Genomic DNA, 69469 nt, shown 5'->3' on the forward strand with positions numbered 1-69469 from the left:
TCGGGCTCCACTTTGATTCACCGAGAAATAGCCATTTTTCTCATCTGAGTCAAGTTTTCTAATTCAAAGCAGGACGTTCATGATTATGATGTATATTGGCCAGTGGGAAGCGATAATCAATCAGAATAGAGCTGGAAGGGACCTTGGAGGTCTTCTAGTCCAACCCCCTGCGCAAGCAGGAGACCCTATATAATTTTAGAGAAGTGGCTGTCCATTCTCTTCCTAAAAACCTCCAGTGATGAAGCACCCACAACTGCTGAAGGCAACCTGGTTAATTGTCCCCACGATTAGGAAGTTTCTCCTGAATTCCAGGTTGCTTCCCTCCTGGTTTAGTTTCCATCCATGGTTTCTTGTCTTGCCTTCTAGGGCTTATTACCCACATACATGAGCTTTTCTAATTTAAAAAAGTGGCTTTGCTAAACGTAGTATATTTTTCTATTAATTGACTTAATTTATGATGGGACCTAGTCTGGATTCCCAGGAGGGAGAGACTGCATCCCAGATGGCAAAGGGGTAGCGGAAGTTTGGTGGAGGGTTAAAACGGCTCCTTCCTAGCGATTTCCAGAGTTTATCTGCAGTTATGCAGATAGCTGCTTTAGTTTGGCAAGAGTCTGTCTGTAAGTGAAGAATAATAAAATAAATCACTCTCTAGTAACTCCATGGGTCATTCTTGGTCCCAGTGGTAAAATCTGAGCCAGTTTATTACCGGTTTGCTGGTTGCGCATGCACAGTGCGTACCACACACCAAATGCGAGGTGTGTGCACGCAGTATATGCCAAAAGGAGGCATGTGGTAAGTAGAACAGCGCGCGAGGGGGGTGATCAGCTGTGGCGTGCAATCTTTTTTTTAATTTTAAAAACATTGCTTTTAAAAGTAAAAAAAAAGCCTCTGACGATCGTGCTGCTCAGCTGGGATCATCAGAGGCTTTTTTTTTTTACCGTTTAAAAGCATTTTTTCTACAACCGAAGAGGTTGTAGAAAAAATGCTTTTAAAAGTAAAAAAAAAAGCGTCTGATGATTGCGCGGCTCAGCTGGGCATGGGGGTGGGGCAGGGATTTTTGTTACCAGTTCTCAGAACCGTCCATCGCCATCGCTACCAGATCAGGCAATCCGGTCGGAACTGGGAGCATTTCACCCCTGCTTGGTCCTCGTGGCCTGAGTCTCAGGTTTGAACTTTGTATAAACCTGGCTCAGAGCCTTTCAGATACTATTGAGAAATCTTGGCAATCGTATCAGATAAATATTTTTTTTCTTTGTACCCGGGGCATCTCAGTCCATCAACTATTGACCCAATTCAAGCTGTAGCTGACTCACCCTTGAGGTCCCACCTTCTCAAAGTTCTTTGAACCCATCTCTCTGCAAGAGTGGCCCTTCTTCATTTGGGGAGAATCCACCCTTTTCTCAATCTCCACTCTTGGGCTGGCCATCTAAGGGGCAGAGAGGCCCCAGCAGATGAAAAGAGGGATGGGGTGGTGCCTTCGGGATTCATAAGGCATTTGAAAGGTTTCAGTCTGGAGATTTAAGGGAAGAGACCACAAGACACCAGAATTCCAGACGCCACGAAGGAGGCCAGGAATTGTCTTTCATAACGTAGGAGCAGAACCAACTGGTGTAAATTGCAGATGCCAAGTTTTCATTTGAATATAAGCGAAGATTTCCTGATGGGAAGAGCTGTTGAACTGCCTATGGCAATATTTAATAATAATTTTATTTCTATTTCTCCCTCTTGGCAAGCTGAAGATGTGTTGTCTTCAACTCCTACAATTGAATCCTGGAATTCTGGGTGGCTCCCAATCAAAAGTTAACACAGCACACAAAGCGCTGTTAAAAATGATTAAAAACCCATTAACATTAAAACAAACAAAAAAACAAGAAGTCAAACATGCCAGGACAATCTCATCTTATCCAGTGTTGTGTTTGCATTTACACTAATGATAGAGGAAGGAATTCCCAAGGGAGCAAAGAGGAGTCTGGGGGGAGGCGGGGGAGGAAGATGCCAGGCAGGGTAAGGGAAGGGTCCAAACCCTCAGCCTGTAAACTCATTATGCTCTTGTCAGTTTCAGGCACTGCTTGTTAATTTGGGTGGGGATTTGCAGGGAAGCTCAGCTAGATGCAGTACTCAAAAGCCCGGACAATATTTGACTTTAAGGCCACTTACAAAGAAGGCATGTCCACCTTTGGCCGGATACCTGGTCACTCTAGCCAGCCCAGTCTTGCCCCTTGGGCAACTGGCCTCTGCCCAGGGCTGGAGATGTCCTGGGGGGTGGCATGAAAGCTCGCTGCAACTCCCCAGAGATGGAGTAGCCATGCCAGCTCAGGGCCAACTTTTGCACCGGCTTTTTCCAGGCTCGTGCCAGCGCCCGGGCATCCCCTGCCACATGTTCGGCTCCGCCTCCCACCCTGCCCCCTTTTCCAAGCCCAGCCAGAGGGGTGGGGCCAAAGCTTCCGAGCATCTCTCTCTCTATCCCCCTGCCCTCCCTCCCTCTCCGCACACGTGTGGTGGCACCTGAGAGAGGAGCCATTGCCATGGCGCCACCGCCTGCCCACTGGTCCTGGGTCTTGCACTGCGCGGCTTCAGCACCTCCCACCAGCTGCACATGTGATGGGGCGTTTTGATGGGGGGGGGAAGTGAGAGAGGAGGAAGAAAGGGCTCCTCAGTGTGTGCAGAGTGCCAGGGACCTCTGGTCGGAGGGGAAAAGGCGTCCCAGGGCTGCCGGGGTAGCTGGAAGTGGTTCCTACCTGTTCGTGCGAACCAGTAGTGGTAATTTGGACTGGGTCGCTGAACTGGTAGCGACCGCTGGCTTTCCATGCCCCCGAACCGGTTGCTCGCTTGCCTGCCTAAGCTGCCTTCCTACGTGGTGCCTGCCCTGCACCCCCTGCCTCCTCCTGCCTACAGGTAAGTTGCGCTAGCCCCCCCCCTCCCTGGAGCTTGCTGTGCCCCCCGCCACCGTCCCCACTGAGCTCGCGTGGCTGGCTAAGCCACCACGGCCCAGAACAGCTCCATTCCAGTTCGTGCTGCCTGCAGCCTAGCTTGCCGCAGGCCCCCCACTGTCCCCACCAGGCTGGCGACCTTACCTTCCTCCCACAGCTGGTGGCAGAGGTGAAGGCATGCCAGTGCCTACGAGGAACGCTGTTAAGGAGGACCGGTCCTCGGCCCCAGCCATGCGTTTTCAAGTCTGGGCTACTGCAATAGCTTTTCACTCCAAGCAGCCTGGGCTTGAAAACGCATGGCTGTGGCCGAGGAATGGTCCTCCTTAACAACCTCCAAAACTGCTCCAAGGCTGGGTTCCTTGTGGGTGCTTAAAAGTACCGGCCTTCAACCTGGCTGTTTCTCTGTGCCTGGCTTTCTGGTTGGGTCCCCAAAGCGCTGTGCTGAGAAAGACGCTCCTCCAACATGAGAGCGGTGGAGAGGAGAAGCAGCTGCTGATCACATGGAGCATTGTTCTCCGGCGACCCGTTTTCTCTCCCCCGCTCACTTGCTGGGAGACTGAGAGAGCGCTTTGGGTCCTGTAAATGTAAGTCCCATCCGGAAAGCCAGGCAGAGAGAAATGGGTTGAATCCTGTTTCTCTCTGGCGCTGCGCTTTCCGGACTTACCAGGACCCAAAGCGCAGTGCTGCAAAAAACTTTCCCAGCAAGAGAGCGGGGAAGAGTAAACAGGTCACTGGAGAACACGTGGAGGGCTCCATCATGTACTCTCCAGGTCAGTGCTGCTTTTGCCTGGGAGAGAAAGTCTTTCGGAGCACTGCGCTTTGGGAATCGGACTCCTGCGCTTTCCCAGGGCCCCGAGGGCCGCCCCTGCCACCTCCTGCTGCCGCCTGGAGCCCCCGTTTTGGCTGCCACCACCCCTCACCTGCCACTGCCTGGAGCTTGGCACGGCAGCCCCAGGAGGGCAGGCAGCAGCCTCACCTCCAGTGCGGCGTCTCCCCTGACGGCCGCCCACCACCAGCCTTACCTTCACGGGTAGCCATGCGCTGGCTCCGTTGGGATCTGAAGGGATCCCGTATTCAGGCCGGCGGAAGCACATGGAAGACCTAGAAGGTAAGTCTGATGCTGCCGCCTCAGGTCGAATTTTTCCTTCTCAGGAAGAATTTTTAAAAAGTGAAGAATATGAGCAAGAAGTTACCGTATTTTTCGGAGTATAAGACGCACCTACCTTTTTTGGTTGTTGTTTTTTTAAAGTTTTTTTTATTCTTTAGACAAACACACATACAAACATACAACGTATTTTCTTTGAACAGAGTATTTGGCTGGTTCACAAATTTAAACAGTGTTTAGTCATTTCAATTAAATTTACAATTTCTATATTTCCTTTTTGCCATATTTATTCCTCATCTATTTTTTTAAAAAAAACAATATTACCCTTCATTCTCATCTCTAATCTTAATCAAATTCAATTTTTCCCTTCTATTCTATATTATACCCCTTTCCATTGTCATCTATTTTTATATTCATCTTCACATTGGTTAATTATTTAATATTACAATTGTTTAATACAAATTCAACATTTTTATATAAATCAATTAGTTATAACTATCTTTTTTGTTTATTAATCAATATGAACATGAATATTCCAATTATTTCCATGCAATCCAATTTCTTACAAATCAATTAATTATATTTACCAATAATAATAAACCAAATAATTTTCCCCATATATTCCTCCAAACCACAACTTAACCATTTTTGCTTTCAACACAATATACAATTAATAGTATCTCAATTATTACAATTCCCTAGTTAAATAGAGCTTTTTTTCTTTTGTGTTTTTAAATCTTGAACTCTCCTCTTTTGCCCTAAATTTCCCATTGTTTGCACCTACCTTTTTTGGTGAGGAAAAAGAAAAAGAAATCTCTCTCTGCCTCATTTTGTCACGTTGCAGCAAAGACCCTGCTTTACTTTCAGTTTTGCTTTTTCAGCATAGCTAGGGAAAAAAAAATCTGCTCCAGCACTCTGCAGCAAGCAAGAGAGCCCTGCGCAAAACAGCTGAGAGCAAATCAGCTGAGTGTCGGGAGGCCGATCTAATCAACTTGTGCTAATTAACCTATGCTGAAGCTGAAAGGGGCTGTTTTTTCTTGCTGTTTGCTTGCAAGAAGGTAACTGCTGCGAGGCACAGGCCAAAGGGTGGGGGCCAGTGGGTGGGCAGGGCTACATTCGGTGTATAAGACGCACCTAAATTTTCACCCCCTTTTGGGGGGGTAAAAAGGTGCGTCTTATACTCCGAAAGATATGGTAGTTCCTGTTGGTCTTGGTCTGTTCTAAATTGCCCTGGGCAAAAGGAGAGATGGAGACTGCAACCTTGCAGACCTCAAAGCAACATTTTCCTCCTCCGGGCATTGTTTTTTTTACACGCTCGGCTTGTCTGGAGGAATGTGTTACCCACTTCAGAAGCAAACTACTGTAAGAAGAGCTTTGATTTCCCTGGGAGGGAAGACAGATGTTCCCTGGTTTAGGATAGACAAAAATACACAGCAGGTACCTGTCATTCTTCAGCAACTCTCACCCACCAACTGAACCAGTTTCTTTGTAGTTTTGTTCAAAAGTGACGTCAAAGTGCCAACTAGCCAACTGCACTTTACTCTAGTGCCTGGACACACCCAGCCTGAATGGTTAATAATTGGATGTGATATATTCATTCAATAGATCAATGATGCATTAGAAGCAGACAGAGATGATGTCTTAATCGTATCAGGTCTCGCAATTTAAGTCTGCTATAATTTTGTTTTTCCTCCCCCGAAAAGTGATTTGCCCAAACTTGACACTAGAGGTCTGTGCCCTCCTGTTTCTGCCAACGTAATGCCACCTTGTCTGCTAAACTTGTTCAGTCCTGGAGGCTTTTATTGTGAAATGCTGCGCTAAGCCATCAGATATTCCATCACTGCCCTGCGTCTCCTATCAAAGAGCATTTTGGCTCTCTCTGACTCGCAGTCTCTGGCTATTTGCGGCTTGCTATTTTCTCCCAGCTCAGCATCGTGAAAATGCTTTTCCTCCTCGTTTCTTTCACCAACTTCCTGCTTCAGAAGGCGATTCACTTTCTTGCGTCTTTGCTGCAAAGTATTCCAGGTAAGACCGTTTTTCTTCCCAGCGTATGTACAAATTCAGCCAAGAGTGTCTGTGATGAATTTCCTATTGGAATTGGCCCAAGGTTTGAGAAGGCTCCTAGATGGTCCCAATATCAAACGTCCCCAGTTATGAAAGTCATCCAGGTAGACCTCAGTTAGAATCTACCCAGAAACTCGCTGTGGACAAGATCTTTAGCAGGCACTCCTCGACTTATGACCACAATTGAGCCCAATGTTTCTGTTGTTAAGCGAGACATTTGCTAAGTGAGCTTTGCCCTGTTTTATTACCTTCCTTGCCACAGTTAAGTAAATCATTTAGTTGTTAAGCTATAACGGGGTTATTAAGTGAATCTGGCTTCTCCCTTGACTTGGCTTGTCAAAAGGTCACAAAAGGGGGTTGTGTGACTCTGGGACACTGCAACCGTCATGAGTCAACATCAACCAATATCAACCAAGTACCTTCTTAAGATGTACGATGTTCCAAGTAGCACAGTTTTTTGCAGTTCTGCTGGTGTTATTGCAGGAAGCTGCAATTTGCTGATTTATGTTATAAAGTTCTTGGACATGGTACCAAGTGCCCCAATGACAATGGGTATCACTGTGACATGTTTCATCCATAGCCATGTAGTTTTGATGGCCAGGTCGCGATATTTCATGATTTTTTCCAGTTCTTTTTCTTCGACTCTGGCATCTCCTGGTGCCGCGATGTCAATAAATTATACGTTTCACTTTTCAACAACTGTGATATCTGGCGTGTTGTGTTCCAAGTGACGATCTGTCTGTTTTCGAAAGTACCACAAGATCTTCACCTTCTCATTTTCTATAACTTTTTCCACTTTATGTTCCCATGACTTTTTGGACACAGGTAAGTCGTATTATTTACATAATGACCAGTGGATTAATTTAGCAACTCAGTTGTGTCTAGCTTTGTAATCAGTTTGCGCAATTTTGCTGCACTCATATTAAGTATGAAACAGTTTCAACTTTGTCATTGCAAAGTTGGCAGTTTGGATTGTCAGTGGATTTTTGTATCTTCACTTTCATGGCATTAGTTTGTAGTGCTTGTTGTTGTTGTTATTATTATTATTGGGAGAAGGGATATTTCATCATGGTAATGATCCATAAAGCAGCATTTAACAATGGTGGTTAAATTTTTAATTTGATTGACTGCCTTGGCAGAGATTTACCACTTGAACTTCTTGTGTATTTGGATCTCCAAACCCAAATTCCAAAAATTGTTGCATTTTCTTAATACTGAAAAATTATTCTGTTTTTATGACATTAGCACTTTATGGGGCAATGGGGGCAAAGACAGAATTCCACTCCCAAAAATTTCAGATATTAAAGCAATATCTGGACACATCAATTCAGATCTGCCTGCGTAGGAATGAAGGAAAGAGCTGGGCTACAGGATCAGATCAAATTAACTTTTCAAAAGTCATTGCTAATTTCTTCTCCCCCCCTTTTTTTTTTGCTTTATGCACCTTTCTTTCCTAGTTCTTTAAGCCATCCTTCTTTCCTCTTACTTAGCCAATTCCTAAACTTGTAGTTGGCCTCTGTGCATAATATGAAGTGGTAACTTTAGGATTGCACTCAAGATGGTAACCCCTTCCTCTTTGTTAATTGCTCAGTTTGTCTTTGCAGTGATAAAAAAGCTGCTACCCAAGACGAAAGCACCGATTACTTATAGCCACAAGAAGGGCTTAGAATGCATCTCGCCATTATTCTCCACCGTACAAGAAACACCTCAAGCGATCCCAGTAAAACTCCAAGGGCAGATTCCCAAATGGCTGAAAGGAAAGCTACTAAGGAACGGGCCAGGAAAATTCGAATTCGGACCAGATAAGTACGCCTGTTTCAATTGCTATGGATGCTGCTGTCTGCTCTGCTGAGGATTAAAAAGCCAGTAGATAATTTTATTCTCGTCTGCAGTCTTGATCAATTTTCTCCATTCATGTGCTTCAGTAATTCTACCAATCAGTTGTGTTTTAGGAAGAAAGAATCCTTGAATACATATTTTCTTGATTTAAGGGAGATATAATGACAATGAAGGATGTGGTGAAAGCTGATCTAGTAATAAACTTTTTTGGGGGGGATTGTCTTCTTTAGAAAGACCTTTTTAACAATTCAAAAATCGTATCTTTGCAAAAATTACAGTCTTTACAACTTGATGTGCCCTTTGTGTGCACTTGTATACCGTAAGGGTCATTTTTTGTCATCTAATAAACAGAGTGGATGATTGGAACTGGTAGGGTAAGCTTTGCACATGGCTTTCTCCTTCTCTAATCTGTGTTTGTCTTTTCCAAATGAAGATACAACCACTGGTTTGATGGCATGGCACTCATGCATAAGTTTGAAATAGGAGATGGGGTGGTGAAATACAGCAGCAAATTTCTCCGGAGTGATTCTTACCTGACCAACAGCAAGAACAACCGAATCATGATCTCTGAATTTGGCACCTTGGCCATGCCAGATCCTTGCAAGAACATTTTTGAGCGCTTCATGTCAAAATTTGACTTAAGTAAGTATCATTTTTGGATTTCGCTCATATTCTGCATCTGAAGTTTCCATAAGGGAAATGCTGAAGGACACGCCGTCAAAAAAATTTTTGTAAGAAGTGGGAAGGGAGAGTGGGAAAACTGGACAAAGTTGAGACTCCCATTTGTTTTCCAACTCTGTCCCTGACAATTTCACAATTTTACAGAAATTGGCTTTAAGAGAAGGAGTGGCAGAACAGACTAAGACCATTTGTGACTACCTAAAAGTTCTAGGCTGATTCCTCTTTTGACTCCACCCCAGTTCTGCCACTCCATCTCCTACACTTTCAGTCTTTTGATCCTGGCAAGTTGGTGACAATGGAAATGTTTTCTGTATTGAATTTACGACACTCCAATGAGGTGAATTTTATACTGCAGAAGAGACGGACAACTGTGTTGTGAATTTTGCGGTCATCAAAGGCGACTATTTTGTCAGCACGGAGACCAGTCAAATGCACAAGGTGGATCTGGACACGCTTGAATCAAAGGAGAAGGTAAAGGAACGGAGCAGGTTACCTGGCATTGGGTTAGCCTATTGCACCATCTCATCCACCACTACCCAAATCTGGATTGACAGGCAGTTTTCCAGGAGCTCTGGAGATGCTGAAGACTCAATCTGGATCTTCTACAAATGTTCCAATGTTCCCTCCAGGTTCAGGAGTAGATATGCCCTTGTGGAACAGTTGCTGGGAAACCTAGGTGGGAAAGAATAGTTGCCCTCATCCTACTAGTCATGGCCATCCCACAAAACAGCTTTTAGCCACAGAAAGAGGACGATAATGTTTCACAATGAGTTGTTAAGTTCAGCTTCCCTCAACCTGGTTTGGTCCAGATGTTGGTGATGATCACCTCTCAGCCGGTGTGGGAATTCTGAGAGCTTCAGTTGTATCTGGAAGGTGTCCAATTCAGGTAAGATGACCTGCCATCTTTGTCCTTGCAGGTGAACTGGAAAAAATACGTTGCAGTGAATGGAGCCACAGCCCACCCCCACTATGATCCAGATGGAACAGTCTACAACATGGGCAGCTCTTTCGGGACGCATGGTAAGTCCACATTCTCAGAGATAAACAGAAGTATCTGAGTAGCATTTCAATGTCTGGAATTAGATACTAATCTCAGTGTATGGTTTTGACTTCATTGGGGTGTACTGCCGAACAGGTGGTAGTGATGGTGGCGGAAGGTTCTGCCTACCCGCCCAGTCGTCATTACTTCCTGGTTTTAACCAGGAAGTAACCTGTTTTTTACCCTCTGCAAATAAATAAATAAATCATCTTTGAATTGACTGAGGTTTTTTGATGTGTCTGAAGACTGATATGTAACTGTCAGTTTGGCATGAAAAGCCAAGAAGAGCCTGGGTTCAGGGTTGAAATCTACTTACCTTCCCAACTGGTACAGAAGAGCATGTGGGCATCACTGCACGCTTGGATCCTCTGTGCATGCGCAAACACTTATGCGCATGTGCAGAGGGTAAAAAACAGGATACTTCCTGGTTAAAACTGGTTTTAACCTGGTATGTATAAATAAATAAACAAACAAACAAACAAACAAACAAAGAAATAATAAAGTATTTTTCCAATGAGTAGACGCGTAGGTTTAGAGTCAGATGCTACAGCCCTTTTAACTGGATCAGAGGACCTGGAAAACGTGAAGTAGCATCTGATGGATCACATGTCTGAATTTTACACTGGAGTGAAGATGAAGTGGCTGTGGATTTCTCTTACAGTGCATCATATCGGTGGTCCCCCCTTCCAAACCTTGGATGGGTGCTGCCCATACCTCAATTCCAAATTCATGTATTGTTCATAGGAAGCATTGTTTATAGCACACCAGCCCTGCTGAGCTCAATTCCCCAATCCATCTGCAGCTGATTAGCTGGAATCGCAGTTCCAAAGAGCTGGGCTTTCTCTCTTACAGGCTCCAACTATAACATCGTCCGTGTTCCTCCCCAGAAGTCTCAGCCTAGTGACTCCAGCCTGCAAGGCGCAGAAGTGTTGTGCACCATTCAACCCAGGAACAGAATGAAGCCAGCCTATTATCACAGTTTTGGTGAGAGGACCCTCCTCCTTTTAAGTTTTTCTGGAAATGCCAGAAAGAGGCAGCTAGAGTTGCAAAAGTGAAATGATGAAAAGTGGGCTGAAAATTTGGAATGCCACCTATGTGATCTATCACGCTGCCGGAATCAAAATCAAGTAGAACATGAAACGTAATAGGAAAGATTAAATTAATGAAATTCATTGCTCCAAGCCACGAATGATCCACCAGAGCAGTTCATATAAAACAATGTAACATCTTGTGCTAGCTGGTGGCCATAATAAATTGAAATTGAAATCATGCCCTGAGAGATGCTTTAAAAACAATGTCAGTAAAACTCTGAAGCTGAACAAAAAGTTCAGCTCCTGGCAGTACCCCAATCGCTGGCCTGCCATTGGAAGCTGGAAGGGGGGTTGCGTAAATGAAATCTGGCAATTCCTTTTTTTAAGAATTGTTGATTAAAATTCTTAAGTAGGTGATGTAGTAGCACCCCAAGGCATTAAATTTGATCCACAGAGTGTTAAATTGGATAATTTGAAATTACTGGCTGTTATGGTGAATAATCTGAAATTGTTTTGGCGACAAAGAATGAAGCTGGCAGGTAGAAAGATAAGGCAACCTTGTTCTTGGAAATGTCCACATAATTAGATGGATGAATGGAATCAGCTCTTCATGAAAAGAAGTGGCCCAACTCTTTTCTTCTCCTGTTTCTAGGAATGAGTGAAAACTACGTGATTTTTATTGAACAGCCCATTCAAATAAAGTTGTGGGAGATGATTACAGCCAAACTTTCTGGGAAATCCTTACCGGATGGACTGAGTTGGGAGCCTCAGCTAAACACTCGCTTTTATGTCGTGAACAAGCACACGGGACAGGTAGGTCACCTGTTTGGCTGGCTCTGGTGACTTCCTGATACATCTTCTCTGGCATCTGCAGGGCGAGGCCGACAAGACTGTTGCTCTTCTCATCCTGGGTGGTAGAAGGTATCAATGAACAAACCAAACCAAAGTTTTCCCGAAATTATTTTGGGGTGGCAGCTCCCAGAATGCCTCTATGCTATTGGCCAGAGTGGCTGAGAATGGTGGGAGAGTTGATATCCTGAGATCTTTGGAGAACATAAGATTAGGAACCTCTTTGCTTTGCCCATATGTTAAAATCCTTCCAAGCATCACCCTGATATATAAGTGATTTTTAAGAAGTTGTGCCAGCTTCTGGTTGAACTTCCGGTGCCTTCAGAAGCGAGATCTGTGACCTCCGCAGTTCTGTTCCAAGCTCTCCCTGTCGGGGGCTTCATTTGAAGCCATAGCCAACCTGGAGGGATGGTGAAGCAAAGGAGGACTGCCTTGTAGGTTGAGGGGAGCCGCATCTCCCCCCCCCGACTCAGAAAATCCCCTCATCCAAAGACTAGGAGCAGCGGTAGTTAAAATGGCTGCCATGAAGCTGGGGAACAGCCAGAAACAATAAGTTTGTGCAGGAGGAGGGCAACAGTGAATGGTGTGTTATCTGCATAAGAAAAGATTTACAACTGAAACGAGACCCCGAAAAATTTAAGGGGAATACTTTTTAGAACAATTTGTTACAGTAGCGTGTAGCTATTGTGAAAAAGCATATTGGAAATTTAAAGTAGTAAATATTTGTTTAAAAAGAAAATTAAGTTGGAAATGGAATCCCCAAAACAAAAGGCGCGATATTAAGAAGGCATATTAAGATGCTGGAACTATAAACCTACCTTTTCTTCAAATAATTTGCCATAGGTAATGGAGTTATGAGTTAAACTAAGCAAGAGAAATAAATTGGACTTGTCAAAATAAAAGCAGAGTGGCAGCAGAGTCAAAATTAAAGCAGAGGGGCAGCAGAGTGAAGTAAAGAGCGCCATCTGCTGATGACAGTGAAGGGAAATAACTGTTGAACTATACATATTTACCTTCTAACCATTGGAGACTGGAATATTAATAAAGAATTTGGGTCTGTGGACCCCTAAATACTGTTGGATATACAAAAACGACTTGAAGAGTGGAGGATCCCTGAAGTAACTAACTGATTTGATTGAACATTGATGAGACATTTAAATTTGACTTGGAGGTTTGGTTTCTGAACTGACGATTGTGGAGACTCAAATGAAATGGAGTTAAATGATTCAAAATATTAAGGACATTAAGGACCTTATCCTGGGACTACGCAAGGACATGGTGGAAATATCTGATCTTATAGATAGAAGACAGGAAAATTGTATACAAGAGACAAGGAGCAAAGATCAGAACAAGAAGATCAGCTGGAACAGAAGGGGAATTAGAACTGAGAAACCAGCAAAAAGAAGATAACAAGGAGGAGACACTATTAAAATTAATAAGAATTGAGGAATTAAAATAGGGGGAAAACATTTTAAAAGACTTTAAAAAGAAATGGGAGGAACAGGAAGAGGTTTGGAGGGAAACGATAGGATTTAGAGCAGAAGGCTTTCAAAAGAAACAGTGGGAAAAGACAGGGCAAGGAGAAAAAAATTAAATTATGGATTCAGAATATAAACTTCGAAATAGATGGAATAAAAGACTTAAGAGGAAAACGGGAGACGTCAAAAAAATGGTAGGACTAAAGGAGGGGATAATGGTTAAGGGGAGAAAAAGTTATAGATATATCATGCTTACATGTTAATAACTGTATTAATATTAGAATGATATAGGCTGGACAATTAGTTGGTATTTAATATAAATTAATATTAGGATAAACATTACCACAAATAGATATGAAACTGGAAAATTATGAATGGGAATTCATTGGAATTGGAAATGAGAAATTGAATGATATTATTAAAAGTGTATAAAATATGACTATTGTGTAGATAATGTAATTTATATATATTAACAAACTTTAAAATATACAGAGTTAAATAATGGGAATATGAATAAGAAAACAGAGTATCATGTCCTTGAATATAATAATGTGGAGGGGGGAAAATATTAGTGGATGTTTAGAATGGAAGGGTGTAAAGCAATGTATCATAAAGTCAAATAAGAAAAGAAACATGAAAAGTAGACACAAAGAATGAAAATGGTGGTAAACTTGAAATGTTAGGATGTAAGAAACTGGTTGTGAAGTTTCGGAAACTTCACAGACAGTTAGAACTAATCCCACATAGATTTACGTTTCCCTATGACCCTGTCTCTCCCCTCCTCCCTGGCCATGTAATAAATCACATTCTCCAATTAACCACTTTGGCTGGCTGTGAAACCCAAAACTCTCTTACTGATTGTGGTAAAAAAAAAAACATCTGTGGAATGTAGTTTCAATTAGGGAAATCAATCAGCTCCATCAGTTCTCCCTCCCTCCCGCTCACGGCAACTTGAAAGCTTTGCAAGTTGACACTGGTATTCAGACGATATGCTGTTTGATCAATGAAGTGATGTTAGTATTAAAAGAGTAATATTGTAGTTGCATATATACATATACATATATATACATATATATACATATATATATATATATATATATATATATATATATATATGTATGTATGATTAGAATGATGTGTGTAAAATTACTATGAAGATTAACCAATATCATGATATACTGTATGATTATCCATAACACATGTTTAAGTGATTAAGTCTGTTTCTTTTATTTTTGAATGTAACTTTAAGAACCTGTATATAGTTGAAAGATATTAATTGGAAAATACACCATATCCTGTAGGTATTGGGAATATTATATACAACAACGAAATGGAGTGGAGTAGAGTGGAGTAGGAGAGGAGGGAAGAAAGAGTAAGGGTAGAGAGGGGAAAGGAGAGAGGGAAGTGGAGGGGAGGAGAAGAGTAGAAAGGGAAGGAGAGGGAAGTGGAGAAGAAGAGAGAGGGGAAATAGAGAGGGGAGAGGAAAAGGAGACAAAGAGAGAGGGAAGTAGAGGGAAAAAGAGGAGAAGGAAGGAGGGAAGTAAAGAGAAGGAAGGAGGGAAGAGAGGGAGGAGAAAAAACAGGAAAGGAGATGGATTGTTGTAAAATTGGGAAATATGGTGTACAGAAGAAAAGAAAACAGACAGACAATTTTGTATTTATTCAACTTGAGGGTTATACTTACTGAAATTATAACAAAAGATAATACAGTGGACGTTAAAGCATATCGGTTTAGATGTTATTGCGTACTTGTTAATATTTATATGAAAATAAAAATTTTGTGTAAAAGATAGGGGCAAATAATATGGAATAAGGAAAATGGAATGTAATAATTATGAATATGTTTATCTGTACTGAAATGTATGATACTCAAACACCACACCATCCACATAATAATATGTATAAATTAAAAAAAAAAAAACTTGATGGGGGTGAAAAAAGAAGAAGTTGTACCCAGGACCAATTTTTTGGGTGTCCCCAAAGGGCAGGAATTCACTCTCATGTCTTCGCCTCTTGTTGCAGACCTTACCCTTGCATTATCATAGCAAGGCCTTCTGCTATTTCCATCAAATCAACGCCTTTGAGGACCAGGGGTGCATCGTCCTGGATCTCTGCTGTTTCGATGATGGCATAGTTTTTGATATCTTCCGACTGCAGAACCTCCACAAGGCTGGAGAAGCCCTTGACCAGGTACCGCTGCTCTGCCCTCCACATGGTGGGCACTGAAAGGGAGCTTCATCTTGTAGACCAAGCTTGGTATCTCCCAGGGGTGTTGGACAGTGGTGCTCCAGTCCTCGACAAGGCTGGGATTCCAAGGTGAAGGAAGGTGAAGTTCTCTTCCCTCTTGGCCGTCTGACTCTTCATCACAGTGTGAATCTGTTTCTCTGTGCAATGGCTTTTTTTGTTGTCTTGGCAGACCTACAACATGCTCCCGAAGCCATTTCCACGGCGCTTTGTTCTCCCGATCACGGTGAGCTCCAAGGCATCTGTGGGGCAGAATCTTAACCCTTTGTCCTACACGCTGGCAGAAGCTGTGAAGGAGGCGGATGGGAAGGTAGGTAATTTGTGTCTGTGTGTGTGTGTGTGTAATTTAGAAAGAATGAAAGCATTCCATTAGTTAACAACCACCTTGCTCAGCGATGGAAATTCTGGTTGTAAGTTGAGGACTACCTGTACTCTTCAAGTGGAAGGGCCCAAAAATATAAAGTATTGGGTGCCAGGAAAGAAACTTTGCAAGTTCAAGTAGTAGATGGATAAGGATTCTGTAATGTGATTGATTCTGCGCTGATTCTTCTAGATCTGGTGCACACCTGAAAGTCTACACAAGGAGGACCTCAAAGAAGCCGGAGGAGTGGAATTCCCTCACATCAATTATGCACATTACTCTGGGAAAAAATACCGTTATTTCTATGGCTGCGGCTTTGGTCATGTTGTTGGAGACTCCTTGATCAAGGTTGATACAGAAACCAAGGAGATGAAGGTGAGAAGATCGGGGCCAGCGATGCTCTTCTGTATGGCGGGTGTGGCGGGGACAGAGTTCCACCTCGAAAGCTCCTGAGAAAAATTCTCTTCTGTGCCCTCTTCTTTGCCCAGCAGACTTGGCGCGAGAAAGGGATGTATCCTTCTGAGCCCATATTTGTGCCAGAACCTGATTCTTCGGCAGAAGACAAGGGAGTGATCCTCTCAGTGGTGCTCACCCCCAAGCAGGTAATTTAGTCCTCACGGGAGAGGTCAAGGCCTACTCTTTGAATATTCCTTTTAGATGGCTGAAAATGAATTTCTCTTGCCTCCTGGTGAACGCTGCAGGGCATCCGGGGTTTCCAAATGCTGGGACTTTTTGGAGCTCCTCTGTGCCTTCATGGTTTACTTTTCTTCTTTCTCCAAAACCCCTGGAGGGGCAGAGGAAGCAGATGCTTTGCACGGGGAGGCAGCCCTGAGGAACTGTTATCCCACATCCCTCTTTCTTTCAGAATGAAGGCAGCTTCCTTCTTGTTCTGGATGCGGAGAATTTCATCGAATTGGGCCGCACCGAGATCCCCGTCCAGATCCCCTGTGGCTTCCATGGGGGCTTTGTCCCCAGTTAAATGCCACCTGTTGAGACAGCAGAGATTCTGGGATCTCCTCCGTGGTGTCCAAAATGCTGTGGACCAACTGCTTCCTCTAGATGTGCCTTAATTTCCTAGACTCCCCAATCGGGCTCCACTTTGATTCACCGAGAAATAGCCATTTTTCTCATCTGAGTCAAGTTTTCTAATTCAAAGCAAGACGTTCATGATTATGATGTTATACAGATAGCTGCTTTAGTCTGGCAAGAGTCTGTCTGTTAAGTGAAGAATAATAAAAAAGAAATCACTCTCGAGTAACTCCACGGGTCATGCTTAGTCCTTGTGGCCTGAGTCTCAGGTTTGAACTTTGTATAAACCTGACTCAGAGCCCTTCAGATACTGTTGAGAAATCTTGGCAATCGTACCAGATAAATATTTTTCCTTTGTACCCGGGGCATCTCAGTCCATTAACCCTGCCGTGACCCAATTCAAGCTGTAGCTATCTCACCCTTGAGGTCCCACCTTCTTTGAACCCATCTTTCTGTGAGAGTGGCCCTTCTTTATTCGGGGAGAATCCCCCCTTTTCTCAATCTCCACTCTTGGGCTGGCCATCTAAGGAGCAGAGAGGCCCCATCAGCATGAAGGGGTCCTTCACTTGTCAAGGCTTCCCTGGGTCTGCCCACTACAGATAGGCAGGTCTTCTGATGTAGCCTACAAAGAACTTGAACCTAATTCCAACCAACAATCCCAATTCCTTTTCCCCCTCCCCAGGAGATGTCACAAATTAGCACCTTGAATTCATCTTCTCCCTTACCTGCCCAAGGTTCTGAGATGTACCAAAACAGCTGCTTATTCCCTTAACCAAGACTGGGCTCAGGATGAGCAATAGAGAGTCCCAGCCACTTTCACAACCCATCCAGAACTACTGACGGCAAAGGCAAGAGACCAAGACGAGAAATTGAAGGTTGGGAAGTAGTTGCCAATCAGCACATGGGAAGCCCAAATGAAGATCATTTGAGGCTTTCCAAAAGCATCAAACCCTCTGATCAGAAATGAAGACATCGGGAAGTTCTAAAGATGTTCTGATTGATAATGAAGTTTGATTCCTCAGAACAAGGACCCATTAAATGCAATTCGCCCTACAATTCTGTTCCTCTGCCAGCCACTGCATCCATCCATCATCCAACAAACACCCTTCTGTGCGGAAAATCTCTTCCACTGCCAAGAATGTCCTGGCACAGGCCAAGAATTCAGTCTTAAACTGAGTAGAGCTTCAAAGGTGGAGATACTCTGGGAAGGAGGGCATTTCCTGGGCCAAGATCTTCAGAGGCCGACACTTTCTGACCTTGTGAGAAGCTTGAGGAGGGGGCACTCAAAGGTCTGGATTAAGGAAGGTTGAGGAGCATTTATGGCAGGGGTCTCCCACCTTGGCAGCTTTAGGACTTGCGAACTTCAACCCCCGGGAGGGGGGAGGAAGGTGCCAGGGAGGGTCCAAAGCCCTCGGCCTGTAAACTGATTATGCTCTTGTCAGTTTCAGGCACTGCTTGTTAACTTGGGTGGGGCTTTGCAGGGAAGCTCAGTTAGATGCAGTACTCAAAAGGCCGGACAATATTTGACTTTAAGGCAGTGGTGAAATTCAATTTTTTTTACTACTAGTTCTGTGGGTGTGGCTTGGTAGGCATGGCAGGGGTAGGATACTGCAAAATCCCCATTCCCACCCCACTCCAGGGGAAGGATACTGCAAAATCCCCATTCTCTCCCAACTCCTGGGGGAAGGATATTGCAAAATCTCCATTCCCTCCCCACTCCAGGGGTAGGATAGTGCAAAATCCCCATTCCCACCCTACTCCAGGGGTAGGATACTGCAAAATCCCCATTCCTCCCACCCCACTCCAGGAGAAGGATACCGCAAAATCCCCATTCTCTCCCAACTCCTGGGGGAAGGATATTGCAAAATCTCCATTCCCTCCCCACTCCGGGGGAAGGATACTGCAAAATCCCCATTCCCACCCCACTCCAGGGGTAGGATACTGCAAAATCCCCATTCCTCCCACCCCACTCCAGGAGAAGGATACTGCAAAATCCCCATTCCCACCCCACTCGGGGGCCCAGCCAGAGGTGGTATTTGCCGGTTCTCCAAACTACTCATAGTTTCCGCTACCGGTTCTCCAGAACCTGTTGGATTTCCCCCTTGCTTTAAAGGCCACCTACAAACAAAGAAGGCATGTCCACCTTTGGCCGGGCACCTGGTCACTCTAGCCAGCTCAGTCTTGCCCTTTGGCCAACCGGCCTGTGCCCAGGGCTGGAAAAGTCTTGCGGGTCGCATAAACCTCGCTGCAACTCCCCAGGGGACGTAGCAGCCATGCCAGCTGCAGGGGCAACTTTTTTTGCACCAGCTTCTCCCAGGCTCGTGCCAGCGCCCGGGCATTTCCCCTGCCACGTGCTCGGCCCCGCCTCCTTTCCCAAGCCCGCCCCGAGGGGCGTGGCCAAAGCTTCCATGCATCTCTCTCTCTCCTCTAAGGAACTCCCTCCCCGCGCATGCGCGGTGGCGCCCGAGCGAGGAGCCGTTGCCATGGCGGCGCCGCAGCCCGCCCGCCGGGCCCGGGTCTCGCGCTGCGCGGTTTTCAGCGCCTCCCACCGGCTGCACAGGTGGCGTTTTGGTGGTGGGAGGGGGCGAGGGAGTAGGAAGAAAGGGCTCCTGAGCGCGTGCAGAGCGCCACGGGACCTCTGGGGAGGGGGGAGGGTTTGTGGGTGGGTGGGCGCAGGTGGCAAAGCGGGCATGGTGCGCCCCCCTCCCCCCCCCACTTAAACTTGCAAGGGGGGTGGTGGCTGTTCTTATGCATGTTTTTAAAGAAGTGAGAAGCCCTCCCCCTTCCCCTCCCCTCCCTAGGAGCAGCCCTGCCCACTAGGCGCCCCCACCCCATGCTTGCCCCCAGGCTGTCCCAGCCCCCCATTGCTTGGAGGAGAGCAGGCTGCAAAGGCCCTGGCCTTTCTCTGGGGCTGCCCCTGCCCAGGTTCCTTTCTGCAATCTGGAAGTTGGAAGGGAACTTGGAGGTCATCTAGTCTGTCCTCCCCGCCAGGGCGCAGGATCCCTCTGAGCATTGCAGGTGAATGGCTGGGCCACCTGGGCTCCAACCTTCCCTTCCCCCTCCCCACCAGCAGTCTTTCCCCCCTCCCCCTTGCTCCCCAAAGAGGCAGAGTGACATTCCCCCCACCCCGCTTTGTAGCTGTCCAGGTCAGGAAATCTCTCCTTATCCCACCTTGGAATCTCCCTCATGCAAGGATCTGGTCCTTCCTTGGGACCCTCTGGAAAGCCAGCCATTCATTGCCTGGTTTTATATGGGTTTTTAACTTTTATCTGGTTTAATGAGGTATTTTAACTTTATACTGTGGTTATTGTGGATTTTATTGTTGTGAGCCGCCCTGAGTCCATTGGAGATAGGGTGGAATATAAGTTAAATAAAATAAATAAAATAAGACTGACGGAACTCTTCACCTGTGGAACGGAAGTTGCCTCCAGAAGTTGTTGAATGCTAAGAAGTTTTTAAAGAAGAGATTGGACTGCCACCTGTCTGAAATGGTATAGGATCTCCTGCCCAGAAAGGGGGTTGGACTAGATGACCTACAAGGTCCCTTCCAACTGTGTTAACAATCTGTTAAATCAGTGGGTCTCAACCTTCCTAATGCCACGACCCTTTAATACAGTTCCTCATCTTCTGGTGACCCCCAACCATAAAATTATACCTAAAACCACTGAAAATATGTGTTTTCCTATGGTCTTAGGCGACCCCTGTGAAAGGGTTGTTTGACCCCCAAAAGGGGTCCCGACCCACAGGTTGAGAACCACTGTGTTAAGTACTCTTTGCCCCTCTGGCTTGCTTTGGACCCCTCTGTTGAGCCTCTGGGTTGGGGGTCCTGGCTGATGGAGCCCAGTCCAGTGGCGAAATCCGGCCAGGGACGGTGTGAAGTGTCCACCCTTCCAGATGGGTCTTTCTACAACAATAGATCCTGATAACTTCTGAAATTGTTCAGAAATGTATTTCCCATGTAGCTATTTTTAATTCCAACAGAATTCACAATAAAGCGAGTGTAGGAAATTGAAAGCACATTCCAAAAACTTGATTATTAGAAAACGAAAGTAAACTACTTACATTAGGATTTTTCAGAGCTTGAAATACACCATATATTATTTTAACACAATGTTCACCAGATAAATGAAATAGTAAATGAATTATGTATGTACACATATAGAAAGACAATTGAACCAGATGTGACTACTAGCACTGCTGTTATTGTTAAGCCTACAATTCTTCCGTCTTCTCTGCAGCCCGTTGCTGAGCGATGAAGAAAACCGGAAACTTTTTGGGAAATGTAACAACCCCAATGGCCACGGCCACAACTACAAAGGTGAGAAGGGAGGGCCTCCATCTCTGAAGCCAAGAGAAATGGGGGGGGGGGGAAGGGGCCAATCTGATGCCCATCATCCACAGAGTGATGAGCCATTGGGATGAAAGCTCACCTGTCGTGGGTCCCTCATCCTATGCAAATTGCACTCATGTGTGCATGAGTTGTGTGCAATTATTCATTTTGCACAGCTGCTGAAGCCCAGTAGCTTTTATACATTGTTTTCAAAACACCATCAGTTCAAAACGCCATAAATGACATATGGCAACGTACAACCATTACCAATTAATTGCAAGTAGAAGTGTTACCTGAACAATTTTGTTACGTTGGGTAGCTTAATGTCTATGGAGATTCTCAGCCATCCAGGTCATGGTTGTCTTTTTTCAAAAGGCAACTGGATTTTCTTATTTATTTTCTTTGAAGGCGTTTCGCTTCTCATCCAAGAAGCTTCTTCAGCTCTGACTGGATGGTGGGGAATGGAAAGATTTATACTCCTTGCAGGCAGCTGGTTGTTTGCATCCTTTCAAATCCTTCCCTTCCCCACCATCCCGCCAGAGCTGAAGAAGCTTCTTGGATGAGAAGTGAAACGCCTTCAAAGAAAAACCAGAAGACTAAACCTTGGGTCCCAGTAACCGACTTAGACCGGATTCTGTAAAGAGGAGACTTATGACTAGACATTGTCATTGCAGACATCCCCATGGTCACATGCTCAAAATTTGGACACTTGTCTCATATTTATGACGCTGGCAGTGTCCCAAACTTATGCCATCACCTTTTGCGACCTTCTGACAAAGTCAATCAGGAAGCCAGATTCATTTTATATAACTGTGCCACTAACAACTGTGATGATTCACTTAACAACTCTGGCAAGAAAGGGCGTAAAATGGGACAAAACTCACTTAACAAATGTCTTGCTTAGCAACAGAAATTTTGGGCTCAATTGTGGTTGTAAATCGAGGACTATCTGTAATGGAAAGCAGAAAGCTTTCTTAAATTTCTGACGGAAGTTATTCATGTGGTCTATTGTTAATGTATTTATCTCCTTTGCTGATTATCTTCATGTGGAATCAAAAACCACAACCTGATATTTCCTTCTTGCTCCTTTTCATTTCTTCTAGTGGAAGTGACTGTGCAAGGAGAGGTAAGTGAAATGTTTTCAGATTTTAAACATTTGTGTTTTCTTTCTATTTTCCCCCCCCAATAAGTTTATTAAAGATTGTATTATACAAGTGAAATGTATACTACATTTAAAGAACAAAAAAATACCATTTTATTTGCAGAAAAAGAAACAAATAGAAAAACAAATCTGCCCTTTTACCTCCAGCAAGTATAATTAATATTAACACCTCAACACTAGTTTTTCAAACAAAGCCAAAAATCTCTTTATTCCAGTTATTCTCATTCCAGTTTCTATAAACCCATCTCTGGAACATTACCTTTCTCTGTTAAACAGCAAAAAGGAGGATCAGAAATAACATAAAGATTACAAATTATATTTATTTCGCCCACTCTGAATCTTTCCTCTCGTATTTTCCTTTCTAGATCAATCCTCTTACAGGGATGGTGATCAACCTGACAGATCTCAAAGCCTACATGGAGGTAAGGAAGCTCTTTTCATCCCAGGGGTTGCCAGCAGAGATGAGCCATTGCCCGTGGACTTTATGGGTCTTGGCCAGGCAGTTGGGGATCCACTGTGGGAATCGAGGCACACATCGAGGAAGTGCTGAATGCAGCTTGACAACTTTAGTTTCTTCCTGCGTGTGGGTGGAGGATAAGAAGGGGAAGTCATAACCCTCCAAGTGAAAGCAGAGGATAGACGGACCGTTTCCTTGTCTCCTAAGATCTCCCTGGTGGGTGGAGAGGGGGGAATTTTTACCCAAGTAGAAAACACTCAAGAGAAGGCAACAGGTTGATTTCACTTCTGTGCAAAAATGCCGGAGGAGCTCTTGACTCACGCCATCAAATATTTATCTGCCGCATGAGGTGAGGCAGGTCTCCCAACGAGTCTGATTAACTTTGGAGTGTCTTTCAAGGATCTAAACATCTCACAACATCTCTGTCTTCTAGGAAGCCATAATGGAGCCTCTCGATCACAAGAATCTGGATAAAGACGTCCCCTATTTTGCTGAGCTAGTCAGGTAGGCGACTCTATTCCTGGCCCTGGACAGGCCTGTTTTCTAATCCTGAACTTGGGGTACGAGAGTGCTTTTGAGTTGTTGTTTTTCTCTCTCTAACAGGACTCTGAATTGCCTAAATTATTCAGGGACATTTAATGTAACATCAGGAGGAAGAAAAAAAAAACTTGTAAAGGGTTGCTCTAATTTTTTCCCCCTGGAAAGACTGCCTGCTGGATAAGGGGATTTCTTCTGCCAGTGGCAAGGAGGTCTAGAAACTTGGTTTGCTCAAAATCCATGTTCTGCACTATTGGGGAAATCAAGACGGATTGTGTTTCGTTCCACTGGTCCAGAGAATCCCAACCTGATGGTCTTTTAAAGGTGTTTTGGAGCTGGGATTAGAATTCCAGGCCGACACAAAATCAGCAACTTCAACACACTCACTGTGCAGGAATCTGCAGAAGGAAACACCATAGCTGCAGAAGGAGGTTTTTTGCCCTCTGGTGCAGCCACGGCGCAAATGATAAAAAATATCACTAGCAAGGCAGCGTAACTAATTCTCAAGGGTTTTTCCCCCCTCCAGTACTACTGAAAATGTTGCGGTGTTCATCTGGGATAATCTCCAGAAGTGCCTTCCGACCGGAGCCCTTTATAAAGTCAAAGTATACGAAACCGAGAACAACATTGTGGTTTACAAGGGAGAAGGAGCTCCTTCCGAGAAGTGAGGCGCTCGTGGTTGCCTTTTGTGCCGTTATTGTTGGTGAACAGCTGTAACTCAGCCGGTCTGGCAACTATCCATCCATCCATCCATCCATCCATCCATTGTTGGACTTGTGAGTGTAAATGTTGATCTCTTTGTTAAAGAATCATGTGAGTGAGCTGATGTGAAGCAGGTGTTTTATGCAGCTTGGTGGTCTCAAACCCCTGCTGTGCGAGCATTCAGTTCGATCTGAGTTAAGAAAAATTGCAGTTCTTTTTTTTTTTGTTCCTGTTTTTTCCTGTTTCAACAGGAAGTCCCTGCTTTTTCCATGATGAGTGTAAATCCCAAGATCCAGGGCTTCTTCGAACACAGGAGGGAGTTTTCCTGGTCCCAAGCAGCTTACAGGTAGTCCTTGACCTACAACTACAACGGAGCCCAACATTTCTTTTGTTAAGCGAGACATTGGTTAAGTGAGTTTTGCCCCATTTTACAACCTTACTTGCTGCGGTTGTTAACCGAATCCAGCTCCCCCATGGACTTTTTTTTTTTTTTAATTTGATTTATATGCCGCCCTTCTCCGGAGACTCAGGGCGGCTTACAATGCGCTAAGCAATAGCCTTCATCCTTTTTGTATATTTATACAAAGTCAGCTTATTGCCCCACAAACTGGGTCCTCATTTCACCTACCTTAGAAAGGATGGAAGGCTGAGTCAACCTTGAGCCTTGGCGAGATTCGAACCAGCAGAAATTGCAGGCAGCTGGTCTTAATAACAGGGTGCTTTAGATCACTGTACTACCAAGGCTCCTACTGGACTTTCCTTATCAGGCGGTCATGAGAGGTGATCACGTGATCCCGGGACATTGCAACGGTCATAACTATGGGTCAGATGCCAAGCATCTGAATTTTGATCACGGGACTGCGGAGATTCCACAACGGGTCGTAAGTGTGAAAAGCGGTCATAAGACACATTTTTTTTCAGTGCCAACAGTCACTGAATGAACTGTTGTAAGTCGAGGACTACCTGTATTTCCCTTTCTTGACCACCTGTTTTTTTTTTTAAACTGGAGAGGCCAGAGAATGGATTTGCTGTGTAATTAAGCCAATTATTATAATTATAATTCTAAGAGTCGGGAACGACTAGCACATATGTTCGAGGGGAACCTTTACTCTAATTAAGCTCATTCCCATACTCTTTTTTTTTTTTTGCAAGTTATCATGGTTGTTCAGTTGCTAAGTCGTGCCCCATTCTTTGTGACCCATGGACCACAGCCCACCGACTCCCTGCCCCATTCTCCGCTGTCTCCTGGAATTTGCCCGAATTCATGGTCATCGTGTCGATCATGCTCTGTATTCCCATTCTCCTTGTGACGTCCCCCTTTCCCAACATTGGGGGTTTCTTTTATGCAAGAATGTTTGCTGAAAAGTTCCAGCTCTCGGTTCTCTCCCAACCTAAATAAACATCTCTCAAAGGTTTTTTTTTTTCCCTGTTTCATCTTGGGCTGGGCGGGATGTGCTGGTTTTAACCCATTTTTGAAAAGGACATTCTTGACTGCTTAGATCAGGGGTCAGCAACCTGCAGCTCTGGAGCCTCATGTGGCTCTTTCACCCCTCTGCTGCGGCTCCCTGTCACTCAAAATATGCGTCACAACCGCCAATGTGCGACACCCTCCGGCATGTGATTTATTGAGCTTTTCAACCCCCGGTAGGCCAACCACGGATAAATCCAAGAAAAGAAAAGTTTCAGAAGAAAACAGAATGTTTAATTCAACTACATATGCTAGTTTTGTGGCCGCTCAGGAAATAGTCAGGCACTGGAAGGGTTTTGTGGCTCCCGGTGTTTTCTTTTCTGTGGGAAACGGGTCCAAATGGCTCTTTGAGTGTTTAAGGTTGCAGACCCCTGGCTTAGATAAATCCAGGTGATTTTTGTTTTGGAAGCAGTATGAAGATATCTGCCTTCTGGATTTTTTATTTTATACTTCTACTTCTAATCTAGCCAACCATCCTTGGATTTCCTGGCAGTCTCACATCTATTCTATTCTAATTCTATTCTAATTCTTATTCTTATTCTTATTCTTATTCTTATTCTTATTCCTATTCCTATTCTATTCTATTCTATTCTATTCTATTCTATTCTATTCTATTCTATTCTATTCTAATTCTATTCTAATTCTATTTTCTATTCTAATTCTATTCTATTCTATTCTATTCTATTCTATTCTATTCTATTCTAATTCTAATTTATTCTATTCTTCTTCTTCTTCTTCTTCTTCTTCTTCTTCTTCTTCTTCTTCTTCTTCTTCTTCTTTTCTGTTCTGTTCTGTTCTGTTCTGTTCTGTTCTATTCTATTCTATTCTATTCTATTCTATTCTATTCTATTCTATTCTATTCTATTCTATTCTATTCTATTCTATTCTATTCTATTCTATTCTATTCTATTCTTTCTATGGGGTTTGAGACTTAAGAGGGTCTGAGCTCATATACCGTGCAGGTACCCATGCCCTCACTGCCACCCCTTCTTCAAAAAGCATCACAGATGACCAGCTCTCTCCCATTACACCTGGCAGTTATGGGGGTTTTTTGAGTGGGCAAGGGGGCAGCCTTGCATGCAGAAGCCCAGTCCTGTCCTGTTCGTGGATGGCTTCAGAGGGGTCTTCTTCAATAAAACTCGGCTTGTCCTTCTGCCAAAGCTGCTTTGGTAGAAGCTGCTTTGACGGAGTCATTTCCCCTCACCGAGACGATCTGGCGGGAGAAAACGAGTCGTATTGCAAACTGAGAGACGAGGAGGACGTCGTTTTTATGGGAGGATAAGCAATTGGCGCCAGTTTGCTTTGTAAAATCATTTTATTGTGTATGCTTTACAAGGAGGGGGACAAAAAATTTAGGCTGAGATGGAACAAAACCTCATTCGCATGGTACAAAGAAGGAGCTTTCGGCCCCCTAGCGTTGGACAAGGCTTATCAACATGAAAGGAAGGCAGTGCGTAATAAGGCAGAGCTGTGTGGCTAAACAATGCATTGTGGGAGTGAATGTGCAGAAACGCTGGGAAAGTGGTCTTTTGGCCTTAAGCCCCTTCCCACCCCCCCCACCCCCTTAGTCTAGAGAAAAGTAGGATCAGGGGTGACATGACAGCAGTATCCCAATATTTGAGGGGCTGCCCAAAAAAAGGGAGGAGGTCAACTTATTTTCCAAAGCACCGGAAGGCAAGACAACGAATAACAGATGGAAACTGATCAAGGAGAGATTCAACCTGGAAACAAGGAGGAATTTTCTGACAGGGAGAACAATCCACCCATGGAACAGAAGTTGCCTTCGGAAATTGTGGGAGCTTCATCACTGGAAGCTTTTAAGAAGAGACCGGACTGCCATCTGTCAGAAATGGTTTAGGGTGCTTGGGCAGGGGGTTGGACTAGATGACCTCCAATGTCCCTGCCAGCTCTATTCTGATTGACTGATCGATTGACTGCCCAGCTCCTTTGGAATTCATAAGTTCCATTGCCCTTAACATGGTTAGTGTTCAGGTTTGTTTATCCAATACCCCTCAGCCAAAACTCTCGCCCATCAAGCTATCATGTTAATAATCCTGGCATTATAAGACTGCCCAGTTAAATGTGCAGGAAAAGCGTCTTAAAGAAGACTCGTTACAGAACCTTATAAAGAGGAGGGATATTTCACCTCACCTCGCCCCATGCTTTGTAGCCTACTAGGTCCCAATGCTCTGCACCCAACCATCGAGCATGATACATGGTACATGTAGAGATGCGCCTTAGCAAAAGCGACTATTGTAGTTCCTTGAAGCGGTTAAGTTGAACTTGACGGGGTCTTCTTAGGGTTGCCAGGCTGTCAGACAGAGAAGACTTCATTAGTGATTAATAGACACATAGAGATAAAGCACATTTATGCCCCATTCAAAAGAGAGAATAAAAAAAGCTGAGAAAGAAACAGACATGATCACATCATCTCCAGCAACCAACACCTAGATAAGCGGGGATTAACTCCAGACAAACAGAAGGATGCCGTATGCAAAGAAGTACCGAGGAGAAAATGCAAAACTGGCAAGATAAGTTACTGTATATAAACAGAGCAAACCCCACACCCCCTTGCACTGATGATGCTATCTAGTCAGGTAATGAAACATCTGCAAGAAAACAAACCAGACAGCATCAAGAACGCCAAAGAACGCTTACAAATAAGTCTTGGATTCTCACCTTTGGTCCCCATCTTTCATTCGCAAGGGTGGGGCGGTTTAGTTGCCCTTAAAAACAACAAAGCTTTTGTCCGTTTCATAGATCTTCACTTTGTAGAGGCAACCCGCGGGCAGGATTTTTTCCAAGCTGTTCCAGATGTACATGGCCACATTCTCCGACGTGCTAAAGAAGAGCAGAAGGATGGAGGAGAAAAGGGAGCTTAGAATCTGTTCCAGAGAAGCAATTTTAACTCTCAGTTGCTCTACGTCCCTCCTGTTGCTTTTGGCTACTCTTTGGCTACAGGCATCAAGTCCGTTATTTCCAAAGATGGCACCCCGTGGGTATGAGTGGCTTGCAACTACTTGTTATGGCTTGTCAGCCGCTGGCCCCTCCAGCAGCCGAATCGGAGGAGGAGGTGTGGGAGTCAGAGCCAGTATCAGGGAAACCTGAAAGCTCTGAGAGGGAAGAGGGAATGGAGCTGGCAGAGAGAGAAAGGCAGAGCCTGGCCCATCCGTCAGCCCTCAAATGGAGAGTCAACAGCCCCCAGGTCTGGAAGTAGCTGATGAGGAAGAGGAGGAACAGCTGGGTCCAGTGCCTGACACACAGATGCACAGAAGGCAGAGGAGAGGAGAGCAGTGGAAATCTATGGGCTGGTTCTTGGGACGGAAGAGCCACCGCTGCTAGTGAAGCCCCACTCTAGCTCTGAGGATAAAAGGCAGGGGGCAGAGATGAATAGATGTGGCAGACAACTATTCATCTCCCGGATGGACGGACGGACTTGTTACCCTGCTGTGTGAGAGAAACTTTTTTTGCCGGGGCTGCCGGCGCTCCTAATCAAGGAATCTTTTGAGTTAACTTCAGAGGGTTTGTCGTGTTTGGGGAGCTGGGTCAGAACTCCGCTCCATCTTTCCCCAGCTACTACCTTGTGACGTTGGCAAAATAATCCACATCCTCGTCCAGGTTCTTGTGATCGAGAGGGTTGGTGATGGCCATCTGAGGAGAAAAGCATTAAAAAGTGGCGTTTTGTTTTCCCCAAGGTGGACATTTTCTACGTTCAGAGTGTCCCTGCGTTTTTGTATTTACCAGATGAGCTCTTATTTTTGAACTGTCAGACTTACCGTAGCTTGCCAAGTTTCTTATCTCTAAGCTAACTGCGCATGTCTACATTCTTTCACTTTCTTCTAACTTTTCGACAGAAGCACGCAAACAAGATTTCGTTCCGGCATAGAAACATTTTAGCATCTAGCACCAGGCTAGAAAGCGGGAGGTCCTGAGTTCAAGTCCTGAACCCAGCCATGAAAGCCAGCTGGCTTGACTTCGGGACAGTTTCCTCTCTCTCGGCCCAACCCACCTCACAGGGTTGTTGTGGGAAAAACAGGAGGGGGAAGATGCGTTGGAGATGTTTGCTGAGTTATTTGTGAAAATAATAAATGCGGGACGCAAATAAACAAGGTACCTCCATCAGAGGTGGGTTTCAACAGGTTCTGACCAGTTCTGGACAACCGGTAGTGGGAATTTTGAGTAGTTTGGAGAACCGGTAGTAAAAATTCTGACTGCCCCCCCCATCTATTCTCTGCCTCCCAAGTCCCAGCTGATCGGGAGGAAATGGGAATTTTGCAGTATCCTTCCCCTGGAGTGGAGAGGGAATGGAGATTTTACAGCATCCTTCCCCTGGAGTGGGGTGGGAATGGAGATTTTACAGTATCCTTCTCCTGCCATGCCCACCAAGCCACTCCCACCAAGCCATGCCACGCCCACCAAGCCACACCCACAGAACAGGTATTAAAATTTTTTTGAAACCCATCACTGACCTCCATGTATTCATGTAGCTTGCAAGTGTTCATCAACATTCCACTGATGGGGTCAATCTGCATGGGGAAAACTTTTCTTTTAACAGACGGAAAAAGATTCACGGGGGGAACTGCACAACCCCCCAACCCTAAACTAATTGGAAGAACAGTGTCTCTCGGAGACCGTGGCTGTGTGCTTTCTCCCTTACTTTACTTTACTTTTATTTGATTTACATACCGCCCTACTCCCGAAGGACTCAGGGCGATGAACAGCCAACAATAAAATACATACATACAAAATTTAAAAAGCAGAATAAAATCGAATTAAATAGCTTGGCCCAGACAGATTAAAAAACCCCAATCAATTTAAAATCCCTAAATCTCTTTCGTTTTTTATTCCCATGTTATTCCCACATTTACGGCCCATTCAAAAGAGACAATAAAAAAAGCTGAGAAAGAAACAGACAAGATCACATCATCTCCAGCAACCAACACCTAGATAAGCGGGGATTGAGTCCAGACAAACAGAAGGATACCGTATGCAAAGAACTCCCGAGGAGAAAAAGCAAACACCTACCAAAATTGGCAAGGTAAGACATGGGGCTAGTCTCTCTCTCTCATCCCGGCCCACCTCACAGGGTTGTTGTGGAAAGAACAGGAGGAGGAAGTTGCATTGGATATGTTCGCCAAGTTATTTGTAAAAATAATAAATGCATTGCCCTTGTTTATCTTCCACCGGCCAGCACAGGTGGAGCATTTAAAGTCCTCATTATGTGGGGAAAAAACTTCCTTTCTCCCATTTTGGCTCCCCCCCTCCCAATGGAAAAGGTAGAGAAACCCCTTGGGCCTTCAGACCTCCTTCCTCTGCTGTGATGATGATGATGATGATGATGCCACCCAAGGAGCATCCAGAAGAGCGGGGTTGGCAGAACCGCCATAGCTGCTGCTACCTACCACTGGACGCCAGTTCTTAGGGGGGAAAAATGCAAATTTCCTCGGTGCCCGGCGTAGTTGGGGAACAGGCATCAGATGGCTAAAAGGCTGCGACTGGACAATCGAATTAAGCGGTGGAAGTTCTAATTTGGAGACGGCCAAAGGATGCCCAAAAGGGCTGAGCCAAAAGACGCTGGAGCCGATCCAAGGAGAGATGGAGTCTTGCCCAGCTGCTGCCCGTCCTTAAGCCTGGCGCTCCCGAAGGATGGAGAAAACTAAAACCGCTACTCACCTTTCCACGTATAGTGACCGTCACTGCGTGGCAGAGAAGGAAGAGAAAAAAAAAACACGTTATCAGTCATTAGCTGCAATCCTGCTTCGGCACCTCAAGGTGGAAGCAAAATGTCGAAGAAACAGGCGGTGGCAAGAGATTCACCGAGGAATTGCTGCTTTTCCAAGCCTGATTTGTCTTCCCCCTCTTCCCCCCCCCTCCCCGGGGAAATGGGTTCAGGGATTCATGCCCTCAAACAGCCGAGCTGTCCTCCGTTCCGGTCCTCAACCATGCCCAGTACCTTGATAGTTGTGTCCGTGAATGTGATTGCATTTTCCAAAGGTCGACAGGTTTTCATCTTTGCTCAGATATTTGCTGAAAGACAGTGGAGAGGAGGAGGAGAAAGAAAGAATAAACTTGAGGAAGAGAAAACCCAAATGTGCTTTTTTAAAAATTTCTTCCAAGAGGCAACTGGACTTTCTGGTTTTTCTTTGAAGACGTTTCTCTTCTCATCCAAGAAGCTTCCTCGGCTCTGACTGGATGGAGGGGAAGGGAAGGATTTATACTCCATGCAGACAGTTTGGTCATTTGCATTTTCTAAATCCTTCCCTTTCCCACCATCCAGTCAGAAGTGAAGAAGCTTCTTGGATGAGAAGAGAAACGTCTTCAAAGAAAACCTTGTACCGTTATGATTTATATTGATACTGTTTCCTGATTGCTTATTTGTACCCTATGACTATCATTAAGTGTTGTACCTTCTGATTCTTGAAGAATGTATCTTCTCTTTTTATGTACACTGAGAGCTTATGCACCAAAGACAAATTCCTTGTGTGTCCAATCACACTTAATAAAAAAATTCTATTTTATTCTCTTCTAAAAACCAAAAAGTCCATTTGCTTGCTTGGAAAAAAGCAGCTTTCGGACAACCACGACCTGGAGGACTGAGAATCTCCCTAGACGTTTAGAAAGAGAAGGTATTTTTGCAGTGAGCGATCTAATCCTAGCAACTGACCCCAAAGCCAAACCAGTATACCTTTTAAGTACTGAAGATGATGGTTTTTGGAAATGTCATTGACTGGCAGGGTACACAGAAGAAGGTGGGATTTCAAAAAAAAAAATTTTTTAATTTGATTTATATGCCACCCTTCTCCGGAGACTCAGGGCGGCTTACAATGTGCTCAGCAATAGCCTTCATCCTTTTGTATATTTATACAAAGTCAGCTTATTGCCCCCACAAACTGGGTCCTCATTTCACCTACCTTAGAAAGGATGGAAGGCTGAGTCAACCTTGAGCCTGGTGAGATTTGAACTTACAGTAATTGCAGGCAGCTGATGTTAATCACAATGCTTTTAGTCTGCTGAGCCACCAGGCTCATTTGACCCATTGTTTCTTCAGGAACTTGTTTGGATTTCAACTTCCCAGAATTCCCTGGCCAGTTGAAGCCGACACATCTCAGGTGGAGAAACCCTGACCTAGTGAAATAAATTGCAGGTGCCAGGGGTCTCCGTGGACGTTTGAAATGAAAAAAAAGATTTGGAAGTGAGGCTGGGGATAAGGAGGTCACTCTTTATCTTCTGCAGTCACGACATAAGCCTAAAATTGAAAATCAGGCTTCTCAGATGTTACATCTTTTCTATCCTCTACAGAGTGGAGAGTTGGTCTCTGACAGAAAGCCACTTGAAGAGACTAGAAGTATTGAAATGTGGATTTACAGACAGCTGTTATGTATAAACTGGGTTGACAAATTCAGAAATGAGGTGATATGGTGTAACAAGAAGAAGGAAGTCACCTTAGATACCTTCTCAGAAGTCATGTATTAACTCAAGTTTCCCTTAGCTTGTTTCTTTTCAGGTGTTTGGGATCTCCCCACCTAGTTTTAATTCTTCGCTCAGTCAATCTGAATGATCCTAAAGTAAAGGTTCCCCTTGCACATATGTGCTAGCTGTTCCTGACTCTAGGGGACAGTGCTCATCTCCGTTTCAAAGCCGAAGAGCCAGCGTTTTCCGAAGACGTCTCCATGGTCATGTAGCCAGCATGACTAGATGCCAAAGGCGTACGGAACGCTGTTCCCTTCCCACCAAAAGTGGTCCCTATTTTTCTACTTGCATTTTTTTACATGCTTTCGAACTGCTAGGTTGGCAGAAGCTGGGACAAGTCACAGGAGCTCACCCCGTTACGCGGCACTAGGGATTCGAACCGCTGAACTGCCAACCTTTCGATCGACAAACTCAGCGTCTTAGCTGCTGAGCCACCGCGTCCCATGTCTACTTTGCAAACAATTTATGTTCTTCTCTATCATAGGAGAGGACTGGCTGGATAACCATACTGCAAACTGGATCTCTCATCCTACCTGTGTCCGTATGAGGTATATTTTAAATATCTAGCTGATTCTAATCTAGAAAAGATTCTGGACAAGCCTGTTCATCTGAAGCCCTTTCTGGAAGCCCCTCTTGTGTTCCTTTCAGATCTGCCCTGTTTAGGAGTTGTCTTCTGAATAGCTTGAGTCTCCCTCCATGTTAAACTTTAGTTGTGATTGTCTTGTATTTTCCTTCATTGGACAAATGTTCCTTATTTCTTCCCCCCAAGAGGCTAATATCTTTTTTATTACTGGTCCCAGCTCCTGTGCCCTGAATAGCAAGCACGAATCGATGAACATATATATTTCCTTGCCCTTTAAAGACACTATCATTTGGCAACCGCTCCTCGGTTTCATGCTAACTTAGAGGTAGCTCTTCCTTCCTTTTGCCTTCTTTCTGCTTTTCCTTAAAGCTCTTTCTACACTACCTTGTTCCCTTCAAGGTATTTTATACCCATGACTCTTATCCTCTAGAACAGAGGTGCCCACAATGTCAAGACGTGGACTTCAACTCCCAGAATTCCCCAGGTTTTAAAAGTGGCCAAGGTTGGAGACACCTGCCGTAATACATTCTGGCTGGGGAATTCTGGGAGTTGAGGTCCACAGGCAGGGGTGAAATGCTCTCGGTTCGGACCAGATCAGCCAATCCAGTAGCGATGGCGGTGGGTGGTTTGGAGAACCGGTAGCAAAAATCCCTGTCCCCTCCCCCACCTCCCCGCCCATGCCCACCCAATCGTCTGGTCGCCCGCTTGCCGCTTCTTTTAAAAAATGCTTTTAAAGGTTAAAAAAAAGGCTCTGACGATTATTATTATTTAGTTTGGCAAAGATGGTATTTATGGCTAGAGGGAAGGATAGGGCCAACAACATAGGACACTAGGAGAACTTAAATTAAGAAACATAGAACTAGACACATGAGAAGAGTTGTATGATGGTATAAATAAATGGTTAACATGGCTCAAAATGTATAAATATATCAAAGTGAAAGCAAACTAATCTGAAAACACTAAGATAAGGGAAAAATAAGGGAAATAGAAATTAACCACTGATGCGAGAGTTTCTTAAGAGCTAGTCGATAGACTTCTTGTTTCTTTTTTGTTTTAGTACTGTGTTAATGTATATGTGTTTGTATGTATTTGTGTTTTACGTTTGTTTATGTTAATAAAAAATAAAAAAAAATTAAAAAAAAAGGCTCTGACGATCAGGTAGCTCAGCTCTGATTGTCAGAGTCTTTTTTTTTTTCTTTTAAAAGCATTTTTTTTTCACAACCTATTCGGCCGTAAAAAAAATGCTTTTAAAAGTGAAAAAAAAGAGATTGCGCCCCACAGCTGATCCCCCATCCTTCCCGCACGCTGTTCTACTTACCCCATGCCTCTTTTTGGCATGCACTGCGTGTGCGCACACCTTGCATTTAATGTGGCCAACGCTGGACATCCCTCCTCGAGAGAATTTATCCCTATCATTAACTTTCTTCATCCCTCTTGACTTTACTCATTGACTATATCAGTCAATGCATTCAGTCCTGATTTGAGTGTTTCTAGTTTACTGGCTAAGTCACTATTGGGTGGGTTTGCATATCAATCTAAGTCAGAAGCCATCATTTACCAATCACAACATCTAGGCTTGTACAACCTTGTCAGCCCTAATCCCAATGAGCACACAATAGTTTCATGTTCTGCCCCAGTTGGAAAACCACCAGTTTTGCCCATGGAGCCAAGTGCTGATGATAGAGTCATTACTCTTAAACATCTGCATGAAGTGGGTGGAGGAAAACAAGGATTATGCTGTTGCCCAGGGAAATGAAATGATTTTCTCTAGGCTTCTTTCCAGATGTTGGTCTGATTAGTTATTTTCTTTTCAACTATTGTTATGTCAGGTGTGTTGTGGACCAAGTGCCTGTCAGTCTGAATCCTAAAGTCCCACAAGATCTTGAGTTTCTCATTCTCTAAAACCTATTATTATTATTATTATTATTATTATTATTATTATTATTAGTTAATCTTTAGTGAGATTCACAGCCTTTGAGGCTGGTTAATAGCTCAGCAGCTCGAGTCCTAACCAAGGACCTACTAATATTATTACTATTACTATTATATCAGCCTGTAAGGTAGCAGAAGACTCTTGGTTTCACGTAGATGTGCTGTAGCCTTCACAGGAGTTGGAGGAGAAAGACAAGGGGAAGAATGGGATGTAAAATCTACTAGCTCTTATGGAATGAATGTCACGAGTGGACCTCTTCTCTGAAGAGTGTAAAGGAGATACTTAAATATAAATGGTATAGGATCTCCTAGGAGACCTCCAATGTCCCTTCCACCCCTACTGTTCTATGTTCTAAATAGTTGGACACTCCTACCCTTTGATACAAAGTTGGTTGAGGTTTGCCTTTCATCTCTGCTGTGGCTCTTCACCCAAATCCAGCGTTGGGCAGTTCGGATGGTGGCGGAGAAACCCAAAGACAGAAGTACCCTTTGTTTGTGCTATCTTCTCAAGGTTCAGTGCCCCACCCACTCTTGCCAACCCTTACCTTCTCAGTTGGTGGGCAGCTGCAAAAGTTGTAGTGCGGGATAGGAAAATAATCTTGTCTTCCATGTTCCTTTCAGGAGCCCAGGAGATTCACAGGAGAACCTCTCCCCAAAGGCTGGTTAAATAACCCCACCAGTCCTCATGTGACCAAGATCTGAATGCAAAAAGAGCTGGTTTTTAGGAGCGTGATCCTTGTTTATGCCTTCCCCACATTCAGCCGTTAATTCAGCATGTCTCCTCCTCTCCCAATGCAAGGCGAGATACAACTCTAATCTTAAATTTGGGAATTAGCTAAGGTTCGCCAAAGGCAAGGTGGGTTTGGCTGAATTCCTGCTGCATACCAACCTCTCCTAGGGTCTGTTCAACACGAAGCATTTTAAGAGGGCCCGCTTGGCTCCTCTTTGGGCTGAAAAGTTTGAAAAAGGAGGCCGTGTTTTGGGTTTTCTGGATGAAGTCAAAGGCTTCCTTCTGGGATAGGATCACGCACCTTTGTGCTGTCGGAGTATTCTAGGCCAGCGGTCACCAACTGGTGGTCCGTGAGAAGATTTTGGTGGTCCGCAGAAAAACTATTTGCATTTTTTTATATTGCACTAAATCAGAGGTCCTCAAACTACGGCCTCTGGGACGGATACGTGCAATGAACGTTTGTGTTGCTGCAGAGAGTCTCCCCCTTCGGGGTCTTTTTGTGTGGGTCGGAGGGGGGCAGAAATTTTGACTTGGGGTCTGCTTCGGCCTCCTGCTGTGGGACTTTGGGTGAAGGCTGGAGGGAAGCATCTCTGGTGGCAAAGAGCTGGAGGGCCTCGTTCCAGTGGGACTGCATCATGGCTGACCATCTCAGCCCGCTGAGCCTCCAGGCGCCGGTACCTGGCCTTGCATTCCCGCAGGTCTTCCCTCTGCTTGGAAAACCTATGCTCCTAGTCCTCAGTGAGGTGCTTCTGCTGAGCCTCCTTCTTGGTTAGATCCAATTTGAACTGAGTTGTTTTGCCAACTCTTTCTCTTAGCTCCAACAACTGCTTCCTGTTGGGGCCCTAAGGATCCGGGCGAGCATGAGAGGAGCGGGTGGGAGAGGCGAGTAGAGGCTGGTGAGGCGCCCCTTGACATAAGTGACATTGAGTTGGCCATGCCCACCCAGTCACATGACCAGCTAGCCACGCCCAGCCAGTCATTCGGCAAATCATATTAGTGGTCCGCGGAATTTAAAATTATGAATTTAGTGGTCCCTGAGATCCAAAAGGTTGGGGACCCCTGTTCTAGGGAGTGGTGAAATCCAAATTTTTTTACTACCAGTTTGGTGGGCATGGCTTGGTGGGCGTGTCAGGGGAAGGATGCTGCAAAATCTCCATTCCCACCCCATTCTGGGGGGTGGTATTTGCCGGTTCTCCGAACTGCTCAAAATTTCCGCTACCGGTTCTCCAGAACCTGCTGGATTTCACCCCTGATTCTAGGTGGGTCCTGGTACACAGAAAAGACGTTTATTACGCTAGTAATGCCAACAGATGAATATGAATGTTTAGATGGGACACTAGATGAAGTTTTTCGTTCTTGAGAGGCCTTCATTTCTTTGTATGGAGAGTTTATAAAATCAGCTTTTCATTCAACCGCTGTATCTACATGCATTTTCTGTAGCGAGGAAAGAGTGAGGGCATGCAAAATTCTTAATAGTGTTTTGTAGTTTCCTAGGCAACCAGAACGTAGGAAAACCGAGCCAAGTGTTCCTTTTCAAACTTTGAAGGGAGGAAAAATACTCTTCAATATTTCTCACTCAGATGAATAGTTTCTCCGTATCTCAGGCACCCTTGGTATTGGCCTTGGAAAAAAATCCCGCTCCGTAATCTCTTCCGAGAAAGCTTCATCTCGTGAGGAATGCTAGGCACCAGAAACTGAAGGAGATTCATGGAGGAACTTAGTAAGCTCATTGAGACTAACCAATTAGATCTGAGCTGGTTTTCGGTTGGAAAAAATAATCTCCCTTAGTCTAAGGATCTCTTGTGGCATTGTTAGCAAAATGGTCTACTCTAGAAGAAGTGACAGGGAGGATTCTTTAAATCTAAAAGCAACGAATAGCAGCAACAATAGCACTTAGACTTACATACCGTTCCATAATGCTTTACGGCACTCTCCGAGAGGTTTACAGAGTCAACGTATTGCCCCCCAACAAGTTTACCTAACTCGGAAGGATATAAATTTTGTCAGCTTTGAGCCGGTCAGGATCGAACTCCTGGCAATGGGCAGAATTAACCTGCAATACTGCATTCTAACCACTGCGCCACCACGGCTGGAAGAGAACTGGACAGGTGCTACCATAGTGCAGTTTCCTCATGCCACAGATTGGGGAGACCGAGGTGCTGGAGATGGAAATAAGAAACCTTGGAAGTTTCATTTTTGGCTACGGTGACAGGTTATGGGTCAAGTAATAAACAGAGAGTTCCTTAGGCTGTCTTCTCTGCAGGCCTGGCAAGGTTCATTCTGGCCAGGAACCGGTTGTTGATTCTTCTTGGCCTTTGAAAGTAGACGCTTACAAAATAATCATTTCTCTAGCCAAGAGACTATGCAGAAGAATTTCATGCCGCTTGTTCTTTTTCCTGCCCTTGTTACAGTCTTGGACTTCATTTATTAATCACATTTGTATGACTGCCCATCACGGAAAGTGATTTACAACACAAGCAGTGTCACGAGGGCCCAAGGACAGAGTGGATTGTGGAGTATTGGACCGCAGGATGGATTAAAAAACAAAACAAAACTACCTCTTTAACATCAGCCAGAGGCCCACTTCATGAAGACACATGATTAAAAAAAACAGAAGGATGGATAGGGAGTTTTGTCTGGGTCTAGGACAGTGATGGCTAACCTTTTTGCCGTTGTGTGCCAAACGTGGGAGGAGCACGGGGGGGGTTGTGTGTGTGCATGCCCACACCCATAATTCAATGCCCCCCGCCCCCCCATGCATGTGTGCGCAACCCCCCCGTGCTCCCCCCATTTTTGGCACGCGATGGCACGGTGGTCCCAGTTGGAACCTGAGGAGGGCAAAAACAGCCTTCCCCACCATCCCGAGGCCTTCCCGAGGCCGGAAACGGCCCCTTTCCCGACTTCCGGTGGGCCCAGAAGGCCCAAAAATTAATTGGCTAGCGCGTGCATGCGTGCTGGAGCTGAGCTAGGGCAATGCTCGCGTGCCCACAGATATGGCTCCGTGTGCCACCTGTGGCACATGTGCCATAGGTTCACCATCACGGGTCTAGGACAACTCACCAGGGTGTGTGTGTGGGGACACTCACCGTGGAATGGGAGCTCCGCTAATATCGAAGAAGTGGTGGAATAGAATCATTAAAAGAAAGGATGCCAAAGGAGGGACAAAATGAAACGTGAATGACAAAAATTAAAACAACCTTTCGATTATTTTAAATAATTAAACTGAATTTTGAATTGTCCCACGGTTGAGTTGCCCCATCCCATCCTGCCTTGCCTACCTTGGGAAGTCCCAGGCTTGAAAAAGCAGGAGAACCCGTTGTGCTAATGGGGAAAGAAGGAAATGTTGAGCAAGCAGACAGGTCCTGTTCCAAGTCCTTTGGAGAACCTCCGGGATGAAGGTGTCGAGGAGCCCCGTTTCAACCATTCGAGACAACGGTCCTCCTCAATTCCAAGTTGTAGTTAAAACCAAACGGGGTTTGGTTTCCAATTTTTTTTGCCCAAACATTTGGAAACAGAACCCCAAAACCTCATTGATTAAAGATTACATAGCGCAGTGATGGTGAACCTTTTCGCCACCGAGTGGCCAAACGGGCACGCGTGTGCATGTTATGTGCACCGGAATCCCAAAGACCAGCTGGCTGGCATGCACATGCCTGCTTTGGGGCTGTTTTTTGGGTGGTTTTCAGGCCATTTTTCAGGCCCTTTTTGACCCAAAAACAGCCTGAAAAATGCCCCCCAAAACAGCTCAGAAGTGGACCGAAAAACGGCCTGATTTTTGGCCTTTTTCAGGCTGTTTTCAGGTGCTCCAGTGCCTGTGAAGACTGCTGGAAACCAGAAGGGCAGCTGGTGACGGCATGCATGCCCACAGAGAGGGTTCTGCGGGCCACATCTGGCACGCGTGCCATAGGTTCGCCATCACGGATATAGCATCTACCGTCATGGACACACACCCAGAGTATGAAAACTCGGGGGAAGCCTAGTAGATGTTTGAACTAGGCCCGTGTTGGCGAACCTATGGCACGGGTGCCACAGGTGCCACACAGAGCCATGTTGCCTGGCACGCCAGCTCAGCTCCGGCGCGCATGTGCGCACCAGCCAACTGATTTTCGGGCCTTCTGGGTCCACCAGAAGAAGGGAAACAGGCTGTTTCCTGCCTCCGGAGGGCCTGGGGGAAGGGTGTGGAAGAGCCGTTTTTCTTTCTCACTCCAGATCCTCCAGATCCTCTCCATGCATCTGGGGAGGGCGAAAACAGCCTTCCCCACCTCCTCGGAGGCCCTCCGGAGGCCTGAAACAGCCCGTTTTCCAACTCCCCAGATGCATAGACAGGATCTGGAGCCAGGTGAGAAAGAAACACGGGCCTATTGGGCTATCACATGCCAGGAGGGGGGAGAGGGGGTCGCGTGCACATGGTCGGGGCACATAGAATTATGGGTGTGGGCATGCGCACACACGAACCTTCCCTGCCCCCCCTCCCCTTCCTGGCACACGATAGCAAAAAGGTTAGCCATCACTTCCCAGCTTGGGAGCGCATTGCCACCCAGCTGAATCCCAGTAATGTGTGTTTGTTGGGGTAGGAGTGATTGCTGGTGAAGAGAGAGAGAGAGAGAGAGAGAGAGAGATCTTCATGATGGGAGGATGAGCGCGGAGGGAGGTTGCCTTTGAAGCTGCGTTTGAGCAACATGGGAGGGGGAATTGAGCAAGGAGGAGAAGCAGCAAAGGAGGAGGATTGGCAGCTGGCAATCCCGGGATCCAGCCAATCTAGGGCCTCCGTGTGTGTTGGTGTTGACCTAGATTTTTGCAATACGGCTTCTTCGCTGTTTACCTTTCTGGTCACACTCCCCGTTGTGAGAAAGAGGCCGAACCTCTGGAGGAAAACTCGTTCATTCATTTGCTCCTTTGGCTCGTGGGGGTAGGGGGAATCTCTGCCCACCCACGCCTGAAATCGAGCATCTTCCTGTGGTTTAAAAAGCAAGTCATGAACCCCCTTCTCATTCCCATCTGGCAGCAGTGAATTTTACGCTAGCACAAACTGGCAGCGGTGGGTAGGTGAGGGGATGAGCCTTGCCTGAAGGCACAGCCTGCAGATTGAGGAGCATCGCTGTAACCCCTGCCTGCCAGGAGGTAGCTTTGCAGGAGGCATCTCTGTGAAGGCAGAACTACAAGGATCAGTTGCAAAAAAAGGAAAAGAAGGGGAAAAAAAAAACTGGGAGCAATCCCTGGGTATGTTGAGCTGACTTTGTTGAGGTCCCATGTTGAGCTGACTTTGGAGATAGGAAAGGATGGAGGGAATCAGTAAAGGGAGAAATAGAATAGAGTAGAGTAGAGTAGAGTAGAGTAGAGTAGAGTAGAGTAGGATGGGATGGGATGGGATGGGATGGGATGGGATGGGATGGGATGGGATGGGATGCAGAATAGAATAGAATAGAATAGAATAGAATAGAATAGAATAGAATAGAATAGAATAGAATAGAATAGAATAGAATAGAATAGAATAGAATAGAATAGAATAGAATACAAAACAAAACAAAACAAGAATTAGAATAGAATAAAATAAGGAATAGAATAGAAATAAAATAGAACAGAATAGAATAGTTGGAAGGGACACCTGACTAGATGGCTCAGTGGCCACCTAGAGAGTCTCAACATCTTTATATGGTGGTGACCAAACTTGGACAAGAGTTCATAGACTTGGGATGCAAGAGACAGAAACTCCTCATAACCCCGCCTCGGTTGGCTATAAATAGGGCCAAGAGAAACTTGGCTAGGTGTTCAAAACGCTGTTATCCTTCCTTGTCCCAATGCAGAAGAGATTCCTGCCATCCTTGCTCTGCCAGTTCCTTGGCCTTCCCTGGTTTGAAGGGATGGCACAATCTTGGTAGCCTGTTCAAGTTTCTCTCTGCTTCACCTGCTACTAAACGAAATCAAGGCGGGGTTACTTTGACTTTCTTCCTTTCTCATTCTTAAGACTTATGGCTTACTACTCCTTCCTTGCTTCATCCCTGAAACTCTTCTAGAAATTATTCTTCTGTCTGCTCCAAAGCTGTGATTGCTCACTTCGTTGGAACTCTGAGCTGCAAGCATGCTGTCTCTGATTTTGATCTGCGAGCAGAAAGACAGGCATACACACACAAGAGAACCACAACTAATGTGGGATGTGGCTTAAAGCCAGTGTGTGCTCACAAGCAGCTTCTCTTACTTGGGTAAACAAATCGGAGCTTACTCTCTGTCCATCTCCTCCTTAAAAGGTGAAGGTTCCCCTCACACATATGTGCTAGTCGTTCCCGACTTTTGGGGAGGGTACTCATCTCTGTTTCAAGGCCGAAGAGCCAGCGCTGTCCGAAGACGTCTCCGTGGTCATGTGGCCGGCATGACTCAATGCCAAAGGCGCACGGAACGCTGTTCCCTTCCCACCAAAGGTGGTCCCTATTTTTCTACTTTCATTTTTTTTTACGTGCTTTCAAACTGCTCGGTTGGCAGAAGCTGGGACAAGTCACGGGAGCTCACCCCGTTATGCGGCACTAGGGATTCGAACCGCCGAACTGCCGACCTTTCGATCGACAAGCTCAGCGTTTTAGCCACTGAGCCACTGCACCCTTAAATTCCACTTGGGGCATGTTAAACTCTCTGAGCTGCGGACGGCCTCATCATCCCAAGGGTGAAATTCAAATTTTTGTCATCCAAGATACATAACACCCCTGGCTAACTGGATTCGGTGCCTCCATTCCTGGTCGTGTGCGCCGAGCAGGGAAACCCAGCTCTCTTTCCATAATTCATGCCTGAACGTTGTAAATAGAAAAGGAAGGATTTAAACATTTATGTTCTTGCTTTCTGGGAAAAAGTCCCATTCACGAGCGCTCTCCCGGAGAAATATAAATCAGGGGGGAAAAAAAAGAGAAGAGCAAGGAAAGGAAAGCTAATGCCGGATCCTAAAACGGCATCCTGAGAAGAACGGCAAGCCTTTTGCGAACCCCAATCCTGGTGTCCTTTGCAGAGTTTTGCGACCGTGTATTTCTTCCGTGGTTCAAGTGTCAGTTTCATAGAGTCTTTGAAAAGTGGGCTCTTCAATTCCAGCGCCCGCAGACGTTTTTCTAGCAAAGTGCCAACAAAGAAAATATGGCGAGAGGAACAGGCCTGTTCGTGTTTTGTTATCTTGGCTGCTGCAGATTTTGGGCTCCTAGTGCCAGGGTGCTTGAAAAATGCCACAATTTCTGATCTTCAGTTTACTGGCGAGTGACTAATTGGAGCCAGCTGACTGCGACAGAGGCCTCCCAAATTAAACACGGGCGCTCCAGACAAAATGAGATGGATGGGATGACTCAGCGCGGATTTGATCCCCGGACGAGATGCTTCCGACTTGCATATCACACAGAGACACGCGGTTTAGAACAAAACGTCTTAGCCCAATCGGGAGTCTTTTTGGCATGTTGAAAGGCGTTTCCCAGAATTCCCCAGCCAGCATGGCCATCGGGGGTTGAAGGATGATGGGAAATATGTTCTAGCGCAATGTTTTTCAGACTTGGCCGCTTTAAGACGTGTGGACTTCAACTCCCAGAATTCCACAGCCAGCCCTTTCCCCATGCTGGCTGGGGAATTCTGGGAGTTGAAGCCCACATCAGAGGTGGGTTTCAGCAGGTTCTGACCAGTTCTGGAGAACCGGTAGTAAAAATTCTGATTGGCCTCACCCCCATCTATTCTCTGCCTCCAAAGTCCCAGCTGATCGGGAGGAAATGGGGATTTTGCAGTCACCTTCCCCTGGAGTGGGGATGGAATGGAGATTTTACAGTATCCTTCCCCTGCCACGCCCACCAAGCCATGCCATGCCACGCCCACCAAGCCACACCCCCAGAACTGGTAGTAAAAAAATTTGAAACCATCACTGGTCCACATGTCTTAAAAATAGCCAAGATTGAGAAACTTAGTGGTAACTTCTGGGAGTGAGGCTCTACAGCCTCCTTGGCATCTATTGAAAAATGTTGCATATTTACTTACTTACTTACTTACTTACTTACTTACTTACTTACTTACTTACTTATTTATTTATTTATTTATTTATTTATTTATTTATTTATTATATTTCTATACCGCCTTTCTCCCGTAGGACTCAAGGTGGTGTACAGTCAAGAAAAATATAGATACACAAACATACGAAAATTGGAAGCCAAACCGTCAACCATCTCCTCTAAACTCTACCTCTGCTGTTTCCAAGTGTATTTCTCAAACTATTTACAAACCTTATCAATGTTTTGCAGAGTGGACCTTGGACAACGAACAGAAAAGGACAAAGGCAAATCTAAGCCAGCGAACAATTTCAAAATTAGACTAGGAGCAAACAAAAAAAGGAAAAAAGTTTCTCATTTCATTCAAAGACTTTTGGAGAGATGGCCTCGTTTGCTAAAAGATTTATTAAAAGTTTTAAAAAACTCAGTTGGACAAATTTGTGGGCGAGGTGATTCAGCAGCTTGTCATCTGGGCAGGGATGGTCTGATTGTGGGAGGGGGCTATCGTCATGCTTTGTGGCAGGAGATGGTCAAAAACGGGACATTAGAGCCCCTGAGCCTGGAAAGAGGCCTTGGAACCACTTAAAGACTAACTTCAATGTACAATCGAGGACATCAGGTGTCAGAAAGGAGTGGTTTGTCGTTTGCAAAAACTGGGGAATTCTGGGACTTGAAGTCCACACCTCTAACAGTGGCCAACTTTGAGAAACCCTGATCTCAATCAAGCCTGCTGGTTTGAATGCTAGCGCTGTCCAAATCAAGGCAGTTGCTTCAAAGGAAACGATGCACAGGATGGGAGAATTAGGGGTCCTTGGTGCTCTCTGAGCTTGGTTGTTTTCTTGCTAATGTTTCTAGGACATCATCAGTCCTAGAAGGGAGTGGGGTTTGCTCTGAGTTTATATTCTAGTGGTTTGTCCTGTCTGTGATAATTGGGTGGTCTTAGCGGTTCTTTGGTTGGGCTATTTAATGTTGGCTTGTTTGGCAGTTTCTTGTTTGGGGTACTGGTTACTTGATTGTTGGTCTGATGTTAATCTCGGAGTTCATCTATGTTCATCTGGGCACTGATTGCTGGTGGAGAAGTGCTTTGGTCTCCCCCCCCTCTTTTTGACTTATTGTCTTGTCTTGCATAGTCTTATGTAGATATTGTTAATGTCTAGGAGTCTGTTGAAGGCTAATTGTCCAGAGTTCTTGGCTTCTAGACCAGTGTTTCTCAACCTTGGATTCTGGGAGTTGAAGTCCACCCATCTTCAAGCTTCCAAGGTTGAGAAACACTGCTCTAGACATTCCCCAACGTTTTTGGGCTTGGCTTGGTCTAGGATGGTCCCAGTTTCCCAATTGAAACTATGCTTAAGTTTGTCCATAGGTTGTGAAATTGAAGAGTTTTCATCATGTCTTTTTTTCTTCTTCTTCTATTATTATAATTTTTTATTATAATTTTTTTCTTTAAAAACGAGGACCAAAAAAACTTTCCATTTTACAACAGTTCCATATCGGTGTATATCCACCATTTATATTTCCACACCCCCCCTACATATTTCACATATTTATATTTGTGGTTCCCTTATTCCTTACATATTGTATATACTTTGTTGTTAGTTGCGAAGTCATGTCCGACCCATCGCGACCCCATGGACAACGTTCCTCCAGGCCTTCCTGTCCTCTACCATCCTCTGGAGTCCATTGAAGATCACGGCGACTGCTTCAGTGACTCCATCCAGCCACCTCCTTCTCTGCCGTCCCCTTCTTCTTTTGCCCTCAATCTTTCCCAGCATTAGGCTCTTCTCCAGGGAGTCCTTCCTTGTCATTAGGTGGCCAAAGTATTGTATATCCTACTCCTTACTTATTATACGTACTATTATATCAACATATTACTTTACATACAATCGTCATGTCTCTTGACTGCTAGTTAGTTGTTCATAGCTGCGTCCTGCCAGTTTTCTGCCTGTTTGTTCTACTACATTGTGGCCTTTGCAGTCATTAGCTTGTTGTAAGGATATAGAGTAGGAGAACGGGAGAATTAAAATGAACAATAGCCAGGTTCACTTTCAGAAACAGAAAAGTGTTCTGGAGCAGAACCAGTTCATTGATGAGCCACTGACACGAAAGGAAGGGCCATTGGAGTTAAGGCACATCCTGTCAGCACTTCAAACTACATTTGTTCCAGTGCTGACATAAGGAGGAGAAGAGGGGGCACCTGGCAAGAGGACGCTTGACTTTTCACCTACTTATTTTCCCTGAAGATAATATCCCCTAGGAGATGGGTTGGGAGGGGGGACATTCCTGGGAGCTGAAGTAGTAGATATGGGGAGAGTGCTTTGGAAGATGGCCAATGAGACTCAGAGAATTGGGGAACGGAAAGGGAAGGTTTGGGGTCAGGAAGTCAGTGTTGGCTTCGACATAATCGGGGACAGATTGTCGTGCTTAATAAATGAAAGATTTCGACAAAGACTATCTGTTTGGAAAATGCAATTTATTTGAGACGACATCAAAACCTGACACATCCCACAAGTCGTTGCAGTTATGGAAGCCTTCATTAAAATGGGCCCAGTGTTCAGCTGGGGCAATAAAATGCAGTTGTTATTCGGCAAAGTTTAGATGCATGTCAACATCGAGTGGGTGGGCCGGGGAGGTGGTGGGTATGCGTGTTCTGGCTGAAACTGGTTTGCAGAGTCATTAGCAAAAAAAAGCAGGGAGCAGCCTCGGGGAGAGGAAAGTCATTTCTGTGCATTTGAACGGAGGAATAATTCAAAAGGGGAGAAGGGGTGGGGGGGATTTGTTAGTTCTGATTGTTTTTCTCCGTGACCTTGAGAAATTTACAACGTGGGTGAAACCGGGCTCCGGATATGTCTTCCTTTTTTTCTAACCAACTGGTTTGGTTGGACTTTTGGAACGAGAGTTCTCTAGATGTTTTTGGGTTACGATTTTTCCTAAATTGGAGGATGACTCATGAGAAGTGTAGGCCAACGCAATTGGAACAAGGTCGGAACAAGGCCAGAGTGTCCCAACTTTGGCCACTGTAAACCGTGTGGATTTCAACTCCCAGAATTCCCCAGCTGGAGTTGAAGTCCACACACTTTAAGAGTTGCAAGGTTGAAAAGCACGGCACTGGATTGTAAATAAGATGAGAACTTAAGCTTAGGAGGATCCAATGTTCAGCTAGAGAAGGTCCCAGGTTCTGGCTAACCATCTGTCTCCTTTGCTGGCCTGGGAATTCTCGGAGTTAAAGTCCACACAACTTCAAATCGCCACAGCTGAGAAACACCGCCCTAGAGACTGAAGTTGGTCCTACCATCATTCCCCCTCCCTCTATACCCCCCCCCAAACCGGACACCACAATTGCACCAGATCTTATGAATGTATTTTATTGGCTTTGGAAAGCACAGTGGAGTTTCAAAATACATTTCCCAAAGATACAGTATGTACAAAAAAAAACATCAGTAACACGCACAGAACATTTTGGAAGTCCAACCTTGGGACTCCCGAGCTTCCAAAATCCCTTCTTCTCGTCTGTTTCTTCTGACCTCCTCCAATTTCTTTTCTTTTGTTTAATCTCTCAAGACAAGTTAGTTCTTCAGACACATAGTAGTAATAGTAGCAGCGAGCGGCTCCCAAGTTTTTTTTGGAGAAAAGAAAAAAGACTTTTTTTCTTTTTAACACAGGAGAATGCCTTATCAGCAGGGGATTTAAATAGCAGAAAGTGTTAAAAAAAAAAGGGGGTGGGGGGGGAAAGAATTTTTTCCAGTCTCGCATTTGTGAAGGATCCACAGTCCAGATGATTGGTCACACCAACAGATGAAAAGAAGCTAATTTAGCTTGAGAATTTTTCAAATTTCGATATTTCAGTTGGCAGTCAAGCCCAACCGTCCCAGAGAAGCTTTTGATCAGTTGTGTTGTCCGATTGGGCCTGTGTTATGAAATGCTTCGGTCAGCATCTTTGCAGGATTGGGGATTGGGTGGGTGGGTGAGAGAAGAATGTCAGTTCCAGTTTGTGACACTGATTTCACCCTTTTAGTCTGATTATCCGGGCCTCGAATGCCCTCGTGTCCCCCCTGTTCCCACCCCAAAATCAAACCCTGGAATTCTTCTTGCTATGGAGAATGGAAACACGCTTTGCAAGAGGAAGCTGTGTGTGTGTGTGGGGGGATGTCTTACTTTTTAAGGAACAGTTTTTGCCTAGATTGTAGTCCTATGCATTTAAAATTTAACAGTTGCATCTTCGTACTTTTTGGACCCAGAACAGTCTTACTATTAGGGAAATACACAATCTACCTCAGGCAGCTGAATTGAGGCAGCAATTGGTTGAGTTTATTGCTATGCCTTGAAGTCATAGAGAGAACAAACACAATGGAAGCTGGATTACCCCCCACCCCCAATTACTATACAGTAGGACAGGGGTGTCAAACCGCAGGCTGGATGTGACTCATGGGATGTTTAGAGCTGGCCTGAGGGACCACCCTGGAAACAGCAAAGGACCAGCCTGCGGTGCCTCTTCCAGCGAGTCAGGGGTCATAGGAGGCTGTCACAGCCGAAAACGGAACTCACGAAGGCCACGCGTGGCCCTCCCGAGCTCGGTTTTTGCTGGCAGAGGATTGCAGAAAGCGGTTGCAGCCGGAAACAGAGCTCAGGAGCCCATTTTCACCGGCAGAGTGCTTGGGCCACCACAGGCTCCTCCCCGACACGAGTGACATTGAACTGGCCACGCCCATCCTGGTCTCCCCAAGGTCAAACGCAACCCTGATGCGGCCCTCAATGAAATCGCATTTGACACCTGCAGTAGGACATTTCTCTTCGGATTGAGGCAAGGCAGATGCCGAAACGGGTTCTGGAATCGGCCTCTTGAGTTCAGCAGGAAGGAGAGATTGGGAGGGGGACGGGGAAGGAAGGGGCTTTTGCAGGAGGGATATTGGGTCCCCAAGAAAATCAGTCCGTTAGTTCTCAAATTCTGGTTGTACGCAAACATGGAAGGTGTGCTCCTGATACCTGGGTCAGAGCTTAGGCCAGGAGCTTGTATCCCAGAGAGATGGAAAGAAACTGCAGGATGGCGAGAAGGACCGAGCTAGCTTGGGTCACTGAGACTGAACTGTGTGGTCCTTTGGTGGATTGGTGGGAAGATGCTAAATTATGGTGGAATGAGGTGGAGTTGATGTGGTGGTGACCATCGGTAGGGTTGCTCAGATGAGTCGGCTTGCCGGTTGGCCGGGAGACGGAAGATGATGACATTGAGCTGACCATCTCTGGAAAGAAAAATGGAAGCAAGATTAGCCACATCCTTTTGCTAAATGGAGAAACGGGGAGTCCTATTGTGGTTCTGGTGATGCCAACCCAAACATCTTTAGAAAACCCTCACGAGGGATGTCGAGATGAGGTGAGATGGAAGCTCTGCCTGGTTTTTACATGCTCAATGGAGCTTCAATTGCACCCTTACTCCCGCCATCTTGACTATTCTGATGGCCTCCTAAAAATGCACCTGCCTCCCAAGCTTTCTTGGGGAAGGATAGCAACAAAGCACAAATTTTGCACACTCTCTGAGCATCTCTGGAGTTTGAGGCAGGATGCTAAGAGGATGCAGCTTCCAGCTGGCATCATGGTTAGTCTGCTTCCACTGAATTACGTTCTAGCTTTGCTCAGTGCTTTGAATCACCTCCAGACCAAACCATTGTTGCAAATATCAATTTTTCCCCCAGGAACCTGTGAAAATTACCTTTTGCCAGGGTCCTGGTCTGGAGCAGAGTAGTTCCATTGACAAAGGTGACGAAGGCTCTGGAAACAGACAAGCAGAAGAGGACATGGTTGAGAAAAAAGGAGAGAAGCTGGATCCATAGAAGGTCGATTGTTTTTTTTTTTTGCACAGAATTTAGGAAAGCAAGAACCACTGTTTAATTTCAATTTCCAATGTCCGGCTTCCTGTCATGGTACCAGAATGAAGCAGAACGGTTTAGGAGAGCAAGTTTGATCTTAACCAATATTCAGTTATTTGTAGGATTCTTACAAGTCCTTTCCTTGTGATCAGAGCCAGAGTATTAAAATGCTGATTAATCATAAAAGGAATGAAACAATTCCATAGCTGGCAGGTGGTATTAGCTAGTCTTGGATGGATGGATGGATGGATGGATATAGGAAGGGAAGGCGGAAGAAAGAGCCTTGGTAGTACAGTGGTTTAAAGCACCCTGTTATTAACATTCAGCTGCCTGCAATTACTGCAGGTTCGAATCTTACCAGGCTCAAGGTTGACTCAGCCTTCCATCCTTTCTAAGGTAGGTTAAATGAGGACCCAGATTGTGGGGGCAATAAACTGACTTTGTATTAATATACAAAAGTATGAAGGCTATTGCTTAACGCATTGTAAGCAGCCCTGAGTCTCCGGAGAAGGGCGGCATATAAATCAATTTTTTTTTAAAAAAAATAAAAAATAAAAAAAATAAAAAAAGGAGGGAAGGGATGGAGGGAGGGAGGAAAGGAGGAAAGGAAAGAAGAGAAGGAAGGAAGGAAGGAAGGAAGGAAGGAAGGAAGGAAGGAAGGAAGGAAGGAAGGAAGGAACTGGGTGAAAAACACCAGGTAGATCATCTGCTGAATGGCCAGCCCTGAGAACATGAAAAGAACAGTCCAAAGAGGTTACGTGTCTGTCTTCAGCTTCTGCTCTTGTAAGATATACTTTATTTAGCACTTGGGGCAGAAAAATCAGCCTCCATGTTTTAACGTTGGCCCTCGGGACTTCCATCTTTCAGTCTCACTTTCCACACAGGATTATGGCAAAGATTTAAATAATAATAATAATAATAATAATAATAATAATAATAATAATATGCCCACATATGTATTTATGTGCATCCTGACTCCTTTAAAGACGGAGCACCTGAGCATTCGAAGCCTACGCTGCCAGTTCCTCGGAGGGATTCCTCTCTTCGCCCCACACCCAGGCCCCCTCACCTGATTTCTGCCGATCCAACGTTGAGGCTGCTTGAGGAAATCCAGCGTGTCCGGATGCCGGACCCCGAGATGTTTTTCTGCATGAGGCTCTCAGAAGGGCTGCAGCGGACCAGTCGGTTCCCCTCTTCCCACAGCCCCCCACCGCTGTTCTCCGAAGGCAGAATTTGGAAGATAACGGAAGAGGCGTTCTCTGCACCGGTGATCGATACTGCCAAGACAAGGAGGAAGAAGAAGGATTTTTTTTTTATTCGGAAGGAGAAGCAAGGACGCGCCTCAGGGGGGGCCTGAAATGCCAGAGGAAAATTCCAGGTGGCTTAAAAAAAATCCAACCTTGGTTTTCCAGCATCCCTCATCTGTGGGCTGCCTCTGACTCACAAGGTGGAGCTCAACCCAGGTTGCGTTTCGACCGACAGCGTGGCTGGCATTAGAGAGAGAGCGAGTTGCGAAATGGGGAAAACGCCCATGGGAAGCAAGAGCAGGCCGAATGTTTCGTAGCTGGCCTCGGTGTTCAGTTCTGCAATCGGGGTATATACTCTTAAGCCAGCCAACCTGCCTCAGTGGTGTTTGGAAACCTTCCCCTCCTTATTATATGCCCAATCTTACAGCTCTCTTCTGAAGGAGATGGATGCTTTGGGATAGATCTAAACATACAATTGTTTTTTTTTTTTTTTTTAATTTGATTTATATGCCGCCCTTCTCCGGAGACTCAGGGCGGCTTACAATGTGTTAAGCAATAGCCTTCATCCTTTTGTATATTTATACAAAGTCAGCTTATTGCCCCTACAATCTGGGTCCTCATTTCACCTACCTTAGAAAGGATGGAAGGCTGAGTCAACCTTGAGCCTTGGAGAGATTCGAACCAGCAGAAATTGTAGGCAGCTGTGTTAATAACAGGGTGCACTAAACCCCTGTACTATCAAGGCTCTTGTAGGACAAGGCAATTGTCCTTTCTAATGACTAATTATTATTTTTTTTTGCCAAAGAAAATCCTAAGAAACCTTCCTAGGCCAGCTGCTCTTCTTCTTTACCTCCATGCCGGTCATCAATAATTTCCCCTTTGACAGATTGCACAATGAACCCTGCATTGCTGGAGGGGCCATTGCGAAGAGCGTTCCTCGCCTATTTCCCCACATTTTTTAAAAATTTGATTTATATGCTGCCCTTCTCTGGAGACTCAGAGTGGCTTACAAGGCGTTAAGCAATAGCCTTCATACCTTTGTATATACTGCTTAGTAGGGCTTTCGGCCCCCCCTAAGCGGTGTTCTTTTTTATACAAAGTCAGCTTATTGCTCCCACAATCCGGGTCCTCATTTTACCTACCTCGGAAGGATGGAAGGCTGAGTCAACCTTGAGCCTGGTGAGATTTGAACTTACTAATTGCAGACAGCTGGAGTTAAATTACAATGCATTAGTCTGCTGAGCTATCCAGGCTAATTAATTGTTCTCGCTGTTCCTGACAGCGAGAACAATTAATCAGTGGAACGGCTGGGTGCTCTGGAGGCTTTTAAGGAGAAACCGGACAGCCCTTTGTCCAGAGTGGTATAGGGTCTCCTGCTTAAGCAGGAGGTTGGACTAGAGACCTCCAGGGTAATGGGAATGGCAATGGGAAGAAGCCCTCTGATTTCCTTCCCCTCCTTTCTCGAGTCACTGCATGCCTCAAAGTCCACTTAAGGTAAAGGTTCCCCTGCTAGTTGTTCCCGACTCTAGGGGGCGGTGCTTATCTCCGTTTCAAAGCCGAAGAGCCAGTGCTGTCCAAAGAAGACGTCTCCATTGTCATGTGGCCGGCACGACTCAACGCCAAAGGCGCACGGAACGCTGTTCCCTTCCCAGCAAAGGTGGTCCCTATTTTTTCTACTTGCATTTTTTACCTGCTTTCGAACTGCTAGGTTGGCAGAAGCTGGGACAAGTCACGGGAGCTCACCCCGTTACGCGGCACTTGGGATTCGAACCGCTGAACTGCCGACCTTCTGATCGACAAGCTCAGCGTCTTAGCCATTGAGCCACTGCACCCCTAAACTCCACTTGGGGCATGCTAAATTCTGGAAAGATTCTTTTTTTAAAAAAATAATAAATCGGAATGATTCTACCATTAATTCTCGGAGCAGCTGCTGGAGTCAGAAGGCGGATACTAACAAGGGGGAGCTGAATTAATGGCGAGAGAACTTTACACACCAAAAAAACAAAAGACAAGACAAGGAGAACGGCCTCTAGGCCCAGACGTGAATATGCACCTACCTGTATAGATGTCGTTGGGTGTATAATCGCGAGGCTCCACATCCAGGCGGAAGGAGCCCTGTGGCACTGTCTTCCTGACCACCTCGCAAGGGGCTTGTTGGCAGTAAGCCGGCAAAACCAGCAGGGCCCCAAGGAAGCAAAGCGGCAACGTGAGCTTGAGCCAAGCCATCTCCCAAGTCTTCTCCTTCCTTCCTTTTCTCCTGGCCTCCTCCTCTCTGTAGGCTTCACCTGGTCTGCCCTCGAGATCTTTTGGCAGGCGGGCCACCAGCCAAGGTCTTATATACTCCTCTGGAGGTTGCACATTCCTTCCCTCTCACACCCTCCCTGGTGGGAGGTTTCCGATGGTGACACATTGGGGTGCTCTACCTGCCCGGCTGCTGCTGAACGAAACTCACATGACCTATGAGAGTGCGGGACCCCCCCCAGGGGGGTGGGGAGTGGGGAGAGGTAATGATGACTGAGATTGCCTTCCGGGCGTGGTCTTTGGAGAAGAGAAGAGCAGCTTCCTCGCTTGTCCTTCAAGCAACCCAGCTGGTTTCCTCCAAGAGTTTCTATTTGGGTTTCTGTATCTGGGTCTCCATCTCCAGAGTGGAAAGATCTCTAGATCAGGAGTCTCCAACCTTGGCAACTTTAAGACTTGTGGAATTCCCAGAATTCCTCAGCCAGTTTTACTGGTTCTTTAGATCAGGGGTCTTTGCTGGCTGGGGAATTCTGGGAGTTGAAGTCCGCCAGGCTTAAAGTTGCCAAGGTTGGAGACCCCTGCTCTGGATGGATCAGGCATCCAGCCTTTTCTTGCCTCTCTCCAGGAAAAATGGAAAATATTTACCAAGGAACGTGTCCAAGAGAGTGTTCGAGGAGGAGAGATTGGCAGCCAAGAATCTGGAGGAATTCCATAGAAGCTCCTCTCCCCACCCCCACCTCCAATTTACACATTTTTATGGAAAGGCAACCCTCCCCCTTGGCCAGCTACAGGCAAGGTTTACTGCCTTGGGGGCTTCTAACCTCACCTTTCCCGAAAGCGAAATGCAAGCAGCATTTCTTAAGGTGGAGATTCCATCATTTAAAAAGGGTTACCTTTTGGGCATGCTAAACACACACACAGACACACACACACACATGTCATAAAGGCTCAAATTCCTTGAATCGGGTAATTCTGATAAAACAATCTCCTTCGGGGTTAAAAGCCAACCGGAGAAGACAATGGGCAAGTATGTCACTGCGCAAGAAGTTATTTGCACAGCAAATTCTCTTTGCAGCATTTGGCCTTCGGGAAGGGGACGTACTCGGCCAGCTTCAGGTCTCTTTTCGTGCCCGGGAGACCCGGCTGCCTTTGATTGCTTTTTCAGGCCAGTTGCTCTCCAGCTCCCATCAAGTCCAACATGGGTGTTGTGGTCCCAAAAAAGATCTAGGCACCCAAGGTGCAGGAGATTGGATCGGTCCAGGGTGCTGCAACGAAGTTGGTTGGACCAGGCTGATTTTTAAACGTTGCAGTGCCGTTTGGAAATAATCTTGGCCAGTGAACTGGAAATGCTTTATAGAGCTTTTGTTGAAAAGAGAAATAAATAACTTGGGATTTAGGGGTCAGATGATTAGTATAGTGGAAGAAGGGATGTGTGTGTGTGAGAGAGAGAGAGACAGAGAGAGAGAGAGAAAGAGAGATGCATTTATAACTGCTGTAAAGAAAACAACCTTCCTTCCTTCCTTCCTTCCTTCCTTCCTTCCCATCCCATCCCATCCCATCTTCCTTCCCTTCCTTCCTCCCTCCCTCCCTCCCATCCCATCCCATCCCATCCCATCCCATCCCATCCCATCCCATCCCATCCCATCCCATCCCATCTTCCTTTCCCTTCCTTCCTTCCTTCCTTCCTTCCTTCCTTCCTTCCTTCCTTCCTTCCTTCCTTCCTTCCTTCCTTCCTTCCTCCCTCCCATCCCATCCCATCCCATCCCATCCCATCCCATCTTCCTTTCCCTTCCTTCCTTCCTTCCTTCCTTCCTTCCTTCCTTCCTTCCTTCCTTCCTTCCTTCCTTCCTCCCTCCCTCCCTCCCTCCCTCCTTCCTTCCCTTCCTTCCTGCCTCCCTCTCTCCCTCCCTCCCTCCCTAATTTCATTTCATCTCCATTTCACATCTATAAAAAATGCCTTTTAACAAAAAATTTTTTTAAAGGAAACAACCTTAGTCTATCATCGATACTTTGATCCATTTGGTCTGGGCGTGAATCTACCTGTGGCATTTGCAAGCAGTTGCCTAGGAATGAAGGACCATGATTTTCAAGAAGGAAATCTTAACTTCAGTCCAATCTTAAACCGTAAAGAGATGTTGCCAGAGGCTTTCAGGGGTGTGGGAAGCCTCGGGGCATTTCCCAAAATTAAAACAGCATCTCTGTCTTCATACAAACACTACTCCATTCCTTTCTCCTGTCTCAAGTCTCATAAAATTTGCAAGCCCGAAAGGCTTTCCTTTTAAGACTGCACCAAGAGGGAGGGTCTTTCTTGCACCTGAGAGACAGACCGATCCCTTGTCCTTCCATACAAACTCACCAGAATTCATTTTCCAGATAGAAATCCTTCTGCCTTCGTGCTTACCTTTGTTTATGGACGAGATTTACCTGCTGTCTGACATCTAACAGGGTCTGGGTGGCCTACAGAAATCAATTACACCGTAAAATGCAGGAAAAACAAAAGTCATATCATAATTCATCACGAAAATCGTGAAATCCAAAATCCATTTCCCCAAATGAGGCAGGACCACGAATGAGCTGAAATTTATAACGAATCCCCCCCCCCCCCAAATAATGACAGCAGATATTGGAGTAATCAGAAGTTCTTCTTTTTTTTTAAAGAATGATTAAGTGCGGAATGTTAGGGTTTTTTCTGTGCTTGTTTTAGGATTGCAAGATTCCTTCCACCCACCCTAAGGGATGATAAAATATATTCTCTGCCAAAGAAATGCAAATTCCACACTAGCTCATCTCTCTCTCTCTCTCCCCCCCCCCCTTTTCTTCTCTCCTTTTCTTTTTTTCTCTCCTCACTGCTCTTGTGTAAAAAAAAAAAAAAATATTGCACAGCTTATGCATATTCCATAGTTTCCAGCAGGAAAACTGGAACTGGCTCAAAATTTCCATGACGTCACCGCAGTTCATGTGTGGGCTGGACGAATGCTGGGTGTCAGCCGTGTAACCAATGATCATCTGCGTGTTGGAACCAAACCTCCAGGTTTGGCGTTGAAGTATGCAAAAAGATAAAAAGCCTAAATATTAGGGCAGACTTTTTGTGGGCCGCTGGATTGGCAAGCAGCACCTCCCAGACTCGTAGAGTAGCCATGACTTCCTCCCAGGTGTAAATTGGATCCCCTTCCGGCTGCTCCTTGAGATGGGTCATTAATATTTGCTCTCTCCGGCCCGTTTCTGCAATCTGCCAAGGGCCAGTTCATGACACACCGCTCACTCTCTGCTCTGTGCCATGGCAACCGAGCCCGGAGGTGGATTGCGGCATCTCAGGTGAGGCAAAGGTGGGAGAAGACACCTTGCCTACTCCCAATGGAAACCCTGCTGCTTCAACATTCCTGCTCTTGAGTAGGCAGGGATTTGATTTTCTGGCTTCCTGTGCTTCAGCTCTGAAGGCTTATGTGGGTTTGAGTTTGTTTTGCTCCACTGAAGGGGAGTCACTGCGCGTCGGTGGCGCAGTGGTTAGAGTGCAGTACTGCAGGCTCCTTCTGCTGACTGCCGGCTGCCTGCAATTTGGCAGTTCAAATCCCACCAGGCTCAAAGTTGACTCAGCCTTCCCTCCTTCCAAGGTGGGTAAAATGAGGATCTAGATTATTGGGGGCAAGAGGCTGACTCTGTAAACCACTTAAGAGAGGGCTGTAAAAGCACCATGAAGTGGTATATAAGTCTAGGTGCTATTGCTATTGTCCTTCCTTCCTTCCTTCCTTCCTTCCTTCCTTCCTTCCTTCCTTCCTTCCTTCCTTCCTTCCTTCCTTCCTTCCTTCCTTGAGGTTAGAATGCAGTATTGCAGGCTAACTCTGCCCACTGCCAGGAGTTCGATCCTGACCAACTCAAGGTTGACTCAGCCTTCCATCCTTCCAAGGTGGGTAAAATGAGGATCTAGATTATTGGGGGCAAGAGGCTGACTCCGTAAACTTCTTAGAGAGGGCTGTAAAGTACTGTAAAGCAGTATATAAGTGCTATTGTTATTGCTATTCAGTGGAGGCCCAGACAACAGGTAGCCCTTCATGAAGGGAAGGTCTTGAGGTCCAAGGGGAGGTAAATTAGGGATCCCGCCTGCTCCAGGAAGAACAAAGCATCAACTCCCTTGTTTTCAGCAATCTGCTTGTTCCTCTTTTGGAACAAATGCCCCAGGCTGCTAGATGAAACCTTGGGTAAGCTGTAAGTCGCAGAAGAAGTGGGAGACATGCAAAAGTTTGGTTTCCTTCATTTCTTTGGGACTTCTGTTGGACTGTGTCTTGGCTAGCTAGTCCAGAGAATATCTATCTATCTATCTATCTATCTATCTATCTATCTATCTATCTATCTATCTATCTATCTATCATCTATCACATTTATTGGTTTCCCATCTTACCACAAGATAACTTCCCAGCTATTTGCACATAACATAACAGAATAAGAAAAACCAGAAAGTCTTCAAAGAAAAACCAGAAAGTCCAGTTGCCTCTTAGAAAAAAAAGAAAGAAAAAAGCACATTTGGGACAACAGAATAAGAGAATAACAGAGTTGGAAAGGGATTTTAGAGATCTTCTACTCCAACCCCCTGCTCAAATAGGAGGGAGACCCTCTATCATTTCAGACAAATGGTTGTCCAATTGCTTCTTAAAAACCTCCAGTGTTGGAGCATTCACAACTTCTGGTGGCAAGCTGTTCCACTGATTAATTCTCACTGTTAGGATGTTTCTCCTCAATTCCAGGTTGCTTCTCTCCTTGATTAGATTCCATCCGTTGCTTCTTGGCTTTGCAGAATAGACTGACTTCTTCTTTTTTGTGGCGGCTTCTTACATACATAGGAGTTTCTTCTACACCAGGATGCCAAACTACAATCCGATTATTTTTTTTCCCCAACCTTGTTCTCTTTTTTTAGTATTTGGTTGGGTTTTAAGACAAAATAAGAGCAGCAGAATGGGAGGAAGTGGAAGTAGAAAACTGGATTTACCACCGATTACCCATTTTCACGAGGGTGTACTTGACTAGATGGTAATGGGCCTTTAACTTGGCATTTTCCATATCTATTGTAATTTCATCCTGCATCCAGACCATGCAAAGCTGGATGAATAAGATCAAAGGAAAGTCATGTCTTTGTCGAGTCCAAGTGGCTAATCAATCAGTAACACAATCCGATATAAATTTCTTGGGTTTTAGACAGAATTTGTGTTAAACGCAACTTGTAATTGCATCTGATGTAAGCACGCAATATATTAGGGGTATTTGGATGGGATGAACTTCTGGGAATATCGTATCTCCTATTGCCAATGGAAGGAAGGGAGGCCCATTTTGACAGAGAGAGAAATTGTCCATTCATAATACTTTCTCAGGGACGCAGTGGCTCAGTGGCTAAGACGCTGAGCTTGTCAATTGGAAGGTCATCAGTTCAGCGGTTCGAATCCCGAGTGCCGCATAACGGGGTGAGGTCCCATGACTTGTCCCAGCTTCTGCCAACCTAGCAGTTTGAAAGCATGTAAAAAAAAAAAATGCAAGTAGAAAAATAGGGACCACCTTTGGTGGGAAGGTAACAGCGTTCTGTGCACCTTTGGCGTTGAGTCATGCCGGCCACATGACCACGGAGACGTCTTCGGACAGCTCTGGCTCTTCGGCTTTGAAACGGAGGTGAGCACCACCCCCTAGAGTCAAGAATGACTAGCACATATGTGCGAGGGGAACCTCTACCTTTAATACTTTCTCAATGGACTTGAGAGCCACCTTTCATACCAAGTTCATCTGCTCTTTCTTCTCCTCCTTCATAGTCCCCATTAGCTGATGTACACCCGGGGAATCCTGGGAGTCAAAATCTACACATCTTCAAATGGCCCAGGTTGAGAAACAACGCATTAAACTAATTATTGATTGACTGATTGAGGGCTGGGCGTGATCCTCAAATGATAGGGAAGTAAAAACCTGGTCTGCTGGATGCTCTCGCTTGTCCCTGCCTCCCTTGCCTAATTGCTGGGAGACTCAACGCGGAGGAGGTGGAACAGGTTGGCGAAAGAGGGCAGTCAAGACTTCCTCTAGCACCAGGGGAAGGAGGCAGATGTGATCCAATCCGATCCAATTCTCTGGACGGTTTCGTTGGGTCCTGACGTTGCAGCCTCGCCCCGATGGAATTGGAAAGCGCCTGGAGCAAGAGGGAAGGGTGGGGCAGGCAGGCAGGCAGGCAGGAGGGGAGGGAAATCTTCTGTCCTAGGCTTCCCAAGAGCATGAAGCAGACTCCTCGTCCCGACAAAAACCCCTTTTTATTAAGTTACTATGAATTCCTCTTATTCAATCCAAGAAAGTCTTTCAAGGGAGAATTTACAGTCACAGACCTTCTCTGGCTTGGAGAGCTGCCAGGCCGATATCTTCAAAACTTGGCAAGGAGTCTCGGAGAGTCACGAACCAATTAGGCGTTACTAATTGTCTCCTGCAAACTCCCCTCCCCTTTTGCTCCTCTTTATTCCCTCTGGGAGGGGTCATTCACTGTTCACCTGTGGCTTTACTGCTGAGTCGACCCTTGTTCCTTAGCTGTTTCCTCCTCCTGGCAGCTCTGCGCATGCGCACAGTGGGAACAGGCTCCAGCTGTTCCTCTGCCTCACTTATGTCTCCGAAGGCAGCTAACAACTGTCAGACGGCCCTGGCTCCCTCTCTGCCTCCGACGCAGAGCCCTCATCCGAGCCTTCCCCGGACTCCAGGACTGGCCCATCTTCCTCCCCAACCTCCTCATTGTCTGAGTCTGCCACCAGCTCCGCTGGCGGGCCACAACAGGAAATTGGAAAGGAAGATCTGGTTGAGAGGTGTCCAGACTGGGGCCTTTAGGGAACGGAGCTGGTGGTGGGTTGCCCACGCAAGGGTTTGGACCAAGTATGATGAACTAATGAGAGGAATCCGTAAAGTTCAGGAAAGCAGGGAAATCAAGGTAGAAGCAAGGAAAGCTCAAGATTTATGGCAGGAAGTTTTGTTTTCCCCTGGCATTGTGGATCCTTGGTGTATCCAGGTATCGAAGACGTCCAACTGGTGCCTGCAACATTGCAGTTGTAGCCTTGTCTCTTTATCCATGCTTCACATGTGCATCATGCGTAAAAGAAGACGGTTTTTCATTGGGCAGTCTCAGCTGTGATCTTGAGTTTTTCGAACACTCCCCTCCCCCCCGAACACCCCCCAAACCCTCACTTTCGTTAGGCATCCTTGTGGCCTAACCATTACTGATCCTTCTACCAAACTCCCCTGGCTTTAACCTGCCTCGCTCTGTCTGGATGAAACCGAACAGAATTAGATGTGAGACTGGAAGAAGTGCCTCCGCCCTGTATCAGTGGGGATGGAAAGGTCCCCCTGGTTGCAATTGTGGTGCTGAAATACAAACTATTAAACATCTTCTTCTTGTGCCTTAGCCGTCATCGGACGCTGGCAATCCTTTTTTTTTTTTTATTTGATTTATATGCCGCCCTTCTCCGGAGACTCAGGGCGGCTTACAATGTGCTAAACAATAGCCTTCGTCCTTTTGTATATTTATACAAAGTCAGCTTATTGCCCCCACAAACTGGTTCCTCAATTTACCCACGTTAGAAAGGATGGAAGGCTGAGTCAACCTTGAGCCTGGCGAGATTCGATCTTACTTTAATTGCAGACAGCTGGTGTTAATAACAGGGTGCTTTAGACCACTGTACTACCAAGGCTCTTTTTATCAACAGCTGCACAAAAAAGTGCTGCTGAGCTTTGTTCCTTAGATTTTGAAGCCATGATGTTCTTCTTCTGCCTGGACCTCGTTTCCCTTCAATCTTTCCCCGGAGGGTTAAGTGAAGCATGCCGCATTTTCCCGGGTGTCGCATCCCATATCTGAAATATTCTAACTTTCGCTTTTTAATGGCTTTAATGATTTCCCTTGGCTTTCCCAGACGGCTAATCACCTCCTCGTTTCTGATTTTGTCAACCCAGCTTATACGTAACAGCCGCCTGTAAATCCACTTTCAAACGCTTCTAGTCTCTTCAAGTGACTTTCTGTCAGAGACCAACTCTCCACTCCATGGAGCAGGATAGAAAGGATGTAACATCTGACAAGCCTGATTTTCAATCTTAGGCTTATGTCACGACTGCGGAAGACTGTTAAACATATTGTGCAAAATTGCCCAGACGTGCGTTCTCTGATTCCCTAGGAAATCTGCATGAAGCAATGCCTCAGGCAATCATCTGGGTAGTTGAATTGGGCATCCAGTTATGAGACCACTGCCATATCCCCTTAGAAGTGTCGTATATAATTGTGTGGATTGTGTGCATATGTTTCCTTCTGATGTGTACTTAACACACACTAGAGTAGAATAAAATATAATAGAATTCAGAACAGAACAGAACAGAATTCTTTATTGGCCAAGTGTGATTGGACACACAAGGAATTTGTCCTTGGTGCTTAGGCTCTCAGTGTACATAAAAGAAAAGATATGTTCCTCAAGAATCATAAGGTACAACACTTAATGATAGGCATAGGGTACAAATAAGCAATCAGGAAACAATATCAATATATCGGTAAATCATAATGATACCAACAATAAGGTTACAGTCATACAGTCATAAGTGGGAGGAGATGGGTGGTGGGAACAATGAGAAGATTAATAGTAGTGTAGACTTAGTAAATAGTTTGACATTGTTGAGGGAATTATTTGTTTAGCAGAGTGATGGCGTTCGGGAAAAAACTGTCCTTGTGTCTAGTTGTTCTGATGTGCAGAATTTATAGCATTGTTTTGAGGGTAGGAGTTGAAACAATTTATGTCCAGGATGCGAGGGGTCTGTAAATATTTTCACAGCCCTCTTTTTGACTCGTGCAGTATACAGGTCCTCAATGGAAGGCAGGTTGGTAGCCATTGTTTTTTCTGCAGTTCTAATGATCCTCTGAAGTCTGTGTCCATCTTGTTGGGTTGCAGAACCAAACCAGACAGTTATAGAGGTGCAGATGACAGACTCCATAATTCCTCTGAGGAACTGGATCAGCAGCTCCTTGGGCAGTTTGAGCTTCCTGAGTTGGCACACTAAACAGTAAGTCAAGAAAGGCAATGAAGAATGAAAAAATACATTGGCTCAGGATGCACAGAGAAGGCCCATATCAAGTTCAGATGTTAGTTTCCTCTGAACCTTTACAGGGTCCTTCTTTACTTTCCAAGTCAAGGACTCGATGCCAGCCTTGTGCCAGCTGATGCCATGCTGAAGCTCAGTATAGAGTGGGTGGGGGGAAAGAGGAGGAGGAGGAGGAAGGATCCCATGGGCCAAATGGAGTCTTTAAAGGAGAGATAATGGCAACATTATTCCAAAGGAGAAATAAATTCAGCCATTATCCCTTCGCGATGATGGCTCTGCTTCTAATTGATGAGCATATTTAGAACCTGCTTTGCAGATCCTGTCAGAGAGGTGCCCAACCCACTGACAATAATCGTCTTAATTAACGATTAGAAAAAAGAGCAATGGAAGAATTCCCCCCAGAAGGAGAAGCAATCGTGTTCCCCTCATCAATTCTCTTTTATTTCCAACACTATTTTTGGGGCCGAACAATTCAGGTTAAAAACACTCCCATCTGCATCTGAATTAGAATTCTTTTGTTAAGATTTTTCCTGTTCTACTCCATCCGATCTGGAGGACGTGAATCTGAAGATTCATCTGCTTCATTAAATTAGAACTGGGTAATTTTGAAAGGTGGGGGAAAAAAAGAAAAGATAGATGCAGCAGGAAATCCCAAGGGTGTATGCATTTGTCAAATTCCCTAATGTACGTAATTGTAGGACTTTTATTCCACATCCTAGTCGTATTATTGATTTATTGTTGCTAAGTTTTATCTGTTGTCCTCCCCTAGCAATAGCTCTTCTGTGAGTTATAGCAGTGCTTGCCATTAGCCAAGATGAACCTGAGTGTGGAGTTTTTAAACTTCTTCCAACGACAGAACACACGGGTTTTTTAATGATTTCTTTTTTAAGTTTGAAACTACATGGGCTGTGCCATAAACAAGATGGTTGTACCAACAGAAGAGAGTATTTGTAATTCAAGGGTTGAACCATTGGGTCCTTGGTGCTCTCTGAGCTTGAATGTTTCCTTCCTCACATTTCATTACCAAACTACTAACACCATCAGCATTGATGACATTACCTAGCCGGGTAACGAAATGTCTACAGGAAAACAACCAAGCTCAGAGAGCATCAAAGACCTCACAAGATGGAAATGCTGAGAAGATACTCCCAGTTACCTACAACAGAGCAGTATGACTCATATTCCACACGTGTTTTCTAAAATAGGCCAGGACAAGAAATCACAATGCTTCAACCCAAGAGGTTGTCCTCCATGTAGAGTCTCTGTCTATGGACTAACTTCCATTCCATTGTCAAAGTTCATTCCAGAACTTCAAAGTCAACCAGAGAAGGACAACAGAAGATCAGAAGATCAACTGGTGGATACACAGATTCATGAGCTGGAAGAAGAGGGCATGACGAAGGGGGGAGGGGGGTGGAGGGAATAGATGTTGTGTCAGTGTGTGTCTGTTGGTTTGTGAAGCGATTTGTGAGGGCACCTAATTACCACAGGAAAATCTGCTCGAAATTTTCTGGAGCAGATGGACCAACTTCATTTCCTTCTGCTGTTTTCTTTGCCATCTGCTGGACATTCAGTTGACTGCAATGCGATTTTAATCGTTTAGGGCAGAGTTTTTCCAAACTTGGCAATTTTAAGATGTGTGGCTGTCAATCAACCAGGGGTGAAATCCAGCAGGTTCTGACAGGTTCTGGAGAACCGGTAGCAGAAATTTTGAGTAGTTCAGAGAACCGGCAAATACCACCTTTGGCTGGCCCCAAAGTGGGGTGGAAATGGAGATTTTGCAGTATCCTTCCCCTGGAGTGGGGAGGGAATGGGAATTTTGCAGTATCGTTCCCCTGCCACGCCCACCAAGCCACGCCCACAAAACCGGTAGTAAATTTTTTTGGATTTCACCACTGCAATCAACGTCCAGAATTCTGGGATTTGAAATCTTAAAAGTTGTCAGGTTTGAAAAACGCTGGTTGAAGGGGATAGAGAATGCAGACGTCGGTTTGGGGAAGCACAACGCCAATCACAACACAAATCCCTTGCGTTAAATTTTGCAGCGCGACTCTTTTTCAAATCTGAAATTTTTTACTCCCATCAGTGAAAAAGCAAAAGGTATCCCAGCAGAATGCCGAAAGAGACATTGGTAGAGCACAGTTTCAAAAATGCTGTGCGTTTGAAGGTGTATTTGGGTTCCCTCTGCCTCCCCCCACCCCCAGCTTACTTTATTTCTGGTTGATTCTAGGAACAAAGCTTGAAGACTTTCAACAAGACAATGAACCAATCCCAGAAGGGATCCTTGTTGCTAAAATATGGAGCTTCTTACACGATACTATCAGAAATACTGACGTGAGCTATAATTTGGTTGACAAGTCTGTTGTGTCAACAATGACACTTGATAGTGGAATGTTTACACTCACAATGGCATGGAGTTTGGAAGAGAAATTGTTCAAGAATCTGAAGAAGATACTCCTCCTTCAAGTCAACCTTGACTTCTACTGAGCTGGATGGCCAACCATCTCCTTAACTAAGAAGATGGAAGCTGTTTGTCTTTGTTTTCTTCTGGATGCGATCTTGACTTCCCAGCCTAGTCTCCTTTATTTATTACGGATTTATGTCTTGAATTGATTAAAATTCCAAAACCGCTTGATAGTTGAAGCTGTCTGGGTTGTTCACAATACTAAAAAAGTGCAGGAAATAAAAATCTACCAATAAAATGCAAAATAATAAACCCATACCATACAAACGCTAGACAACTGCAAGGCTTCAAAAAAAGGAAAACAATGTGAGTGAAAACGCCATTGAAATAACTAGAAATCAGTTGAACGGTTACTTCTGAGGGAGTCTCTGTAACAGCTACATTTGTGGAATTTTCTGGTAGTTTCTCACCTAAGTAGAAACCAGGCCCAGCTGTGTTCGGCTTTTGAGGAGACACAAGAGATACCCAGTCCTAAATCCACAGCTTTCAACATAAGGCGGCTATTTAGAATAAAAAGGAACAATATTCCATTGTTTTGGAATAACGATTTGTTTTGTTTTCTTGGAACAATATGGAAGTGTTTCGTCCTTGACTTATTTCTTCTTCTTGTGCCATATCCATCATCGGACGTTGTTGGCGATCCTATTTTTATCAACAGACGCATGAAAAAGTGCTGCTGAGTTTTGTCCAAACCAGTTCCTTAGATTTTGAAGCCATTATCTTCTTCTTCTTCTGCCTGGATCTCATTTGCCTTCCATCTTTCCCTGGAGGATTAAGTGAAGTGTGCCGTATTTTTCCGGGTGTCGCATCACATGTCCAAAATATTCTAACTGTCGCTTTTTTGACCTACAGTATTTAACTTTTTTAAAAAAAACTTCCCAGTCCAACTCATTGCTCTGGGATCCCCTCCTGCTCTAACTCGATCGGCCCCTGCTTAGCTTTCTTGGAAGCAACCAGTTGGCTCCTTGAAAAAGATCAAGGAGGGATGGGCTCAGAAGTGTGCCAAGAAACGGCATGGTGGTACTCAAGTGATCACCAGGAGATCAGTTGCTTTGTTTGAACTCCATGCTTTTTTTTTTTTTTTTTAAAGAGGCCAACTCATGGGGAATCACCTCTAGTGTCAGAGGTCGACATCGAAACCTGACATCTAGAACATTAGTTTTTCCTTTTGACCAGTTCAGCCTTGTTGTCAATTAAGGTTTGCAGCCATGGCAACAGCAGTTCGATGAAGGAAAACCTGAGGATCAAACTGAAGGGTGGGGTAGAAACGGGAGGAAGGATGTATAATTGGAGGGACTGATCCTTGAGATCTTGATTTGAAAACCTGATGATGAATCATCCATAGTTCCCAATTGGAGTAGGTTGAATGACCTGTCTATTGTCACAGCTTGCTTGGTAATGGTCCCTTAGCAAGCACCAACAGAGGCAGGAACCTGCCTGGTTCTCTGATGCGCTAGAATGGGTTGAGGATGCCAAGTAGGCTGGGCTGCAGGGATGCTGGTCCATTGCCATGGCAACCCACTCTTGTGATGCAGCTGTTAAAACATCACTGAGCCTGCCGAGGGAGAGAGAGAGACAGAGAGACAGAGAGACAGAGACAGAGACACACAGAAAGAAACACACAGAGAGAAAGAGAGACAGAGAAACACAGAGAGAAACAGAGAGAGAGAGAAACAGAGACACACAGAGAGACACACAGAGAGAAAGAGAGACAGAGAAACACACAGAGAAACAGAGACACAGAGAGACACACAGAGAGAAAGAGAGAGAGAAAGAAAGAGACAGTGAAACCCAGAGAGAGAGAGAGAGGGAGAGGGAGAGGGAGAGGGAGAGAGAGAGAGACCCACAAAGAAAACCCAGAACAGAAAACCACAGCTCTGGAAATGCTAGTACAACTGACTTCATTCTTTCCACTCAAATCTGTTTATTGCAGGTAGGAGTATCTGTTTCACCAAGGCAAGCCCTAAGAACATTTCTGCCTCGCAGCACAGAAGAAGTTGATAATAAGCGAGAGAATGACGAGTAGCTTTATCACAAGGCCCTGCTTTTCCCCAGGATGGGAGTTATGCAAATAGTTGAACTTCGGGACTGAAATGTATTTTTCCTTGAAGGCATCTCAGGTTTGCATGTCTGCTGAACTGCCACTGGTGGAAATCAAATTGGGAAAAAAAAAAAGAAGAAGAAGAAAAGAAACATTCACAGCTGGGATCAGAGTCAGCGTAGAATTCCCCTCCATGAGTCAAGCAAGCTCTGGAGTCGCTCGGCTGCCAGTCAGCACCCATCTCACGTGGGCCGTCTCAGTTTTTATGGTCCTGTCTTTGGGTGCAGCTAAGTGGTTGGCACAGACCATTCCTAGTCTTGTCTTACTGATCCCTCGTTCTGCCGGAATCAGTAAATCTCTTTTTTTGGTGTGCGGTGGGTGGGTTAAATACTCTTTAATTCTGTAAAAGCAATGGATTGGGTGAAAGATGGGAAGATACAAGGATGCCCACACACCGTTGGTTAACATAGTTCTGAAGAAACTTCTTGGATGAGAAGAGAAACATTTTCAAAGGAAAAAAAAAACCCGCAAGAAAGTCCAGTTGTGGATTTTTTTGGGAAAAGCATGATCTGGATGGTTGAGATTCTGCATAGATATTGGTTAACATGGGAATAAAGGGAAGAGATGGACTTTTTGATGACTGCAAGAATTATTTCTATCCTAAGTCGGCCCTAAATAGTTCCTGGTGGGGAGCTTCTCCAAGACTTTAGAATAGAATAACAGAGTTGGACGGGACCTTGGAGGTCTTCTAGTTCAACCTCCTGCTTAGGCAGGAAACCCTACACCACTTCAGACAAATGGTTATCCAACCTCTTCTTAAAAACTTCCAGTGTTGGAGCATTCACAACTTCTGGAGGCAAGTTGTTCCATTGATTAATTGTCCTAACTGTCAGAAAATTTCTCCTTAGTTCTAGGTTGCTTCTCACCTTGATTAGTTTCCACCCATTGCTTCTTGTCTTGTCTTCTGGTGCTTTGGAAAATAGGTTGACCCTTCTTTGGGGCAGCCCCTGAGATACTGGAAGACTGCTATCATGTCACCTCTAGTCTAGTCCTTCTTTTCAACAAACATACCCAGTTCCTGCAACCGTTCTTCATATGTTTTAGCCTCCAGTCCCCTAATCATCTTTGTTGCTTTTCTTTGCACTCTTTCTAGAGTCTCCACGTCTTTTTTATATTGTGGTGACCAAAACTGAATGCAAGATTCCAAGTGTGGCCTTAGCAAGGCATTATAAAGTGGTATTAACACTTCACATGATCTTGATTCTTTGACTTGAGATCCCTCAGAACAGCTTTGGCCACCGGAATCCTCAAATCCCTCCTCCTATTCTCTCTTGCTGTTGGAATACTATCCAGGAAGAGGTGTTTTCCCCTCTTTGATTGGCTGTTCCATCACTCAAGGATCACCCAGGAAGAATGTGGTTTTAGCTAATTCTTATCCTGCTTGCTGACCTCTCCCAGACGAAGATGGAACTGCTGAGTAAATGAACACAACTGCACTTCCAATGCATGTCACGACACCTGTGTGCAATTAATCAAGTGTGTGCGTGTGAAGACCCAGGATTAATTACACATCAAATTTGTATTAAAATAACGAGAGGGAGGTTATTCATAGCGTTTAGCAAGCTGTCGGCTATTATTCATTCTTTGGGATGACATTGCTTTGGAAAGAAGGAAAGGGAAGGGAAGGAAAGGAAAATGAAGGCTTAGGGAGGAAGGCTGAGGGAGGGAGGGAGGAAGGATGGAAAAGGAAGGGCAGGGAGGGGAAGAGGAGGAGGAAAGAAAGGGAAGGAAAAGGAAGAAAGGAAAGGAAGATGAAGGCTTAGGGAGGGAGGGAGGAAGAAGGTGGAAGGAAGGAAAGAGGGAAAGGAAATAGGAAAAAGGAAAGATGGAAAAAAGGAAGGGAGGAAGGGAATGACTGAATTTATTGGGTGCAGTTTCAATATTTCCATTTTTCTTATCTCCTCAGGTTTTATAGGTGAGCCACTGCAATTGTTTTAAGGCTAGTAATAGCCTAAGTAACAGGGATTAGAGGAGGGCCGGCTTTTAATTTGGAAATCAAATGACAATTGGATGAATTTCAGGAACCGAATCAGTTTACCAAACCCAGTGGGGTTTTAATGAATCCAATGATTGAGTTTGGATTGATCCAGGCATCCAAGCTAAACAAGGCCAGTTCCTGTATCAAGTTATCTGTCCAAATTAGATCAACGGAATCCGATCTTGCCGCATTTCACAACTCCCGTCTGAGCATTCGGTGAGCACAAAAGATGTTCTTGGGGGCAGAATTCTAGAGCTGGAGAAGACCCCCGACATAAAAAACGATTACACTTTTTGTTTATGACAGGGGAAATGCAACTCCTGCTCCCCCTCCACGCTTCAAAAAAAACGTTTCTACATTTCGCCGCACCTTGTCATTGTCAGTTTTGATCAATAGCCTTGTGAGAAGGTAATGAAACCATTTTCCCAGACCAGCATCCGTCATAAGTTACGAATGCAAGTCTTTCAAAATTTAGCCCTTCGAA

At 45.2% G+C, this 69469-nt stretch overlaps 5 protein-coding genes across 5 annotated transcripts in view; 3 read left to right on the plus strand and 2 right to left on the minus strand.

Annotated features, from left to right (window-relative positions):
* Positions 1–562, plus strand: part of LOC139323325 (carotenoid-cleaving dioxygenase, mitochondrial-like) — a 9596-nt gene extending 9034 nt beyond the window's left edge. The window contains exon 12 of the mRNA XM_070952649.1: positions 1–562. This exon is cut by the window's left edge and continues 222 nt beyond it. The gene's annotated coding sequence lies outside the window, so the exon portion shown is untranslated.
* A 5356-nt stretch (positions 563–5918) lies between these two features.
* On the plus strand, positions 5919–16850 carry LOC139323311 (carotenoid-cleaving dioxygenase, mitochondrial-like). The gene is made up of 12 exons (XM_070952626.1): positions 5919–6060; positions 7704–7905; positions 8372–8580; positions 8975–9090; positions 9537–9639; positions 10511–10642; positions 11342–11502; positions 15039–15206; positions 15433–15570; positions 15814–15996; positions 16113–16223; positions 16487–16850. The coding sequence occupies exons 1-12, from the start codon at positions 5976–5978 to the stop codon at positions 16598–16600; spliced, it is 1722 nt and encodes a 573-aa protein (XP_070808727.1). The 5' UTR covers positions 5919–5975; the 3' UTR covers positions 16601–16850.
* A 2274-nt stretch (positions 16851–19124) lies between these two features.
* On the plus strand, positions 19125–25244 carry PTS (6-pyruvoyltetrahydropterin synthase). The gene is made up of 6 exons (XM_070952213.1): positions 19125–19210; positions 20889–20968; positions 22084–22106; positions 22508–22564; positions 23033–23103; positions 23663–25244. Exons 1-6 carry the CDS (start codon positions 19134–19136, stop codon positions 23802–23804), a joined length of 450 nt encoding a protein of 149 aa, XP_070808314.1. The 5' UTR covers positions 19125–19133; the 3' UTR covers positions 23805–25244.
* A 2288-nt stretch (positions 25245–27532) lies between these two features.
* Positions 27533–35901, minus strand: LOC139323248 (6-pyruvoyl tetrahydrobiopterin synthase-like). Its single transcript, XM_070952526.1, has 7 exons — positions 35837–35901; positions 31260–31333; positions 30980–31002; positions 29776–29832; positions 28887–28957; positions 27986–28147; positions 27533–27617 (listed from the first exon to the last, which is right to left on the minus strand). Exons 1-6 carry the CDS (start codon positions 35899–35901, stop codon positions 28024–28026), a joined length of 414 nt encoding a protein of 137 aa, XP_070808627.1. The 3' UTR covers positions 27533–27617; positions 27986–28023.
* Positions 35902–49003: 13102 nt separating this feature from the next.
* Positions 49004–53349, minus strand: LOC139323037 (placenta-expressed transcript 1 protein-like). The gene is made up of 4 exons (XM_070952239.1): positions 53181–53349; positions 50946–51153; positions 49720–49778; positions 49004–49252 (listed from the first exon to the last, which is right to left on the minus strand). The coding sequence occupies exons 1-4, from the start codon at positions 53347–53349 to the stop codon at positions 49011–49013; spliced, it is 678 nt and encodes a 225-aa protein (XP_070808340.1). The 3' UTR covers positions 49004–49010.
* Between the last annotated feature and the right edge of the window lie 16120 nt (positions 53350–69469).

This window comes from Pituophis catenifer, unplaced genomic scaffold (assembly GCF_029215685.1).
Source record: "Pituophis catenifer annectens isolate HBS135680 unplaced genomic scaffold, rPitCat1.0.hap2 SCAF_12, whole genome shotgun sequence".
Lineage (NCBI taxonomy): Eukaryota > Metazoa > Chordata > Lepidosauria > Squamata > Colubridae > Pituophis > Pituophis catenifer.

Coding starts and splice junctions, on each gene's coding strand:
- LOC139323311 (XM_070952626.1), top strand. CDS start 5,976: ATGCTTTTCCTCCTCGTTTCTTTCACCAACTTCCTGCTTCAGAAGGCG. Junction 6,061..7,703: donor TTTGCTGCAAAGTATTCCAG/GTAAGACCGTTT, acceptor TTGTCTTTGCAG/TGATAAAAAAGCTGCTACCC. Junction 15,997..16,112: donor CAGAAACCAAGGAGATGAAG/GTGAGAAGATCG, acceptor TTTGCCCAGCAG/ACTTGGCGCGAGAAAGGGAT.
- PTS (XM_070952213.1), top strand. CDS start 19,134: ATGGCGGCGCCGCAGCCCGCCCGCCGGGCCCGGGTCTCGCGCTGCGCG. Junction 22,107..22,507: donor AAGTGACTGTGCAAGGAGAG/GTAAGTGAAATG, acceptor TTTCCTTTCTAG/ATCAATCCTCTTACAGGGAT. Junction 23,104..23,662: donor TATTTTGCTGAGCTAGTCAG/GTAGGCGACTCT, acceptor TCCCCCCTCCAG/TACTACTGAAAATGTTGCGG.
- LOC139323248 (XM_070952526.1), bottom strand. CDS start 35,901: ATGGAAGACAAGATTATTTTCCTATCCCGCACTACAACTTTTGCAGCT. Junction 31,334..35,836: donor GCTGCCCACCAACTGAGAAG/GTAAGGGTTGGC, acceptor ACTGTCTTTCAG/CAAATATCTGAGCAAAGATG. Junction 28,148..28,886: donor TATTTTGCCAACGTCACAAG/GTAGTAGCTGGG, acceptor GCTCTTCTTTAG/CACGTCGGAGAATGTGGCCA.
- LOC139323037 (XM_070952239.1), bottom strand. CDS start 53,349: ATGGCTTGGCTCAAGCTCACGTTGCCGCTTTGCTTCCTTGGGGCCCTG. Junction 49,779..50,945: donor GTTGGATCGGCAGAAATCAG/GTGAGGGGGCCT, acceptor GTCTGTTTCCAG/AGCCTTCGTCACCTTTGTCA. Junction 49,253..49,719: donor GACCAGGACCCTGGCAAAAG/GTAATTTTCACA, acceptor TTTTCTTTCCAG/AGATGGTCAGCTCAATGTCA.